Source organism: Plecotus auritus, assembly GCF_963455305.1.
Source record: "Plecotus auritus genome assembly, chromosome: 6".
In the NCBI taxonomy this organism is placed as follows: domain Eukaryota; kingdom Metazoa; phylum Chordata; class Mammalia; order Chiroptera; family Vespertilionidae; genus Plecotus; species Plecotus auritus.
The window spans coordinates 119,441,694-119,513,782 of record NC_137773.1 but is presented as its reverse complement, the minus strand read 5'-3'; positions in this window follow the sequence as shown (position 1 = coordinate 119,513,782).

Sequence of the window (72,089 nt, the reverse complement as noted above, 5' to 3'; positions counted from 1 at the left end):
GATTTAATGTATTCTAAGATAAAAGTGTGCATATAGACCCTTTTGTGTTCCCTATTTTAATCTTATCTCCAGTGTTCATATACTTATTCATGCATTCAATCATACATTTAACAAAAATATTTGCCAATTATGTACCGAACACATTGTTTGTGTTGTTGATGCAACAGTACACAAAGCAGACAGCATGGGTCTGTATTCATGGAATTTATAATCTAGTTTTTAAAAGGCTTGCAGTCTGTCCAGAAAGAGATGATCTAAAACTGTGCTGTCTAATATAGAAACATGTGACTATTTAAATTAAAGGTAATTAAGATTAAATATCTTTAAATGTTCCGTTCTCCAGTGCACTCACATTGTACGTGCTCAGGAGCCTCGTATGGTTGCTGGCTACCATATGGGACCATGCAGTTGCAGAGCATCTCCATCACCAGGAAGGCTGTGTTGGGAAGCACTGCTCTAAGGTCTACATTGCGAAATCCACCAAACAATGCTCTAGGAGTGAGCAAAGTCAGTCCTAGAGGCCTCTTCAGAAAGGTACTGAAACATGCAAAAGTCAGGGATGGAGGGAAAATGAAGGAACTTGTCCTGAGGTGAAAGACAAAGGCTTGGTTGCAAACTAAAGGGGCCACTAGCATCTCCCTCAGCCATTGGATAAGAGATGTTCATTGCTTTTCTGTGGCAGATGAAGGAGATCCAGGAAATTTCCAGAAACGAAGGGTTTGGCCAGGAGCATCTCCAACAGAGAAAAGTTCAGTCATTGTGTGAAATCACTTGATGCTGACTTGGCCAAATGTCTGTGGTAATTTTGATCCTCAGAAAACATCAGTTATTTCACACACAAATATTTATAATGCATAATTTCAGCTACTCTGAACAATTCGCCAGCATTTTCCATATTTTACCTTTGAATTTTATAAAATTTCAAGATATTTTGTGGTTACCTCCAAAATAAATTTTAGAGTGTTTTTTTTTTTTCCTATTTCTTTTCAAAAACTCTAAGCTCTCATGAAGTTGTAATCTTTTATCCATTTCTCAAAACTGAAAGGCCAAATGTGTTAACTCTCCTATCAAACAAATATTTGGCCCAAATGTAATTACATATCAATAAAAATAAGAATGGCCCATTTGTGTTCACATTTAACAACAGTTAAACAGTATGTATGTTATTGGGAAGAAGTAAATGATTGGGGAGAAAAATAAAATTTAAAATGAGTTAGCAGAAATGGTCAAAATAAAAGTCCTAAAGCACAATAAGTTTCCCAAACTTCAGAAATATGAGTTTTCATTTTGACAAATTTGGTCATTATAATTAACAAATAATAAATGTGACTGGTTTTTAATTATTTCCAGTATCTTATCATTTAAGGATACTTCATACACATAAAAGCAAAGTTTCTGAACATTTATAACTATAGTTGTTCCATAGAAACTAGCAAACATATTTTTGCCCTAAGAGATCTAATATTAGGGCATTCTATTCAATTAAAAATCAGTTCTAAGATGTGCAAATGTCAAATTATGTTGTATACATGAGACTAATATAATATTGTATGTCAACTATAATTTTAAAAATCAGAACTATCTTTCTTTTATCAAAAGTGCACAATCAAAAAACAAAGACAACATGAGCAAGCCTGTCTCTCATGGATCTGGTCCACGACAGATCAGCACCAGGAGGTGGGAAGAAGAAGCAAACTTAAAGATGGACGCCCTGTGGGTGCAGAAGTAGAAATTTAACTCGAGTTTCCTGATCCCAGATCCTCGTTACTTTACCTCAGTCACTAGACAATATTAACTTGTCAAGGCAAGAATTCAGCCAGGGTTTTATTTGGAAATGGGGACGTCACATGAGTCACTGGAGGAGGGGAATGATACAGAAATGAACAAATGGCTTAATTACGTTTACTACCTCAACAGAAAAGAGTGTGATGGGTTTGGTTTACACCAAAAGGTAATTTAACTATAAAAATATTTATATTCATAGTTAAATATAAAATATTTATATATTCATAATTTTGAATGAAAAAGATTCAAACTCATGATAAACATTTGTTGAAATTCCAAAGCAGCATGCAAAGGGAATAATTCAGTACAAATTAAAAGGAGAATTTTCCCTGAGTTACAATTAGAAGCTTTCTCAAAAAAAAAAAAAATCAGTTTGGCTCTGGGATGTGTTGATCCACATTGTCTTTTGAATATATTAGACAATCCATTAAATATTGCCCATGTGAACAAATGAATTCTAAATTGCAGAATGTCTTTAGAAGAAATATTGTTTACTCTAGATGCTTACTCTAAAGGCTTACACTATAAATAGAGTTAAACTAAAATATCTGCTAGATGTTCTTTCAAACCGTTGAGCTGATGCAGTTCAGGAGACCTTATTCCCATTGTGTCCAGCAATGATGCCTTTGTCTTATCAAGTTCTGGAATCCAGTGACAGGTGTCCATGTCCAGAAATTTTGAAAGCCAAGAGCTAGAATATGAAATGTACAGGGAACCTTACTTTTGGCAGCAAGGAACAGCTGGTTGTAAGTTTCTGCATAAATGACCTGTGCAGAGATGTGTTTGTTTATCACAGGAAAGGAGATCTTCCCTTCATTTCTTCTGACAATCTACAGGTAAACAATCCTGTTCAGCTGAGCCAGATCTGTTTGGCTTGAAAATACGTTTTTTCCCCACTCTTGACTTTTTATTAGGTGAATTTTTGCTCTCCCATCTTCAGATCAAGCTGTTTTCTGTGACTCCTGTTAAAATGAACACAATCACTAGGGTGGTTTGTAATTACTGAATCATCAACACTAAAATATATGCTATTCGAATGCTCTTAAACAGGGATCAGCAAACTTTTTCTGTGTACAACTAGCTAGTTAATACGTTAGGCTTGGCAGGACATGTGATCTCTGTCACAACTATTCGGCTCTGCCATTGTGACACGAACGCAGCCATGGACATACAAATAAAAGATATGGTAGTTTTAAATAAAACTTCGTGTATGCACACAAACTTGAATTTCATACAGTTTTCAATGTTGTGAAATATTCTTCTTTTGATGTTTTCAACCATTTATTGTGTAAAACCCATTCTTGGCTTGCATGCTGTCCAACAACACAGGAGGCTGGAGAGCCACAGGCGAGGGTTTGCCCACTCTGCTACTCTGGCAAATATTTGTAAGTAGGAAAACACCTCTGATACTTGATTATTCAAGTCGTTTCAGGTTGAGCAGAGGAACCGCGTGAAGCATCGTACCACAGCGTGGTGTGCTCAGGGGCCGTGGGCACTACCTGCATTGCAGGAACTCTTCTCACTGACCCTCTGGAGACTCACTGTCCAACCTTTTTTGTAGTTAGTCTAGGGCTGCTTGACTAGTTCTTCCGAGAGGATGTGGTCAGGAATTAATTAAAAGGCTTCCAGCTCCTGGGAGATTCTCAACATTTTCTCTCTTCACTTGTCAATTGATTAGGTGCAAGAGCTCCAGTGGCAGACTCAGCGTGCTTGGAGGGTAACAAACCCACGGACAGAATAAGCAGGGCTCACCAAACCATCTCTGGAAGGACTTCCCGCTCAAAAACCAACATGAGCAAGAGGTAAAGCTTTATGCTGTCAAGCCACTGAAACGTGGAGATTTGTTACCCCGCAGAGTCTAGCCTAGCCTGACTCATGCAATCTGTTTTGTCAACCTGAAAGCTTAGTAGAGTGTAGAGCACATAGTAGGTACTAAATAGTCATTTGTTGATTGCTGACTATTAATAGCCATCCTAATAGTTACAAGTTTACAATGTCATGTTGTATAATAATGAAATAATAATATATTAAAAGAAAATGTGTGTGATATATGATCAGACTTTATGAATCACACATATAAATTCAGAAGAAACATAAGATGAAAATCCTGCTCTACTGTGATTAGTGGATCCATACTTGACTGTTGTGTTTGTTTTGAAGCAATGGTAAACATTTGTTGAACAGCTACTATGTGCCAGAAACTGAGTCTAGGGATACAGATATGAATCATTTATGACAAATGTTATCACAGTTTTCTGAGGCTCACACTTTAAGATTAAGATAGGCAAACCAAAACTACCCAGAGAATAAAAACAGAGTATTCAGGCTAGGGAAGGATTATGCTAAGTGAAATAAGCCAGTCATAGAAAGACAAGTATCACATGATCTCATTCAGATCTAGAATCTAATGAACAAAATAAATCAATGAACAAAATAGATCCAGAGACATGGAAGCATGGAACAGACTGATGTGTTTCAGAGGGAAAGGAGTGTGTATGTGTCTGTGTGTGGGGGGGGTGGGGGGTGGGGGGGTGGGGGGGGGTGGGGAGGAGATTAACCAAAGAGCTTACATGAATATACACATAGCCCATGGACACAGACAATAGTGTGATGAAGACAGTAGTATGAGGCAGGAACTGGGTGGAGGGGGGCAATGAGGGAAAAATAGGGGACATCTGTAATACTCTCAACAATAAAGATTTTTTTAAAGTATATGTCACCAAAAATTTATTTTCTGCAGGAAGCAATGTGAGTGGATAAACCGTTTTCCCACTCATTACAAGTGGGAAGTATTAGGCAGATAGACACAAGGCCCAGATATACCAAAGACATGTACCTAAAGTACAGAATGAAGAGTAAATTATCTTCCCAAGGGCCCAAGGGCCCTAAGTCTTAAAAGACAGGCAAGTGTTAATTAGCGGTTAAAGAGAATACGAGTGCTCCGATGCGCTGAGTGGAAAGGTATGGAGTGGGGTATATGATGCAATAAGATAGGGCTCATGGGCAATAAATGGATACAGGCAGGAGACAAGTGAAAATCAGATATGTGGGATCATGGAGGCCTTGGTTTACACTCCAAAAAAATTGGGACTTTCCCTATTAATAGTGTGGAACCATTAACAATTTTGTAAAGGAGGAAGTAACCTAGACATTATTATTTTAAAAAATAAACAAGAAAATTTCAGCTGCTGCAAGTGCTATAAAGAAAACACAACACATTAATTGTGCAAGTTTCTGTAATGTTTAATAATATTGGATATTATTAAAACATTTGTGTGATATATGACCAAGAGCATAAATAGGATTGCAAATGTATTTTATTTTTATTTTTTAATTGTTTTTTTTATTTATACGGTGGCCAGAGAAGACTCCATGAGGTGAGGTTGAGCTGAAACTTTAAAGGTAAGAAGCTGGTCCAATAGGACCAGGAAGAGGGATGGGACAAAGGAAATAAACCAGGATAGAGCTGGGCATGTTTGAGGGTAGAAAGATGGCCAGTGAGACTGGATCATATGAGAAAAGGTGGCAGTGGAAAAACACATGGTCAGAAAGTGAAATTTGACTCATTAACATAGTATTTTACATCGTGGTACAAAGTATAGTTTTTGTTTGTTTGTTTTCTAAGTGCAATGGGAAGACTTTTGAGGATTTTTTTATTACTGCTGAGCAACTGTGTGGAAAGAATATTGTGAATATCCTGGAGTGCTGGCTGGGCAGTTGTTGGAGAAACTCTTAAATAACCCCAGCTAGAGATGAAGATATTTACAGAGGCGCTGGAGAGAACTAGATTTCACTGGGATAAAGCTGAGAGTACGTGTAGTGGTTGGATGTGAGAGCTGAGCTCAAGGAAGGAATCACATTCATTCTAGACTGTCACTCGCCAACCAGGCAAAGGCAGCCCTTCCTGAAATGGCAACAACCAGGGCAGAAGGGTTCACAAAAGGAGAGAAAGCCTAATGACCCAGCCGAAGATCAGACAATTACTAACTGTGCGACACAGATGCCCAGTGGAAAGCTGGACGCCAGAGTTTAGAGGAGAAGTCAGAACAAGAAATAAAGTCTCGAGTCATTAAACATACCAATTACCATTAAAGCCTTGTAACTTTGTGAGAACATCTAGGGAAGAGTACAGATAGAATAAAGTTGAAGCCTCATTGTGAGACATGGTGTATTTCAACAATTAGAGGTTAAATGAACTGATAAGGGGGAAGCAAATAAAAGAGCCTGCCTTGGCTGGTATGACTCAGCGATTCAGTGGGTAGAGCGTCGGCCTGCCCACCAAAGGGTCAACAGTTTGATTCCTGGCCAAGGGCACCTACCTGGGTTACAGATTCGATTCTAGGCCCCAAATAGGACATGTGTGGGAGGCAACCAATCGATGTGGTTCTTTCACATCTCTCTCTCTCTCTCTCTGTCTTCCTTCTTCCCACTCTCTCTAAAAATCAATGAAAAGAATATCCTCAGGTGAGGCTTAACAAAAAATAAAAAAAATGAAAGGGCCTGAAAGAAGTCATACAGTATACAGAAAATAAAGTGAATATTGCTTTTAAAAAAGAGAGCAAGGTTAGAGAATATTTCAATAAGGAAGGAAGGACTCACCCTTTCAAATGCTGACTGAGGACTCAAACTGAAAGAGAAGAGAAAACTGACCATTGGATTTCTCCAAATGAAGGTCATACTCACCTTGGCAATGGCCAATGTGGATGGATTTAAACATTTTTGAAAAGGAAAAAAAAAATGGGACAAGAGAAAAGATGACTCTAAATAACTGCTATGAAGTTTTCATTTGAGGGGAGTAGAGCAATAGGGCTGTAGATGGAGGGGAACGTGGTGACAGGACTGTGGAATATGTCTGTTTGTTGATGGCAACAAACCACAAACAAGGGAAAGGAAGAACGTAATAGTGTAAGAAAGAAAGAGCAATCCTGCAGCTCCAGCCACAGGGGAAGGACAGGAGGATGTGGATGCAGAGAAAAGATGGGAGTTTAGCTTTGATTCTATGCATTAGAGCAGTTTTATGTAAAAGGTTGATAAAGGGATACACACTTTCAGTTATGAGATGAATGAGATCATGGTGACTGCATTGTATAGTGGAAATTTGCTAAGAGAGTAGAACTTTAAGTTCTTAGCAAAAAAAGGTGAGTATGTGAGCTGGTGGAGGTGTTAATAACTGGATACAGGGAACCCTTCACAATACAGCATGGGCAAAAGTAGGTTTACAGTTGTGAGTATTCGAAACACAGAGCTTATTCTTGTATCTATTAAGTATTGAATTATTTTCCATACGAACAACTGTATGTGTACTTTTGCCCACCCTGTATTGTGGTTAGTATATGTATGTACTTTAAATAACTCCATCACATTGTGCACTTTAAGTAACATAACTTATTGTGAGTTAGGCCTCAGTAAAGCTTGGGTGGGAGAGAAGGCAAAGAGTGAGATTACACATGCAAGTTAACTTGATTTTAGTAGGACAGCTCTGTTTTTATCTGTTTTATATAGTTTTAAGACTTGGGGGAGAAAATGGGCCCCCCAGTGGATGAGTAAATACTTGAAAACCATGTTATTAAATAGTAACAATAATTAGAAAGTTTGTTCTTCCTTGGAATCAAAATTTATTTTCAAGATGCCAGTATCCCAAATTTGGACACAAACACCTTCAAGTGTGGTATGGTGAGCAAGAAATTGTCCTTCAATGTGGACACTAATTCTATTAATTTTGCCAAAGAGTGCTTTAAATACATGTAAATTCACAACCAATTATTTGGGGCTTATTTAATATGGGCCAGAAAAAAAATCCCAGAATTTTTCATATTTGCAAATGTTACTTAAAATTGCCTTTTACTTTATATTTAATTTATTGGAGAAGGGATTAGCTGAAAAAATTTATATTTATATCTATTAATTTTTAGCCTTTAAATCTATTTTATCTTCTGGTTTTTTTTCTATGAGTCATACAGAACTTTGCCTCTCTCATCCAAAATACTCACTACCCTTTCAATTTTGTGTCATCCACAGATTGGATGAGATGCCCATGTCTTCTCAACCAGTGATCCCCAATCTATTAAGCCTCAAAAGAGAAAATGTTTGATCTTTTTTTTTCCTCTTAATACATTTATCTTTTCTTGAATCAATCAGGTTGGGACTTTACTAATGGTTAACATCAACTTCCCGCTGGACTTTCGCAAGCCTGTCTGCTGCTCCTTTCTGGATGCCAGGCTGTCTGCCTCTCTTCTGAGTGTGCACACTCTGCTCGTCTCTGTGTCTAATTTCCGTTTACTTACCGAACATATAGAACTTTTTAAAATCTTCATTCCAAAGCAAGGTTCCTAGGACACCACTGGTTTCTTTACCTACCCCCCCCCCTCTCTCTTGTTAATATTTGCAGAACAAATTTATTTCTGAGGAGACACTAGTCATTCTTCAAGCATATTCTGGCACTCAGTCGAAAGGATCACATAGATACTTCCTATGCATCATTTGGGTGTAAATCAAGTCTTAAGGAACTATCTGAATATCCCAATATTCTCTTCTCTCACTATTACTAACTTCCAGATGTGCTGGGTGTTGCCTTCCAGAATCCCAGCACAGCCAGGATCCTTTCTCCTGTGAGTTCAGATTTAATTGTTGCTTCCATTCCACCCGCTGTGCCCCAGCAATGAAGTGCCCATTTCCTTCTTGCACAGGAATACCGTCAATGCCACATATTTTAGGGTTTTGACACTGTAATACTAATTTACATGACTAATATCTGTATTGGTCAAAATAACCTAGATTATGCTATGGCAACAAACAAACTTTGAAATCATAGTGGCTTACCAACAAAAATATATCTCTTGCTTAAGCAAAGCCCACTGCTGGGGGCAGGGAGCCACTCTCCCAGGCATCGGTCTCCCGGGCATCCGTCTCCCGGACAGTGACTATGCCACCATTCTATCAATATATGAATCCAAGGTCACTTCAGAGAGGGAGGGGCTGGAAAGTCACACTAACTCTTTATATATATATATATATATATATATATATATATATATATATATATATATATATATATCTTTACTGATTCCAGAGAGCAAGGCAAAGGGAGAAAGAGAAACATTAATGATGGGAGGGGATAATTGAAACACATAACTCCTAATAGCTGCAGACTGCAAATAACATACATCTCAAATTCTCACAGCCATGGACAAGGACTACCCACATGGCCCCTACTGCAAGGGCTAAGAAATGTGGGACAGCATATGGATATATGCTTTCTAGGTGTCTCAAGTAGAAAGGGACCTAACATAGGCCACTAAAAGGATATGTAAGGACAGGGAATGCAAAGATTAGGCAAAACATAGGCAAATGCAAGGATCTTAGGGAACTGTCACTGAAGATTTCCGCTGCTTGTAGGATTCAGAGAAGCTGTCTGCTGATGCTAACATGACTGGCCTCCGCTTCTGCTGGGAATAAGGCATTTCTTCTGCTTTTCAAATCTTGAATGAAATATACACCAGAATTTGAAAAACTAGTACTGAGAAGAAATGTAAAATGTGTTATTACTAACTTTACATTGATTACCATATTTTTCCGTGTATAAGATGCCCCCCACTTTTCCAACCCCAAATTAAGAAATCAATATTTTAAACATAAAGCAGAACACATTTTTATTTAGTAATTACCACAGGTAATGTTCACATACCAGTACTATGATATCATGCAGCATATCGCTTTATCCAGCCTCTGCTGCATCATTGCTCTCTTCTTCATCACTATTAGTTCAGCCATATCAGTTTCTCCAACTTCTATTGTATCACTGCTGTCTTCTGAGTCACTGTCCATATATGTGAGATCATCCTCATAAACTGGTGGCATTTCCTGAGCTAACTTTGTTGGTGTTCTCATGGCCAACCCTTTTCTCCTCATGAAACTGAAGCACCATTTTGCCTTTCCTGTAAAATCAACAATGTTCATTTCGTTGCAAACATTGTTGCCTGACATTGAATAAGCTTGGCTGACACACATAAACCACTCTGGCATTGCTCCATAATCCAAGTGTTAAGCCTCTGCTCCAAGTTTGCCCATTTTGCTGGTTTTCCTCTTAAGGCCTTCTTCTTTTTTGGCATCTTAAGGAGTTGTTCTTCCTGTTTTCTCCACTGTCTGTCATACGCTCAGTAGGGGGAGGTCCAAATTGTCTCTCTGCTGCTCCATTTCCATGCTCTTTTGCATAGCTGATTACATTCAGTTTGAATTTTGCAGAGTAAGACAATCGCTTACCAGTATATATCTTTTTTATTTTTTGACATCTTTATGGGCTCAGAATGCTCAGGTCCCTGTTGCATCTGCACTCTCCACCTCTACCACCAATTATGGCATCAGCTGACATTGGTAACAATAAGGCTCCTGATTGGAGGAAGCCTGTTTGACAAGGTATGGGCAGCTATACACCCACGCAGCTCCCTCCTCAGCTGACTTCCATGTATAAGACATCCCATTTTCAGTTTAACGATTTTAGAAAACAATAGCATCTTATACACAGAAAAATACAGTACATATTGAAAAATATTAGTTGCATGTTGAATTAAATAAAATATATTGTTAAAGTTCATTTCAATTGTTGTTAAACTTTCCCCAAGTAATTGTAGATTTTACATTCCCACCAGGAATGTATGAGTGACCCAACTTTTTCACATCCTCACCAGCATTTTGTGTGTGTATTTATTTTATATTTTACTTGGGTTTTTTTTAGCCATTCTGATAGGTGTATAGCAATATTTCATTGTGGTTTTCATTTGCATTTTCATAATGGCTAATGGTGTCAAACATCTTTTGTGTGCTTACGTGTCATCTGTGTACCCTCTTTGAAGAAATGTCTTTTCCTGTCTTTTGACTATTTTCTGATTGAATTTCTTGCTTTTTCACTGTTGAGTTTGAGTTCTTTGTGCAGATGCTGAATGTCAGGCCTTTGTCCAACGCATGGTCTGCAGCCTGTCTTTTCATCAGACCCCCAGGGTTTCCCCAGAGCACACACTTTTCATTTGGATGAGGTCCAAGTATTCATGTTTCTTTTTATGAATCATGCTTTTGATTTCAAGTGTAATAGTAACCTTTGTTGTCCTAGATCCTGAAGTTTTTCTCCCATGTTTTTTTCTAAAACTTTTATAGTTTTGCACTTAAGTCTGTGCTACATTTTAAGTTCATTTTTGAATAAGCTATGAATCTTAGGTCAAGATTCCTTTTTTCAACTTACAGATGTCCATTGGCTCCAGCACCATCTTGAAAAGTCTACCTCCCATTGGATTATTCTTGTACTTTTGTCACTAGACGCTCCAGCACAGATGACCAGAAGTAGCACGAGAGGGCATCATCTGTTTTTTGTCTTCGTCTTAGGGCAAAGAGGTCAGTATGCTTAAAATTTTTTGTAGGTGCCCTTTATCAAGTTGAAGAAGATTTCTTCTATTCCATTATTTTTCTGACAGTTTTATCATGAATGTGTTGAAATTTCTCAAATGTTTTTTCTATATCAATTGATATAATCATGTGAATTTTCTTCTTTACCTTTAAAATGGTGGATTACACTGATTTGTCAGATAATAAATCAGTCTTACATTCTGAAATAAATCCTATTTGGTGACAGTCTAAAAACTTTTTAATATATTACTGAATTCTATTTACTAATATTTTGATAAAGATTTTTATATGCACATACATGAGATTATTTTTCTCCAGTTTTTGTTTTGTTTTGTTTTTTTTATACTGTATTTGGTTTCATTATCAGAGTAATATGAATTAGCTTCATAAAATGAATTGGGAAGTTTTCCTCTTCTAGTTTCTAGAAGAGATTAAATACAACTGATATTAATTCATTTGTAAACATTTGGTAAAATTCTCTAGTAAGAATAACTGGGACAAGGAAATTTCTTTGGAGGAAGTTTTCCAACTGTGATTTCAACTTTCTTAGTGGTTATAGGGGTCTTCAAATTATTATTTCAGATTGGGTGAATTGTAGAACTTTGCGATTTCAAGTAATTACTCAATTTCTTCCAAATTGTCAAATTTATGTATGCAAAGTTGTTTGTAGTATTCTCTTATTGTACTTTTTAAAAATATGTTTTTATTTATTTTAGAAAGAGGGAAAGAGAGATAGAAACATTAATGGGAGAGAAACATCAATCACCTGCGCCTGCACGACCCTTAGTGGGGATCAAGCCTGCAATCTGGGCATGCTCTCTGACCAGGAATGGAACCAAAGACCTACTGGTGCATGGGATGAAGCTCAAACAACTAAGCCACACTGGCTGGGCTCCTATTAGACTTCTGATGCCACAAGATCTGTAGTGGTAGCCTGCTTTATTCCTGTTATTGGTAATTTGTGACTGTTCTCTTTTTTCCTTTTCTTGCTTTGAGTTTGTCAATAATCATTTCCATGAACCAGATCTTTATTTTACAAATTTTCTAGATTATTTTTCTGTTTCAAATTCATTGATTTCTATTCTTATCTTTATTATTTTCTGCCTTCTTGCCTTGGCCTTATTTTGCTCTTCTTTTTCTAGGTTTTTGAGATGAAAGCTTAGAGTATTGATTTGAGACTTTTTTTCTTTTCTAATATAAGCATTTAGTACTAAAAAAATTTTCCTCTCAACACTGCTTTAGCTGCTTCCCACAAACTTTGACATTACATAGTTTCAATTTCATTCAATTCAAAGTATTTGAACCTCTGTGTGTGGTTCAGTTTCCAAGTGTAGAGAATATTTTTTATCTTTCTGTTTATTGACTTCTAGTTTGATTCCTTTGTGGCCTGAAAACACACTCTTGTATAATTTTTAAATTTGTTGAGGTTTGTTTTATGGCCTAGGATATGATCCATTTTGTAATATCTTTTTTGGACACTTAAAAAGAATGTGCATTCTGCTGTTGTTTGATGGAGAGTTCTACAAATAACAATTAGAATTTGGTAGATGGTGTTTAAGTTGTTCTATATCCTTGCTAGTTATTCTATTAATTGTGAAGATAAGGAGATATACTTTTTTTATTTCTCCTTTTGATTATTTCAGTTTTTGCTTCACATATTTTGTAGCTCTGTTGTTTAGTTTCTACACCTTGGTGGATTGGTCTTTTATCATTATACTAGAGGCCTAGTACACAAAATTCATGCACTGGAGGGGGGGGGTCCCTAAGCCTGGTCTGCCCCCTCTCACAGTCCAGGAGCCCTCAGGGGCGGGAGGCAACCCAGCGATCAGGGGAAGGCGACACCCCATCACACCTCTGCTGCTGCCACTGCCAGCAGCGCAAGCCTCAGCCGGCCCTGGTTACCTGAGCCTTGGGCGGCCCTGGGCAGCTGGGCGGCTGAGGGGACTGAGGGACTCTGGAGGCAGGTGCCCCAGCGGGGCTGAGGGGACTAGGCGCTGCCATCTTGTGGCTGTGGGTGCCGCCATCTTTAAGGGTGTGGCAGTCAATTAGCATATTCCCTCCTTATTGGCTGTAGGTGCTGCCATCTTTGTGACAGCGTGAGGGTCAATTAGCATATTTACTCTTTATTAGGACTAGAGGCCCAGTGCATGAAATCCATGTACTCGGCGGGGGGAGGGGAGTCCCTCAGCCCAGCCTGCACCCTCTCACAATCCAGGAGCCCTTGGGGGATGTCTAACTGCCGGCTTAGGCCTGCTTCCTGCAGGAGGGCTCCAGGGCCTAAGCCAGCAGTCAAACATCCTTAGCGCAGCTATGGAGGCAGGAGAGGCTCCTGACACTGCTGCTGCACTCGCCAGCCATGAGCCGGCTTCTGGCTGAGCGGCGCTCCTTCTGTGGGAGCACACTGACCACCAGGGTACAGCTCCTGCATTGAGCATCTGCTCTCTGATGGTCAGTGCACGTCATAGCAACTGGTTGTTCCGCCATCAGGCCAAAACTGGCTCTCTGACATCCCCCGAGGGGTCCAGGATTATGAGAGGGTGCAGGCCAGGCTGAGGGAATCCCATGATTGGGGTTGGGGAGGGATGCGGAAGGTTGGCCAGTTGGGGAGGGAGTGCAGGATTGGCTCCAGGGCGTGTCCAGCTTGTCTCGCTCAGTCCCAATCGGCCAGATCCCAGCAGCAAGCTAACTTACCAGTCGAAGCGTCTGCCCTCTGGTGGTCAATGCACACCATAGCGACTGGTCGACTGTCTGCCCCCTGGTGGTCAGTGCATGTCATAGCAAGTGGTTGAATGGCCTTAGCATATCATTAGCATATCATGCTTTGATTGGTTGAACGGCCAACTGGATGACCGGACATTTAGCATATTAGGCTTTTATTATATAGGATAATGTCTCTTTTCCATTTCTAGCCTATTCTTCGATCTGAAGTCAGTTTTAATCTGACTGTAATATAGACAACTATTTCTGCTTCCCTTTGATTAATATCTGCATTATGTATCTATAATATTTGAAGTTTGTTTTTTTGTTTCTTTAATATTTCATGTCTATCTCTGTCTTTTAATTAATATATTGAAACCATGTACATTTAAATACTATTGATGTGTTAGGACTTAAGTTAGTCATTTTATTTTTGATTTTGTGTTGTTCTTTCTATGTTTCATTTCTCTGTTTTCATTTTCTGCCTTCTTTTGGATTAGTTGAACAATTTCAGATTTTTTTTTTTAATCTCTAGTGTTTTTGAGCATATTTCTTTGTTTACCTTTTTTAGTGGTTGCTCTAAATATTCTATTATGTGTACAAACATTATCAGTCTACTGGCATTGTCATTCACCAGTTTGAGTAACATATAGAAACCTTACATCCTTTATTAGCTTTTCTTTACTTTCCTCTTTTTATAATATAATTGCATTAAGTAATTCCTCTACATGCATTTAAAACCAAATCAGACAGTACTATTATTAGTTCTGCTTCAACCATCAAACATAACTTAGAAAATTCAAAAGGAGAAGGAAAGTCTATTGTATTTACTAGTATTTTGGGGTTCTTGTGTTTTTCCTTCCTACTGTCTCAATGCACCTGCTTTTATCATTTCCTTTCTGTTTGGAGAAGTTCCTTCAGCCATTCTTTTAGGGGACATCTTCTGGCAACACATTCTTTTAGTTTTCCTTTATTTAAAAATGTCTTGATTTTGCTTTTATTCCTAAAGGATATTTTCACTGGATACAAAATTCTGCATTTCTGTGTATTTTTTTTTCTTTCAGCACCTGTAAAATATGGTGCTACTTCTTTCTGACCTTCATGATTTCTGGTGAAAATGTGGGGGTCAGATCTTCAAAAACAGGACCTTTATTTGAGGGCTTTATGTTACCTTTTCAAAAAGAATTATGGACTTCCACTTCTGGGAAGATGTGTTTTTCTCTATTTTTCTCACGTAAATACAGCTTAAAGTCCTGGACATTATATAAGTTTATATATGTATACATATATATATATATAATTTTATATTACATTATAACTTTATAACATTATTTATAACTATTATATATTATATAAAATTATATATAACAATTATATAAAGTTATGTGTTTATATTATGTGTTTTTTATAGAGTGTCCCAAAAAATGTATACACATACTTTGAATAATTATAAAAGCAGTGTTTATTAAAATACATTTCATTTTCAAAATTGAGCTATTAGCTGTTAAAGTATGTATACATTTTGGAGAGACACCCTGTATATAACATTATATATAAACAATTTGAATTGTTCTTTCACTAGATACGGTGATGTTTTCTCTACTGCTTTCAAGATTTTTTTCTTTGTCTTTAGTTTTCAGTTTAATTATGAGGTGTCTGAGCAGTGATATTTTTGTGTTTATCCTATTTGGGGTACACTTAGCTTCTTGAACATATCTTGGAAAATTTGGGAGGGATTAGCCTTTTTATTATTATTATTATTATTATTTAACTCCTTCTCTTTCTTCCCTCTTTCTCAGACTTTAATGACATGAATTTTATCTTTTTTGTTATAGTCACACAGGTCCCAGAGACTCCCAAGTTCTTTAATACATTGTCTCCCTGTCTTCAGATTGGATAATTTTTGTTGTTCTGTCTTAACATTTATTGATTTTTTTTCTCTGTTTTCTCCATTCTGCTTTTGCATCCATTCACTGATCTTTTTGGCTATTGCATTTTTAGTTGTAAAACTTCCACTTGGTTCTTTTTATTACGTTCTTTCTATTTATTTTCTAAAATGCTCCATATGTTTCATTTGTTTCAAGCATTTTTAATTGCTTATTTACCCATTTTTATTATGGCTGCTTTAAAATCTTTGATAATTCAATCAATTCGACATCTCTGCCATCTTGGTATTTATATCTAACTAGAGGCCCAATGACAAAATTCATGCAAGAGTAGGCCTTCCTTCCCCCGGCTGCCAGCACCGGCTTCCCTCTGGCACCCGGGACTGGACTTCCCTCACAGCCCTGACTTTGTCCAGTCTAATTAGCATATTACGCTTTTATTATTATAGATGATTGTCTTCTTTAATTCTGATTTAAATCTTCCTGGTTCTTGGCATGATAAGTTATTTTCAATGGAAATCTTCACATTTTCTTATTAGGTTTGACATTGTAATCTTATTTAAATCTCCATTTTAGCTTACTTTTTCTGGTACATCTCCAAAAAGAGAAGGAAGGAAGCAGTGGCTTCTGCCAAGTGGATGTAGAATTCCAGGCTCCTTATGGAGCCTCAGTTGACACCAGAGGTAGTGGTGAGGTCCATGTTATTGCCAGGTGGGTTTCGAAGTCCAGGCTCTGCCTCCAGCACACTGGGGGCTTGGGAGGGGAAAATGTGACTCCTTACTGCTTGGTGGGGATGAAAGTCTGAGCTCTTTACTTGGGCTTCTCTGACACTATCTTGACATCTTGGTAGGGATGTTGGCATCCTGGCACAGTCCAACAGGGTGGGCATCTAGGCTCCCACTTGCTCATTGCTGGTATGGCTGGGATGGAACCACATTTATTTCCATGTTGTTTGGTTGGAGTAGCGTGTTGTTTTCTAAACGTTTTATATCATTTTAGAGTTCTCCTTTCATGATTCTTTGACTAGAGAGTAGGCTTTTTTTTTTAATCTGTGCCCATTGGCATTTCTGGATTGATGTCTTCTTCAGCCCCAAATCTGAGAAATATGAGGCAAAAACCAAATCAAGGAAATTCACTTCAAACTTGTTCTTGGGCCTTAAAGTCCTGAGCTGTCTGCTTTCTTTTCTCTATTGTTCAGAGTTGTAACATACACATTACATATACTGTCCAGGTTTTTTTAGCTATACTTAAGTAAGAAAAATGGAGAAAATTTTATCTTCCCAGAAGTGGAGGTCAATCTTTTTTTTTTTATGAAGATAATATAAAGCCTGCAAATAAAACTTCTTTTTTTGAGGATCTGACTCCCACATTTCATATCACTTAGTAATTAACTAATCCTACTAATGGTACTCAGAATCATTGGTAAAAATTAAGTAAATAACTCAAGATCACTTTCATGTGACACTTCACAATCTCTGACTTATCACAGACTCCCAACAGTGATCCATATTGTTGACACTACCCATTCAACTAAGTCAGACAGCCTTCGCTAATAAAGGAGGACATGTCATCGGTCATGGAACTGTATATCCATGATGGAAACTTCCAATATTCTTAGAGGATAATGGTTAGCTCTATATACTATCAATATGTACTATTAATTAGGCAGTCAGAACTAGAATATCCAGCATTTACCTCTTTTAGCTACATGCCTCCAAACTCTGCTTCAGAAGCTAATTTGGAAGAAACACTCAGAATAGTTTCAACCACTCCCATCTTCAATTAATTGAATTTTGTGGACATCACTCAAATGATGTCTCCAGCTTAGAGTTATCTTCTGATCTCTAAAGTTATAGATCCAAGTAGCCACCTCACCATGTAGTCCGTCTCTTCAAACTCAATATCACCCAACCTACCCATGATACTGCCTTCCCTATCCCCACCCATGAAACCTAGTCTTTGTCTAATGTTCTCTGTGTAAGGAAATGAATAGTATCATTAAGCAGTTGAACAAGACAGGAACTGGCAGCATTTTTTTACCAATTTTCACTCTTGACTCATATGTACCTACTGGTATGCTGCTTGACAGTCAGTACTCCAAAAATAAAATGTATATATCTTTAAATTTCTATAATTTATACATAATATAAATACATAAAATCATATACATTATATAATATTTATATTTATATTTATATTTATATTTATATTTATATTTATATTTATATTTATATTTATATATAAACTAGAGGCCCAGTGCATGGGAATCGTGCACTGCTGGGGGACATGACCTGCGGGGATCAGCCCACTGTGGAAGCACTGCTCATCCTGGTCTGCCCACTGTGGGAGTGCACTGACCACCAGGGGTAGCTCCTGCATTGAGCGTCTGCCCCCTGGTGGTCAGTGTGCATCATAGCGACTGGTTGACCAGTCATTCTGGTTATTCTGCCATTTGGTTGCTGGGCTTTTATATAGATAGATTTCATTGATATAAAGAATGCATAGCACACAGTTTACAAGTAATAATAAAATATACAAGACTCTTTGTTGTAAATTTTATATAGCCAATTGATTCTCACAGAATGTTTTCATTATTTTTTTGCCAAACTTGGATCCATAGCCAACTTATGGTTGCAACTAAAAAATGAATATATTTTTGCTGTGTTTTAGTTGATAGTTTCCTTTACATTAAAGAATAAGACAGGAGTGATACAATGAAAATGTATGTCAGAATTTCATTCTTTTGTCAATGATGTGAATGACTTCTTTGCTGAATCAGATAATTCTTTTCACATACTGGAGGAATAGTTCCACAGTTTTGTGTGATAATAACAATGAAACATCTGCAGATATGATACAATTTTTAAATTAATCTGTATTATTAACATTTTAAGTTAACATCTTAAGTCTATAATACCAACAATACAATAAAGCAAGCTCTGATTCATAATGTTTGACAATTACCAAGAAATGAATAGTCCTTCTAAGGATGATTTCAAGCTACCAATGTTGGTTGCTAACTTTGGAGTTGGAAAGATTTGTGCAGTCACACACCATCAGATAGTGACTCCCATAGGATCACAGTAGACATAAACAGCCTCAAAAGCATAGACAACAGTAAAATACAAGCCAGTTCCAGCACACTACTAATAGTAGGCCCTGATGATTCTATGCTCAACTCTTCCCAACTTAGTCTTCAAGCTTCAGTTAGATCAGGGCTTTCAAAATGGTGGCAGAGTAGGTGGCTCTTACACTCATTTCCTCCCAGGACCAAACTGAAAATGCAACTAAAGAACAATCACCCTGAATAATCAACTAAGACTAGCTGAAGAGGAGTCTTATCACCAAGGATTTACAGAAGAAGCCACATTGAGACTGGTAGGAAGTGTGGAGGTGCGAAGGGCTGGCCCTGCTTCCATGGGTGGTGGCTGAGGTTCTAGAGGGATATCTCAGCTGTAGGGGGTTCCCTCTGAGAAGTGTGGGGTCTAAACCCCAGGCTGGTCTCCCCAGCTCAGAACACAAGAGCCAGGAAGAGGCATCCACATATGATCTGGCTGTGAAAAGCAGTATGTTTCTATTCAAGGAGAGACAGAATCTGCTAGAGACACAGGCATCCTCTTAAAGAACCAATGCACAAAGTTTCGTTCACAGTCACTCACCCTGGGCTCCGGTGGAGGGAGGGAGGTGCAGACTAGAGTTGCCTGAGGAGAGTCTGGGGTTTGAAACTCTGGGAGGAGGTTGAGAAGAGAGCCACCAGGATCCCTGTACTGAGTCATTCTTCCATACTGCGGTTGTCATTTTTTTTGGGGGGGGGGGGGGCATTGGAGCATGCCACTGAGTGGCATCAGCCTGGGAAAAAGCAATTATTCCACACTCTGGAATCCCTCTAATTCCACCATGTGGACTTTAAGCCCTGATAAGATATAAGTAGTACAGGCCCAGGTTTAGAATTCTGGGCAGACTCAGAGAGGGATCAGCGACTGGATTTGTGGATGGGCCATTCCCCCCTCTTTCCTGTGAACCTGTCTGGCTGTTCCCCTTCATGGGAAATACAATAGAACCACACTCTCAGCTTCTGTTATACCCAAACTCTGGACTACAGAGACCTCACCTGCCCAAGTTCAGGGAAAAATCCAGGTCAGACTCAGTCCTGTGGCTCTGGGGCAGGGGACCACACCCACCACCTTCTCTGAAGTCTGAACATCACCTCACCCTCATAGGAAATCCACTAGCCCCACCCTCCAGATTGTGCCAGAGGTTCATTCAGTAACTAAACCTAACAGGCAGCTGGTAGGCAGAGGAAGGTGAAGGTGGATCTCAAGATACCTTGGGACATTTGCTGACCCACCCCTGAGCCTGGTACTAGTAAAAGCTGGCCTTGACACATAGCTTGGTCCTTCCTGTGGTAAGCAAAGTTCAGCAGAGGCAGCCACAAAATGTGGATTTCTCATATTTAAACAGGTTGCCAAGAGACAATTTCTGATATTGGCCTGAACCAGAGTCCTTCCCAAGAGGCCCAGAACCAACATACTAAGTGGCCAATTTCAGACAACTTTGGAGCAGAATCTAGCAAACTTCAAAAATGGCATATCTGAAGGGACATCACAGCAGGCACTAAACTCTGCTGAAGCAAACTCTACTTTTTTATTTTCTTTTTCTTTATTCTTTTTATTTCCTTTTCCATTTTTCTTATTTCTTTTTTATTTTTTTTTAATTGATCAGCATCTGCACAATAGTTCACATGCTGTGCTCAGGGATGAGCCTCATTCTCAGCCTGCCTGAGGGTCAGTCCCATGCACTAATGGGCCAATAGTAAGCAACACTCAATTACAATGGAAGGCTCCCATAACTCACGCAAGCCACATTCCTAGAGCACCCAGTTCAGGAGATGAAGGAGACTGCACCACTGGGTCCCATGGGACATCCTACTGGGAGTCATAGCAGATTTATCTAACACATGGAAACAAACACAAAGAGGTAAGCAAAATGGGGAGATAAAGAAACTGGCCCCAAAAGAAAGAACATGAGAAATGTCCAGAAAAAAAAGAGTAAATGAAATGGAGGCAAGAAATTTATCAGATATAGAGTTTAAAGATATGGTTATAAGGATGCATAAGGAAGTTAGTGAGAAATACATCCTTATGAAGAAAAAATATAGAAACCATGAAAAATAATCAGTCAAATATGAAAAATATAATAGCTGACATCAAGAATACACTAGAAGAAATAAAAAGTAGTTTGGATAAAGCAGAGGATCAAATCAGAGATTTGGAAGGCAAGGTAGGAAAAAAAAATCAAAGTAGCAAAAAAAGATTTTTTTTTAATATATTTTATTGATTTTTTACAGAGAGGAAGGAAGAGAAATAGAGAGTTAGAAACATCGATGAGAGAGAAACATTGATCAGCTGCCTCCTGCACACTCCCCACCGGGTATGTGCCCCCAACCAAGGTACATGCCTTGACCGGAATCGAACCTGGGACCCTTGAGTCCGCAGGCCAACGCTCTATCCACTGAGCCAAACCGGTTAGGGCACAAAAAAATATTTTTTAAAAATGAAAATAGTTTAATAAAAGAACATTGGGACAACATGAAATGTAACAACATCCACATCATAGGGGTACCAGAAGGAGAAGAGAGAAAGGGATCACGAACTAATTTGAAGAAATAATGTCTGAAAATTCCCTAACCTGGCAAAGAAAAAAGACACACAAGTCCAGGAAGCACAGAGAGTCCCAAACAAGATGGACCCAAAGAGTACCACACCAAGCACATCTATAATAATAAAAGCGTAATATGCTAATTTCAGATGACCTTCTAGACAAAACCGGGGCTGCGAGGGAAGCCCGGGTCCCAGGTGTCTGCCAGCAGCCAGAGGGAAGCCAGTGCCAACAGCCAAGGGAAGGAAGGCCTACTCTTGCACAATTTTCGTGCATCAGGCCTCTAGTCATAAATAAAATGGCAAGAGTTAAAGACAAAGAGAGAATCTATAAAGCAGCAAGATAAAAGCAGTTAATTACTTACAAGGGACCTCCCATAAGACTGTCAGCTGATCTCTCAACCGAAACATTTCAGGCCAAAGGGGATTGGCATAAATCATTCAAAGTGATGAAAAACAAGGGCCTACAACCAAGACTACTTTACCCAGCAAGGCTATCATTTAGAATTGAAGGAGAAATAAAGAGCTTCCCAGGCCAAAGGAAAAAAGCTAAAATAGTCTGTTACCACCAAACCAGTACTACAATAAATGTTAAAGGGCCTGCAAGAAGAAGAAGGAGAAGGAGAAGGAGAAGGAGAAGGAGAAGGAGGAGGAGGAGGAGGAGGAGGAGGAGGAGGAGGAGGAGGAGGAGGAGAAGGAGAAGGAGAAGGAGAAGGAGAAGAAGAAGAAGAAGAAGAAGAAGAAGAAGAAGAAGAAGAAGAAGAAGAAGAAGAAGAAGAAGAAGAAGAAGAAGGAGAAGAAGAAGAAGGAGGAGGAGGAAGAGGAGGAGGAGGAGGAGGGGGAGGAGGAGAGGAGGAGGAGGAGGAGGAGGAGGAGGAGGAGGAGGAAGAGGAGGAGGAGGAGGAGGAAAAAAGGAGGAAGGAAAGAAAAACAAAGGAACAGATTTAAAAGAATAAAATGGCAATAATTGTATTAAAATATCAATAATCACTTTAAATATAAATGCTCCAATCAAAAGGCATAGGTAGCTGAATGGACAAAGAAGCAAGACCCATATATATGCTGTCTACAAGAGACTCACCTCAGAATGAAACACACACAGAGAGACTAAGAGTAAAGGGATGGCAAAAGACATTTCATGCAAATGGAAATTTTTTTAAAAAAAGCTAGGGTAGCAATTCTTATATCTGACAAAATAGACATTAAAATAAAGGCTAGAGTAACAGACAAATAAGGACACTACATAATGATAAAAGGATCAATCCAACAAGAGGATATAACTTTGATAAATATTTATGCACTCAACTTAAGAAGACCTAGATATGTAAAGCAAATCTAGATGGAATAAAGTGAGAGATTAACAGTAATACAGTCATAGTGGTGGATTTCAACATCCCATTGACATCAAATTAACAAGGAATCAGTGGCCTTAAATGACACGATAGATCAGATGAATTTAATTGATATCTTCAAAGTATTTTACTGCAAAGCAGCAAAATATACATTATTTTTAGTGAACAGGGAACAATTTCTAGAAAAGACCGCATGTTAGTACACTAAACAAGTCTCAATAAATTTAAGAAGACTGAAATCATATCAAGCATTTTCTCTGACCATAGTGGTATGAAACTAGAAATCAACCACAAGAAAAAAACTGAAAAACACACAAAGTCATGGACGTAAAATATCATATTAAGAAACAATGAATTGGCCCAGCCAACATGGCTCAGTGGTTGAGAGCTGACCTATGAACCAGGAGGTCGGTTCAATTCCCGGTCAGAGCACATGCCTGGGTTGCAGGCTTGATCCCCAGTTGGGGGTGTGCAGAAGGCAGCCGATCAATGATTCTCTCTCATCACTGATGTTTCTATCTCTCTCTCCCTCTCCCTTCCTCTCTGAAATGCAAGAAAGGCATTTCATAAAATCCAGCACCCATTTAAAAGAAAAACTCTCAGCAAAATGGGGCTAAAGGGAACATACCTCAATGTAATAAAGGCCATATATGACAAACCCACAGCCAAAAAAATACTCAATGGACAAGCAATAAAAGCATTTCCCTTAAGATCAGGACCAAAACAGGGATGTCTACTTTCACCACTCTTATTCAGCATATTACTGGAAGGCCTAGCACAGCAATCGGACAAGAAGAAATAAAGGGCATCGAAATTGGAAGGGAGGAAGTGAAACTGTTATTATTAGTAGCAGGATACAAAATTATATTCAGAAGTCAGTGGCATTTCTATACACCAATTACAAACTATCAGAGAGAAAAACTAAGAAAACAATCCCATTTACTACTGCAACAACAACAACAAAAGGTACCTAGGAATAAATGTAGCCAAGGAGGTGAAGAGCCTATACTTGTAAAACTGTAGAATACTGAAGAAAGAAATTGAGGAAGATACAAATAAGCAGAAGCACATACCATATTCTTGGATTGGAAGAATTAACATCATTAAAATGCCCATACTACCCAAAGCACTCTATTGATTCAATGCAATTCTTATTAAAATACCAATGGCATATTTCACAGATCTAGAACATATATCCCAAAAATTTATATGGAAACAAAAAAGACCCCATATAGCCTCAGCAAAAAGAAAGAGGAACAAAGTTGGAGGTATATCAAACTATACTACAAGGTCATTGTGATCAAAACAATGTGGTACTGGCATAAGAACAGACATATAGATCAATGGAACAGAACAGAGAGCCCAGAAATCAACTCCTGCCTTTATGGTCAATTAATATTTGACAAAGGATGCAAGAGCATAGAATGGTGTAAAGACAGTCTCTTCAATAAATGGTGTTGGGAAAATTGGACAGGTACATGCAAAAAAAAAAAAAAAATGAAACAAGACCACCAACTTAACCCATACACAAGAATAAGCTCAAAATGAATAACATACTTAAATGTAAGTTGTGAAACCATAAAAATCCTAGATAAAAAACTAGACATTAAAATCTCAGACATCTGTCATAGCAATATTTTTGCCGATATGACTTCTAGGGCAAGGAAAATAAAGGAAAAATAAACAAATAGGACTACATCAAAGTAAAAAGCTTATGCACAGTGAAAGAAACCATCAACAAAATGAAAAGGGTTTCCACTGTGTGGGAGAACATATTCATCAATGACACATCTGATAAGGGACTAATATCCAAATATATAAAGAACTCATACAACTCAACACCAGGAAGACAAACAATCCAATTAAAAAATGGGCAAAGGACCTGAATAGACACTTCTCCAAAGAGGACATACAGATGGCCAAGAGACATGAAAAAATGTTCAATGTCACTAATCATCAGAGAAATGCAAATTAAAACCACAGTGAGATATCACCTCACACCTGCAAAAATGGCTGCCATCAGTAAATCAACAAGTGCAGGCAAGGATGTGGAGAAAAGGGAACACTAGTGCACTGTTGGTGGGAATGCAGACTGGTACAGCCATTATGAAAAACAGCATAGAGTTTCCTCAAATATTTAAAAATGGAACTGCCTTTTGACAATAAAAATGAAGTTAAATGATCCCACTTTGAAGAATATATCTTAACAATCCCAAAACACCAACTCAAAAGAATATATGCACCCCTATGTTCATAGTAGCGTTATTTGCAATAGCCAAGATCTGGAAACAGCCCAAGTGCCCATCAAGTCAATGAGTGAATAAAAAAGCTCTGGTATATTTACACAATGGAATACTATGTGGCCATATAAAAGAAGGAAATTATATCTTTTGTGACAGCATTAGGCTAATATTAGGCTAATTGAAATAAACCAGTCAGAGAAAGACATATACCATATGAACTCACTTATATGTGGAATCTAATGAACAAAATAATCTAATGAACAAAATAAACTAGCAAACAAAATGGAAACAGAGGCATGGATACATGGAACAGACTGACAGATGTCAAAGGGGACGGAGAAGGGATTTCTGGATGTAAGAAGGTGAAAGAGTTAGCCAAAGAACATTTGTGCATAATCTATAGTTACAGACAACAGTGTGGTGATGGCTAGAAGTAGGGGCGTTGAGGGCTGGGCGGAGGTCAGCAAAGGAGGGGTGAGGAATGGGGAGTTCTGTAATAGAATCAACAATAAAAATATAGTTTTAAAAAGCATTAGTGAGGCCTGGTCAGTGTGCTAAGTGGTTAGAGCATCACACCACCACCACCCCAGTTCCCACCCTCTGCACCAAAGGGTCTCGGATTCCATTCCTGGTCAAGGGGACATAACTGGGTTGCAGGTTCCATGCCTGACCCCATTTGCCCATTTGTGGCATGTGTGGGAGGCAATCAATCAATGTGTCTCTCTCACATAAATGTTTCTCTCTCTCTCCCCCTCCCTCCCTTCCATTCTTTCTAAAAGACAATGTGAAAAATATCCTTGGGTGAGGATTAATTTTTTAAAAAAACATTAGTGATCAATAGAGAATAGTACTTAATAAAATACTAATCAAATATGACCAAGAACTCCAAAAATAAATGTGGGCATTAAGATCTAAAGGCAACAAGGGAAAAAAAAGATAGCAATTATTGCCAGAGTATGTGTTTTTAGAGAGTTAAATGAAAGTTGAACCTTAAAAAAATGGAATAATCAACATATTATAGTACTTAAAAAACATAACTTAACAAACTGTGCAATTTTGAATTATCACTATAATATTAGGTATTTAGGTTCCATAACTACAGTTTTATGTTTAACATATCAAGAATAATTTCTTTTAAAAGAAAACATATTTTCATTGATTTCAGAGAGGAAGGGAGAGGGAGAGAGAGATAGAAACATCAATGATGAGAGAGAATCATTGATTGGCTGCTTCCTGCATGCCCCACACTGGGGATCAAGCCCACAACCCAGGCATGTGCCCTGACCAGGAATCGAACTGTGACCTCCTAGTTCATAGGTCAACGTTCAACCGCTGAGCCACGCCAGCTGGGCGATAATTTCTTAAATCAAGCTGGCATTGTTAATATGCAGTCAAATATTTTTTTAGCCATAAAATTGCAACATGTGTTGGGATTTTATCAGCCAAAATTTTAAGAAAAATATTTTTCAGCTTGAAGAACTCACAATGTCCTAGATGTAGCTTTATTTCTTAGAGCCAAGCAGGATCTGATTACGTTGGAATGGACCATTGCATTTGAGTAATGAATGAGGAACTTAGGAAACCTCTCTTGCCTCAAAATATCTTTCCTATTCTACTATCCCCCTGGTGAAATCTGACCACCATATTCATTCCCTTGTGTCAGCATTTATGCTCTCTTAAAAATCTAGTCATTCACCTCTTAATATACTTGAAGAAAGAAGGTGAAGGGATTAGGCAAAGAATATATATGCATAACCCATAAACACAGACGACTGTGTGGTAATGGCCAGAGGGCGGATGCTAGGTGGAGGTGGGCAAAGGGGGAGAAAATACGGACATCTATAAGAGTGTCAACAATAAAAAAATGAAGTTTAAAAAAAGCTTCAAAGTAATTTTCTTGCAATGACAATAGGACTATGTTGTCGAATGCATTCATTAATTTATTCAGCAAATGTCTACTGAACTGTATGTCCAAGGTACTGTTTCAGTTGACTAGGGATAAATGTTAACAAAAATCCCTGCCTCATGGGGAATACATTCTACTTGTGTTGGAAAGAAGGTGAATAATACACAAAACAGAATAAATAAATTAAGTGCACTGTACAACAGAAGGTACTGAATGCTACTAGGCTGAATGAATGCAAAGCAAGGTAGAAAAGAGATGGCAAGAAAGATAACATTCAGTCTGGTCCTAGGATATGCCCATAAAAAAAGTGAGGTTTGAGCAAGGATTTGAAAAAAGTAAGGGTGGTTCCATTTGGATTGGATTGGGAAGGAAATAGCCACTGGACTCAAGGACTCCAGCTAAGCCAGAAAGCTAACAGAAGATAATATAGAGGGTCTTACAGGTCATTTTAAGGACTTCAGCATGTATTCTGATTGTAGTAGGTGTTATGCCCAGATTTCATGATCCCCAAAGACCACCAGGGATCTGAGTCCGATGCAAAAGCAAAGAGCCTTTAATCGAGCTAGCTCGAGCTCCCTGTCCACCACACTCGCTGACGCAGTGGCAGGAGGCAGAGAAAGAGCCCCAGGCCCCAAACACGCTGATTTATAGGGGGCCTGGGAGAGGTAGGAGGGGTGAGGTAGTGTGGCCTCCACTGATTGGTCGGGGCCAGGTTGCACATGGGGGCAGGGCGCGGCTTACTTTCCCCTTGCATTTCTACTGGCTAATTCAAAAGTGTGGGTTGGGCTCTTGGAGAGGTTCTAGGGCGGGAACCTGACTCCACGAGGTGGAGGACATGGAACAAAGGGAACATGGAGTCGGTCTCTCCCCACCCTTTCAGTAGGAAGCCATTTCTGGGTTTTGAACAGAGCAGTGTTGAACTCTTTAAGCACATTACTCTTTTTTAAAAAATATCTTTATTTTTGAGAGTATTACAGATGTCCTCCCTCTCCCCTTTCCCCCCGCTTGTTTTTCTTCCCCATTGCCCTCCTCCACCTAGATCCCACTCCACCACCCTATTGTCTATTGTCTGTGGCCATGGGTAATGCAGATATACATTAAGTTCTTTGGTTTATCTCTTCCAACCCACCCCTCCCCCTTTCCTCTGAGATTCCTCAGTCTGTGCCATGTTTCCATGCTTCTGGTTCTATTTTATTCATCAGTTTATTTTGTTCATTAGATTCCTTGTACATTGACTTTAATTTTTATATTCATCTGTTGATATGTAGGTATTTATTGCCCTTTTATTGTTAATATTTTTTGGTCTTTTTCTTCTTCAAGAAAACCTTTTAACATTTCTTGTAATACTGGTTTGATGGTGATTTAGCTTTTACTTGTCTGTGAAGCTCTTTATCTAAATTGTAAATTAAAGCTTTGCTGGATAGAGTGATCTTAGTTGAAAGTCCTTGCTTTTCATTGTTTTGAATATTTCTTGCCCCTCCCTTCCAACCTGCAAAGTTTCTGTTGAGAAATCATCTGACAGTTGCATGGGTGCTCACTTTTAGGTAACTAACTGCTTTTCTCTTGCTGCTTGTAAGATTCTCTCTTTGTCTTTAACCTTTGGCATTTTAATTATGATGTGTCTTGGTGTGAGCCTCTTTGGGTTCCTCTTGTTTGGGACTCTGTGCTTCCTGGACTTGTATGTCTATTTTTTTCACCAAGTAGGGAAAATTTTCCATCATTATTTCTTTAAATAGGTTTTCAATTTCTTGATCCATCTCTTCTTCTGGCACCCCATGATGCAAATGTTGGTACGCTTGAAGTTGTCCCAGAGGCTCCTTACACTATCTTCATACTTTTGGATTCTTTTTTCTTTTTGTCTTTCTGATTAGATCCTCATATTCCAATTCACTGATTTGATTCTCTGCATCCTGTACTCTACTGTTCATTCCCCATAAATTATTTTTCATTTCAGTTAATGTATCCTTCATTTCTGACTGGTCCTTTTTCATGTCTCTGATGTTCTCACAAAGTTCCAGAAGCTCTCATTAAGTTCCTGGAGCATCCTTATAGCCATTGTTTTGAACACTGCATCTAGTACTTTGCATGCTTCCATTTCATTTAGTTCTTTTTCTGGAGATTTCTTCTGTTCTTTCATTTGTGACATGTTTCTTTGTCTCCGCATTTTGGTTGTTTCCCTCTGTTTGTTTCTATGTATTAGGTCAGTGTCTTGTAGGCCCCAGTGACTCAGTCTCCATAGTCACCTAAGCTAGGCACTCTAGGTGTGCCCCTGTGTGGGCTGTGTACACTGTCCTATTGTAGTTCAGCCTTGATTGCTGTTGGTGTCACTGTGAGGGATTGACTCCCAGACCCATTGGTTGTGAGGAATAGCTGTGACTACAGTGGAAGAGCTGCTGCACAGGAGACACTCTTAAGAAGCAGAGTTTGCTTCATTGGGGCTTTGGTGCTCACTGAGTCTGCCCCTTGAGTGTGTCACTAATGGATGTGATAGAGTTGTAATCGGCTATGGTCTGAAGCTGTCCACTGGGTGCACTGGCTCTGGGGCCTCCCAGGAGGTGTAGCCTGTGACCTGCCTAGGGCCACCCAGAACAAGCTACAGAGAATCTGCAGATGGCTGCTACTTGTGTTGGGCTTAGAGGTGCCCAGGAGAGGCCAAGCTATGAACTTTGGCAAACTGCTGCGAGTGCCAGCCCTGGGACAACTTATCAAGAGATATGGGGAACACTGAGTCCTTTGGCTGTTTTCTTGAGAGATTTTAAGAAAGTCTGAAGCCTGGGCCAGAATAGACCATTCATATGGAAAAGACACTGCAAACAGCTTCGGTGGGCCTGCAAATTGGATGGGATGGGGTCTCAAGGAATCACCAGGGTGGGGCGAATAGTGTGGGCCAGGTTGATGGAGACTCAGATATGATGCCTGCCAGTCAGCTCTATTGGGGGAAGTCCCAACACATTTGTCTGGGAGAAAGCTGAACCTGAGTTCTTGTCCTGATGCCAGACAATCCAGTTCCTCCCCATATGTCCCTGGATCTTTTCAAGCTGCTGTCCCAGCACTGGATCTCAGAGGGAGTGAGTCCAAGTAAGTCTGTGTATGGACCCTTTAAGAGAACCTGCCTGGGTTCTCCAGCAGCCTCTGTCTTTCTCAGCCACAAACGTTGCTGGTTTTTAGAGCCTAAAGATATGGGGACTTCTCTCCCCAGCCCTGGAACCCTGGGCTGGGGGCCTGATGTGGAGCTAGGGCTCTTTGCTCCTCACGGAAGGCCTCCTCTGCCAAGATATCCCTCCGAATTATAAACCCACCACATGCAGGTGTCGGACCAGTCTGTTCCGTGCCTCCGCCCCTCCTACCAGTCTCAGTGTGCTTTCTTCTTTACTTCTCTAGTTGTAGGACTTCCATTCAGCCAGATTTCAGGTGGTTCTAAATGATGGCTGGTCTGTATTTTAGCTGTAATTTTGTGTGGTTGTGGGAGGATGTGAGTACTGCATTTACCTACGCTGTCATTTGGTTCCCCCTGCTTTGGGGAGGAGCCTGCCACCACTTTGGGGGCTCCTCTGCTCAGGGGACACCGCCAGCTGGCAGTCTTCTGCTGGCTGCTGAAGCACATCACTCTTGCCTAAAACCCTTCAGTTGCTTCCCTTGCTCTTAAAGTCTGCTGCTCTTCACTTTGCCTAGCAAGTCCCCCAAAATGTAACCCTTGTGCCATCATCATTCTCACCTCCTGCTACTCTCTCTCTCTGCTCTTATCCTTTAGGTCTATCAATAGGATGCTTTTGCCTCAGACAGGACCCCCTTCAGGCATTCACACCTATTTGAACTTGTCCCTCATAATACTTACCATGATAAATGTTTGGTTTTGATTTTATGATTTGTTGTTCATTGTGTATGTTGCCTATCTCCACTGCTCCTCCCTGCTAGAAAGGAAGCTAGATTTGAGCAGAGATGTTTCTTCTTATTTTCACTGACCAGCACTTGGCACATTACACTCAAATATTTGTTGAGTGACCTAATGAATGTTTATGTGTTAATGAATTCCAACTGTTTAATCCAGGGACTGTCTCATGATATACAGCCTGAAAATTTTTTATTGATGAATAGGTAGTCAAATGCATGGAAGCATGAATTGACGAATAAATGTATGAAAAGGAAGGAAGGAAGGAAGGAAGGAAGGAAGGAAGGAAGGAAGGAAGGAAGGAAGGAAGGAAGGAAGGAGGGAAGGAAGGAAAAAAGGGAAGGAAAGAGGGAGGGAGGGAGGGAGGGAGGGAGGGAGGGAGGGAGGGAGGGAAGCCTATATATTTATGTATTCTCATAATACATAAACCAAAGTCAGCCTCAGGGTAAGTATTCTGTAATTTTTTTAATGAAAAGATGAATGGATGGATGGATGGATGGATAATTGAAAGAGCAAATAACAGTGGATATATAAGTTAATTAATTAATCGTTTTAGTAAAGTCAGAAGAGTTTCCATTCTTCAAGAAGAATATGTCTTCTGCCCGGAGTGGGTCACTTGACCAGCCCATTAGTTCTTTCCTTGGTTTCTTGACATGGATATATTTTGAAGAACATTTTTATTAGCTTTGGAGTCGCTTGCAAGGCACTCTTGAATTCTCTTTGGCTTGCCTGCATCCTTGTTCACACCTGAACTGCCATAGTTCGCGGATCTCCTGCTTTCCTTGCCTGGGCCACATTTCCAAGTGTCCCTTTGATCTCTGGCACATACTTTTGCTAGGCTTCCAGTAAGGTGTTTTTAAACAGTCTCCAGATTTCCTGTGGCTTATTGACTTTTTAAATGATTTCTTTCGTTTGTTTTTCCTAACTAGTGCCTACACTTGTTCTTAGGTTCCCTTTATAAAACTGACTAACCACATGATATATAAATTTTCTCTCCTAGCCCAGAATGGTCACAGTGTTATGATCACTCAAAGATACTTTTTCTTTCAGGTCCTGTCTACCATTCAAAGCCAAGTCTAAAATATTTTCCTTCCTCAATAATTCTAAAAGGCATTTTTTTTTCTAAGAGAAGGTCATTAATCTCATTCAATAAGCTTATATTTATATTTCTAATCTACAGGTGAAGTCTGAATAAATTACACAGAAAGTATGGTGCATGCTGTGTTTGTGCTATGGAACGAATGTTTGTGTTTTTGTGCATGTGAGCACTGTATAATGAACAGGTACTTTGAAAACCATTTCATTTATTTCTAACTAGAAAAGTTTCTAATTATGATTGCTCTCTGGCAGAAACCAAAGTCTATTCAAATATAAGTCATAAAATGCTTTTGGTTACCATTTATAGAGATCAAATGCAGCTTTGTTTCTTTTTAGCCATAGTTTCACCTACCAAGCCTGTTTGGAGGTAGAGTTAGACAACCAAGTGGAAATAGGAATCATTTAACATAATGAAAATTTAGCCTTTGCTTTTTTTTTTTTACCAAGCATTTCATCAGCCAGGATTTTTCCTACCAAAATGTTTATTTTCAACCATTTCTTGCTTTATTTGGCTAAAATGTACATTCTTTGCCACATTTAATAGTCATGTGTATGCTGTCCCTAGGTAGAGTAGAGATCACAGAGTTTTCATCTCTGCAGATTTTTACTGGACGAAGGTGAACCAAAAAACACGTTGCAAATTTGACCCTTTCAAATATTCCCTTTCAAACATTCCTTGCAAATATGTTAGCAGATTGGCTGCTCTTCAAAACTTTTATATTATAAAACACATAGGCAATGCTTATTCAGACTGTAAATTGGGGTGTGAATTAATAGATTGTGTTTTCAATATTGAAAACAGAAAATGTTCTTTGTTTCCACTTTAAACTTTTGAATTGGTCAAGTTGTAATGAAGAAGCTGTAAAATTTGGATGGTTTCCACCCATGATATTGACATATGCGCATAGTTACCATTCTTTTTGACACAATTTCATTATTTGTCATGCTGTCTGTGGTGTGCCAATAAAGCCAAAATATCATATTAGAATTCATGACAGTTTTCACATTGTATTATCAATATGTGGAAATAATTGTCTGCTCTGAGATTAAATTACATTATTGTGTATCTTTTTCATGCTTAATAAATAATGATGGATGGCTTTTATTTTCATCACCACCTGCAACCAGTTAGCCACCCCTTGATTGTTGAAGATAAAATAATAAAAGTCAAGTGTTATGTTGCAAACAGAAGAATGTGGTCAAAACAGTTGTATATTCCTTGTTTCTATTTGCATTATTTTAGTCCATAAAGAACAATGCATGATGGTCTATAAAGGAGATCAACCTGAGGGAAACATAGTAAACAGTTCACATAAACGAAGAGAGAACATGGGAAAATAGTTTTTTTCTAGGAGAACCATAATTATTTCTTGGTGCATGATTCTTAATCTGAAAATGAGTTTTTTTGTTCTGCGTGCAAATCAGTTACGTGCAATTAGAATGCAAAGCAGAAGCACATCTTACTGTTTAGCCTTTTTAAAATAGAAATGAAAACAGTCCAGAAATTGTAGCAAAGTTGAAAATGCATGCAAGGTAATTTTGAAATCCAAAGACATAAAACCATGCATAATAAAAAAGCCACTCTAACCTCATTACATTTTTTGAAATTGGCAATTGGGAAGCTTAATTTTAAAATCCAAACTCGCATGTTTGAGAACTTATTAACTATATGTTGGATGGTCAATTGCATTGCTAATGTTTAGGTGTGTTTTGCATGTTTAGGCTGTCCTCCTGCAAATAGTTTCATTGCTTCCTACTTCGGTTTTATCTATGTCTGACCTGTTCAGGTGTTTTTTAAATTGTCCATTGTTATGCGTAAGCAAGACTGATCCATCTTTTTGGTGTTAAAATTACGTTTGAATTAAAATTACAATGAACAAATGCTCTGAGTCTTCAGCGGAGAGAAAGGCCGCCCGGGTCTTATGATACTATTATATTTCATCTCTGAAGAATGTCAAGCTTCTTTATAAAATAAATATCTGGTGTTTATAGTGGAAACTAGTCATTTGATCATTTCAGTTACAACAAAAGAAAGCAAACTGCAGACAAACCCTTGGAAGTTGGTTTTGAGTCACAGGTTGACTCTACAGAATAGTTTCACATTTGGCTCCGTTATCTTTAAATCAGGAGATGACAATCTGCTTAAGCACAGCAGAGACTCAGACCAAAACCCAAACGTAACCCTATCAAATGTCTAGTTGCTGCAGAGAAATGGCTTGAGAAACCGGCCAGCAGTCCATTATCTGACGAACCCCAGGGAACCCCAAGGCCGCTGGAGGCCGCCTTAGGCAGGTTCAGCACCACACTGCCCAGTTGCGTCCTGTTCTTTGTGTGAGCGCTGAGGGGCCTCATGCTGGCTAGCGGCTGTTTTGTTGTCTGACTCCGTCTCCCTGGGTAATTAGATGCCATGAACACAATAATAAACACGAATGCATCTGTGCATTACTCACTGCGGAAACGCAGCTGTACTTTTTCTCCAGGAACCAAAGAGCGACCGTGCTTTCCTCCATCACATTCACAGACCAGCGGAGATCGCAGTTCGCCAGCCCAGGGCCTGGGAGCTCTGCATTGCGGCCTCTGGGATACGTGGCCTTGCAGTGGTGGTGATCAAGATGTCCCGGGAAAACGCCTTAAAGGATAACCCTGCGAATGAGAGTTGCATAAAAAATCACCCAGAGCTTATAGCTCTGGCATCGATCTGTGGCACAAAACTCCACATTAAAGAAAGACTTGGCACCTGCCACCTGACTCTTCCATTAGAAGCCCCTTCCAGCCTTGTCCCTGCCCAGTGCCCTGGGAAGCCCTGAAAAGGCAAGGTGTTCCCCGCATGTGCGTAGGCCCAGCATCCCAGTCTCATTGCCGGGCAAATGGAAGGTTCTAGAACAGGGGTGGGCAAACTTTTTGACTCGAGGGCCACAATGGGTTCTTAAACTGGACCGGAGGGCCGGAACAAAAGCATGGATGGAGTGTTTGTGTGAACTAATATAAATTCAAAGTAAAGGAGCGGAGGGAAGAGCAAGAGAACCGGATAGAACAGCCGGATCCGGCCCGCAGGCCGTAGTTTGCCCACGGCTGGACTAGAATGACTTCTCCATGGGATGGTTTTCTTTTTTTATTGCATTATCACTTATCTGTTCTGATTTTCTTCAGCCAAAGTCTCCTGGACATGACCTACCACAAAAAAAGTAAAGAAAAGAAAAATAAGAAACGTTGAATAACTGCACCATAAATACACAAAATGGACATGCCGGACTAGCTCCATGAAAATCACCGTTCTTAGTGCTGCCATCATTGGTTTTACTTTCACACTTTCTAGCATCCCAGTGCTTTGCTAGTTCTAATAATGTTTCCTGGGTCTGTGCTACATACATAAAGACATTTAGAAGTTTTTAATTCACATCAGAACTATTAACTTTCTCAGCTATGAATTTTCCAGAAGGAGGTGCATGAGAAAAGCACCCACTATCCAAGCATGCACTAAAATATTGGAGCCTAAAACTCCCTTCCCCGAACAGTTAATTCAGCCCAGTGCTCTGGGTTAGCAGCCATTGCTCTGTGCTTCTCAGGAAAACATTTGAGAGAAAACACTTTCAATTAATAAAATTAGTGTTGGAATGACAACAAAAAAGTGTAACATCTTTAAAGCTTTTGTTAATACTTTTTACATTTAAAAAATTACATACACAATTTATAATTTTTAGGCAATGTGCCTATTTATACATGTAATTTTTAAGTCAGGAGGAAGTAAATCACTTTTTCTCAAAGCATTACCACCAGCAAAGTAATTTCAGATTAAGAGTATTAACATAAACTTACTAACCGAACAGTAACTATCTCTCCCATTGGAAATTCTACATGTTGATGTGTGTTGCTCACGCTGGTGAACGAAGGCAGCACAGTGAGATTGCTGTCAGTCTCCAGGAAGCTGCCTTAAGTCATGTTAGTGTTTAACAACTAGTTCTGGGCTCCAGAAAACACTGTGTTAGGGAAGCAAAAACAGACTCCTTGGTTAGAGCTGTGGAGGGAGGGTGGGACCTCCTGAATTATACGACTGCATATGTAGCAAATTTATTTTGGCAATGAATTCAGGCTGTTGCATTGTTTTCCTTCATACTTAATTCAAATACATGTGCGTAAGTCACCTATGAAAGGAAAGATCCTTACTGGTCTGCAGAGCCCGGATTAATTAGTTGCCTAATTAACTGCTCCATTCTGTCTCCAGGTCACAACACTGTGAGGCCAGGAACCCTGCAAGCTGTACATGATGTGCCCAAAGGAACGTGTAACCACTCAGACCTAGCTCAGCTCATGTCCAACTCCATGTGAAAAGAGGCACATATTTGAATAGTCAAGATGATGTCACAGACCAGCTTTCACCTTTTGGTGGAATGGCTAGTCTTCTCAGTTGTCCACAGAATATTATACAAAGCACCTAGAAAATAGTGCCTTAGCAGTGATCATGTCTCAGGTGAATCTGAACTTATCAAAATGTGTCATTAGTGAGACAGCTATTTGGAAACTGATGGGAAATATATGACATCTCCCATTGGGCCGGTGGACTTGCCTTACCAACAGTAGGCACTCTAACAACAGGCTCTAATGCACTGGTCCAGACCAAGCACACTTTGACGTGGCTCCATTATAGCATCGCCTAAACTTTTCTTGAAGTTCAGGAATATGTCTTTCAGAACCCGACAGTGCTGCACAAGCCTGGCTCGCCAAACCAATCTAGTGCAAAGTTTGTTTTTAGATTTCAAGCTCCTTGTTACTGCTTTGCAAGCAGATGTCTTCAAAGATATAATATGGTGACAAGATTATGAGATTTTGGGTGTAGCAATTCTGCCAGTTATAATTAAAAGGGCCAACATCCAAGTTTTGTTTTCTTTATAAACACTGTGGAGTATGTCAGTGGCCAAACTAAAATTACCCGCGGAAGAGTGTGTGTTCTCTTCTTTCGCACACGATAATGAAGATGGTGTGTGAAATGCGCCATGGTTATAATAAGCTGATGGACTTGTGGTCCTACGCGCAAACTTGTCCAAATGTAATTATAAGAGTTTTAAGAGACTTGTTGCTTCCTCAACTGACTAGTCAAGTGACTTAAAAGTTAATACCTCCAAGTTAACAGCCTGACTTTTGAAGATCTACAATTGTACCTTAGAAAAGAACTACTTGGAATCAGCCATCCTTTCTTATAGGGAAAGACGCATTTTAGAAGCTTCTCAATGCAGGCAGCCTATTCAGCATTCTCTGTATGTGCTGCTTCTGGGAAGGTTAAGTGTAGCTAAAAGTAAAGAGCTGAGGCCCGGCGCCTTCCCGTACATGGAGGAAAGAGGGCCAGTCTGGACCTTCCCCGAGGCGTGTGCAGTTGGGAGGGTAGAATTGCCAGGCTCCACAGCCTGAATCACAAGGGTAAGAGATCAGACTGGGGCCGAGAGTCAGACAGGGAACATCTCAAAGCGATTATTTAATCACCCGCCTCTGTAGCAGCGGTTTCATACATACAGATGGAGAAACCAGTATAAAAGATTCAAAAAATCAACATGTCATTCTCAGGGATAGGGAGATTATCTAAGGCAGATCGACATTGGTGCTGAATCTGGGTAAATCGGGGAAACTGAGGAAGTCTTTCTCCTACTTCTGGCCATTGTGCTTCACAAATTCTGCAAAGAAATTGAAGTCACAATGTCTTCCCAGGAATGAGAGTCAGGGACTTCCAAGCTTCTTATGGGCGTTCCCTCCATGCTGGTATGAATGAGTGGCTTGTAGTTTCCCAAACATCTTGCAGAGCCACTGAGGACAAAAATCTCACTCAAACCAGCCTCGAATTTTGCTGCGATTTCATTTGCCTTGGATGTTCTCAGTAGCCTAAGACAAACCTCTCCAGCCTCCAATTTACCAGACTGAACCCCGCTGCTGTCTATAATGGTAACAGGAAAAGTGGCAACAATTTAAAAATAACTCAAGTTTTCCTAAACAACATCCAACCCCCAATCTGAACTGTTTTTGTATTTCATTTCATTTCTGGGGTATGCATACCTTGATAGGTGATGCTCATATTACCACATGTTCTCTTCATGTAAATATAATGTAGCCAGGGAGACCTTTTTCATCTGATCGTTTAGTATCTGAGTAAACAGCAAAAGATTTACTCTAGCCCAGTTTGACCGCCGCATTCTCATCCAGGCTCACCTACACCGCTCCTTTCATTCACCTACTTGGGGCTCTGTATTTGCCTCATGTCACCTGACTCCCACATAGGAACCAAATATTTTCCCCCTCAGCACACAACCCTTCCTCATGGGCATCTCCCTGAAGTGTAAGGCAAATACATGCTTCTATTGTGCTTCTGGTAGGTTCATAATTCTCTTTGTTATGAAGATGATCGTGTTATGATGTTGCATTTATATGTATGACCCATTGCCTAATATCTACTTCTTAGGCTATAAGCTCCATAAGGAATAGAACCACGTCTATTTGGCTCATTATTACATCCCTGAATGTAAGCCAATCCTTAGAACATGGGCACTCAAATGCATTGCTGAGGTGAGGGAATAAATGTCCAGATCCGTTTTGATCATGTTTTCCTGTGTGACAAAGGCTGTCTATTTGTATTATATAATGTCTGCTGGAGCTCCTAAGGAACATAGAACTGTTATACTACAATACTGGTCAGGTTCAGTAACCCTAGCTTCTGTAACAAACAGTCCCAGGATTTAGCAATTTGACACAGCAGAGGCTATCTCACTCTTGGCACTATCAAATGTGGATTGGGAATGCAGGCTTCTCTCCTCCACAGGGTTAGACATGATGGACCCAGTCTGCTTCCTCCTACTGCTCATCCCTCTGTGAATTCCTGGAGCCCTCCCGAGAATCTCGTATCTACCATTCAACAAGTAGAGAAACAGAAGGAGGAAGCCTGTGAGTGGGTATATTACTACTGTCCACATTGTCTTGGCCAGAATACAGTCACATGACCCCACTTGATTGCAATGCAGGCTGGGTAATGTGGCCTTCCTAGTGCCACACATAGTTTTAAGGTAACTAAAATTTGCCAGCAGTTACTGGATCTTCAGAAATTATATTATCAATGAGGAAAGCACAGTGCTCAGAATCAAACTCTCGAGTAAGGCCACTGCCCACATTAAATGGACAGATTTGGTGGTATTGTGTATGTCTGGGGATGTGCTACATGATTTGGTAAGTACATTTTTCCTGCTGCAGAGAATCTAAAAACAAATACATTTTGAAAATAAACTATGAAGAATCAGCTGGAGGTTACATAGATTTTTATCATTTACTTTTGGATTTTTTGCTTTCATATTGTATTAATTAATGTGTCATAATGAAAATGGCTTTTCACCAAATGGACATTATAATGTCAAGTTGCAATAGGTATTATCTATTGCTAAATTTCAATGGAATCTCAAGCAGAGTGATGCCGCTCTGGGAGCAGCATGCTCTCCTCCAATGTCCCCTTAAGATTCTGTCAAACAGATGAGGAAAGTGGGATGGATACAGGGCTGACCTTTCAATCACTAGGCACAAAAAACCCCTGGTAGATAAACAGGGAAAAGAACATGTACAGTAACTAACAGGCAGTATTGTAAAGAGAACTTTTTACATTTGACATTGAAGATTTTTTGAAGAATAATTTATCTCGGAGAAAATTAACTTGTTCTACCAAACTGCCAAACTTAGTGTTGCTCTACCTAATGCATGCACATCAGCATTACTATATGGGAAGTTTTCTCCTTTAAGTTTTCCATTGAAAAAATATGTAGCATAGACCTTTGTTACTCTTTGATGTACAAAGCAAACAGTAAGTTGGATTAAGTAACAGAAGCAGAGTAAGGCTAAACACCAAGGTCATGTATGAAATCCATGTAGTCATTGTTTAGTTATGGTATGCTTTGCCATAGAGAAGTGTTTACCAACTATGTGCTTTTATCTTTACTAATCAGCAATTCATTGAATACCTTTTAATATCTGTGCTTTTTTCCATTTGCTGGGGAGAAGAGAGATATGTAGAGTCCTTCTTAGTATTTCCATCATCTCTCTCCCCTTTTTTTGTCTCACTTCTTAGATAATGAAAGGTGGTATTAAACTTAGTTCCATATTTCATTGAATGTAAGATGATGTCAATTATAAGATGTGCCTTTTTTTCTTTACTGTGGAGTAAGAAAAAACAGTGCTGCTTAAACTATAGTGTAATGCTTTTTTATCACCTAAAATTTTTATTCTGTACTTATCAAAAGAACAGTTTTAGAGTTAGACACATTTTTATTATACTTCACACTTGTGCAAACATAAAAAGTAAAACATAAGTAAAATAAATTGGTTAAAGTCTTCCTAAAATTGCTGCTTATTTTCAGTCCAGGTCTTCTGAATTCATTTCTGATGCAGTTGTTGACGTGTGTATACTCTATGTTCTGTGCCACCATGAACATCAGCCGCCTTCGAAGATCACTCCATTGTTACTCCCAAGACTTCCTCTCAGTGGCTGACACTCTCATACAGCAAGTTTTCATGAGCAAGCACAGATGATGATAACTCTGTCACAACCATGGCCTGGTCAGCAGTGATGTTAAAGTGATTTTCATTAAAATGTGTAAAAGTACATCAGAAATTTGTTAAAGGCTCTTTTTCAACTTGCATTTGAAAACATAACCGGTACTTATCTCAATTCCATCCCATTGGTTCATGTTTTTGGAATATAAAATGTAACTAACATTATATATCTTTTCCTTATTTATTTAGCCCTTTATATTAACACTTGAGGCCCGGTGCATGAAATTCGTGCATGGAGGGGGTGTCCCTCAGCCCAGCCTGCACCATCTCCAATCTGGGACCCCTCAAGGGATGTCCTGCTGCCCAATGGGATCAGGCCTAAACAGGCAGTTGGACACCCCTCAAGGACTGTTGGCTCTCAACCACTCGCCTGCCTGCCTGCCTGATTGCCCCTAACTGCTTCTTCCTGCCAGCCTGATCACCCCCTAATCACTCCCCTGCCAGCCTGAGTGACGCCTAACTGCTCCTCTGCCGGCCTGATTGCCCCTAATTGCCCTCCCCTCCTGGCCTGGTCACCCCAAACTGTCCTCCCCTGCAGGCCTTGTTCCCCCAACTGCCCTCCACTGCAAGCCGGGTCGCTCCCAACTGCCCTTCCCTGCAGGCCTGGGTCTCCCCGCAACTGCCCTCCCCTGCTGGCCTGATTGCCCACTACTTCCCTCCCCTGCCAGCCATCTTGTGGTGGCCATCTTGTGTCCACATGGGGGCAGCCATCTTTGACCACATGGGAGTAGCCATCTTGTATGTTGGAGTGACAGTCAATTTGCATATTACTCTTTTATTAGATAGGACTAGAGGCCCGATGCATGAAATTTGTGCAGGAGTAGGCCTTCCTTCCTCTGGCTGCCAGCACTGGCTTCCCTCTGGCACCCATTCCCTCGCAGCCCCACTTCATCTGGAAGGTACAGAAAGATGTCCAGAAGGACATCCAGTCTAATTAGCATATTACCCTTTATTATTATAGATAGGTGTTTAATTGTAAAGGACATTCCTTTGGAATTTACACCTTTCCTTTTTGGTATAAACTCTTCACATTATGATTTCAATGAAGATCACTGTGTTAATTATAATTCACAAATTATTTTCACAGAGACAGTAAACTTCCCATAAAATTCATGTAGGTACTGTATATTATAATCTTAGTTTCTCTTTACTCAAACTTTTACATTCTAAATTTAACTCTCTGGCCTCTCAAAGTTGATGGCAAGTCAGTGTAGGCATTCCTTACTTACTGCATTATTGTGTTCCTGAATAACTGTGGACAAATCAAGTGTTCTTAAATAGAATGTTTTCTACCACCTTAGATTTTTGCTTCCAAGTTCCCTTCCTTAATTTTTGATAACTCGTGACTTTCTACCCTCTTTGCAAAAGAAGTGAGGCAAAAAGAGGGGAGAGCGACATTGATGGAAATGCCTCTCTTCTCCCCAACAAATGGAAAAAAGCAAAGATAGTAAAAGGTATTCAATGAATTGCTGATTAGTAAAGATAAAAGCACAAAGTTGGTAAGCACTTCTCTTTGGCAAAGCATACCATGACTAAACAATGACTACATGGATTTCATACATGACCTTGGTGTTTAGCCTTACTCTGCCTCTGTTACTTAATCTGAAATCCAACTTAATGTTTGCTTTGTACATTAAAGAATAACAAAGGTCTATGCTACATATTTTCTCAAAGGAAAAACTTAAAGGAGAAAACTTCCCATATAGTAATGTTGTTGTACATGCATTAGGTAGAGCAATGCTAAATTGGGCAGTTGTATAGAGCAAGCTATCTCCTGCACTCTTGCCCATATCTCTCTTTAAGATAGATAAAGTTATGCAAACTTTAGCTTAACTCTATTTGGGCACATTTAATGTTTATAACAAGATCCTAATAAATACTTTTGTGAAGTCTTAAACCCATGTATTATGAATAATAAACCCAATGAGTATCTGGTTTAGATTTGTCTTGTTTTACAGGCTGGCTTAAATTGGGGACATTTTGGTTTCCTTTTATACATTAGCATCCCTCAACATGTTCTGCTAAACACTGTAACTCTGACCTAACAACTTTTCCATAAAAGCAAAAGTTCTTTATCAACTCCATTATATTTTTATTTGTTTTTTCCCTGTGTATTTCTGTTTTAAAACACATTTTTCCATGGTAGTGACTATGTAAGTGTTAGAAATGCAACTAGACAGATGTACTGACCGTGGTTACCAAGGGAGCAGTTTCCTTGGCAATGGCCAACTGTTATCAAAGCAGTTCACAGTCTCTTTCCTTCTCATGTGACTTACTCACACATGCTGCAGAACTTGGGTAATGGGACCAGCCCCCACCCACCACGCCCCAAATTTTCATGAAACATGCAATTAAGAGCAGGTGGTAAACGATGATGTTCTTTGAGAGGCTTTATAAAGCCCCAGGCCACAATTCGCCATGAAGAATTTTTGGTTTCTCCAACTTTCAATTCCAGCCATTTGACAAAGATCCAAAGATATACCAACCAATGTCCAAAGTCAAAGCTGCTAAAGATCCAATAAAAAGAGAGAACTCTTGCAGAGTAAATATTTTCTAGTGGTTAAAGGGAGAGCTATGAAGAATCAGGCATTTTCTTAACCGTGACTTGCAGTCAAACTACATTGCTTCTTTGCCAATATTTCTATAAGTCATGAATGGAAATATTAATACTTGTTGTTATAGTATTTAATCCTCTAAGATTAAGATTGGTTGATTTTTTTACTCTCCAGAAAGGTTAGAAAAAATGGTTATATTCTTTAAAAAACGAAACATTTAAAGTGACATGCAAAAATTATAATAGACAATTGTTTCCCAAATAAGGTATATAATATAGATGATATGTAAGTACAGGTGATACCTGAACAATACGTTTGAACTGTGCAAGTCCACTGATGCATGGATTTCTTTCAGTAAATAGCTGCACTGCTTTCTATCTGTGGTTGAGAAAACTGGATTCGGACAGTCAACTATATGCATTGACCAACACTATTTTATATAGGGGACCAGAGCATCCACAGGTTTTGGTATCTATGGGGGTTTCTGAGATCAACCCTAAGTGAATACTGAGGGACAAATTAAGTTTTGTGGGAGTCAAACGTTATATATGAATTTTCTATCACAAGGAGGGTGGGGGTTGTTGGGGTCTCTAAGCCCTGTGTTGTTAAAGGACCAACTGTATTTTCTGAAAGTGAGGCCTCTGTGGTAAATGTCTTATGTGTGATATATCATTTTCCCTCACAATAAAGCTGGCTGTCAGGCACTATTAATATTCCCACTTTGCAGATGAAACGGGGGCTTTGAAAGACGAACTTGTTTACCAAAGTTCCACAGCTAGTAATTAGGGTGAGGGCTTGGACTCCAGGCACAGACTACCAATCTCACAGTGCACACAATGAGCCACCTCCCTCTTTCTTTGGGTGTCAAATGGTCCTAAGGAGAGGCGGGGGGAGGGGCGGGGCGGAGAGGAGGGAAGCATTGCAGAAAGACTTGGAAAAACAGAAGCCAGGAGCATTTGGTCTTAGGCCCCCACACTAAAAGGGCCATTTTTCCTGAGAGGAGCTAGTGGCTCTCACTAGCCACAGGGCAGGAAAAGCAAAATCCTGCCTCAGGTGATGCAGCCGCTCCGTTCCCCCCCACCCCCTCGTCTCCGGAGCCCTGCCTGGACACCCTGCCCTGTGAGCTTTTCAGAGGAAACGGAAGCAGAGGCCAAGTTTACCAGTTTGAACAGTCTCAGGAGCATGAGGGACTGGATTGGAGGAGGGTCCATCCGCCTGCTGCACTATCCTGGAAACCAGACTGGTACTTGCCCCACAGGGGAGAGCTGATAAAAACCAGGTTTCCAGCTGAAGGCACTGGTCTCCGTACTCTGTCCAGCTGAGGGCAGAGTAATATTTGGGCCACTCATGGAGGAGTAGCTCTGTGACAGGTAAACACACCCACCACATACCCTGAAAGCTAAACAGCACCACCCCCACCTAAAGCCCTTTCAGAAACAGACTTTTGAGTGATTAAGATTGACCCCCGGCTAGCAGGCAAAGGCTAGCAGAAGCGGAGCCTCGGGTACCAGGGGCGGTTTGCTGACCAGTCCTGGGCCTCCTGCTACTAATAAAACTACTTCAGGGGGAAGATTGGCCCCTCCTGCTTACAGCCAAGGCCTGTGGAGACAGACAAATGGTGGATCAGGGGATCGCTTGGATTTTCAAGCAGGTTGCTGAAAGCCAAAGGATAGTGCCTGACAGTGGTCAGCACCCAAGTACCTCACAGGAAGCCCAGAATTGGCAGGCAGAACAGAAGAGTGGGGTCCAAAGTGAGCCCCCCTGGGGCACTAACCTCTGCTGAAACTAATGCCACTCGCTTTTTTCCCTCTTCTCCCTTTTTACCTTTTCTCTTTTTTCCTCCCTTTTTTCTTCTCCTCTTTTTTTTTATTTTTTCTCTTTCCATTCTTTGTTTTCCCTTTTTTAAATTTATCTTCTTTATCTATCTGCTTTATTGATTTGTTATTATTCTAGTCTCTGTTGTTTTGTTCATATATCTAATTTTCCTCTTCATCTTTCCTACTCAATTTATTTTCCTTTTTTCCTTTTTTTACTACTCAATTTTTCTCGCTCTTTTCTTTCTCTCCTGCTTTCTCATCTTTTTTCTTTTTCATATTTTAGGACTATCTGCTTTCTCCTCTATTTTCCTTTTTAGTTTCTTTCTTGTCATGTCTTTTCTCCCTCCTTTATTTTAAACAATTTTTCTGCCCCTGTTCCTCTCATTCTTTTTTCTTATTTCCTTTAATTCAGCTCTGCATCTACATATTCTGCCCCCACCCCTTTCCTTATTGTTTTTGTTTGTGCTTTCTTATTTGTTTGTTTTGTTTTCTTATTTTTTCTTTCTTTTTTTTTTATCATTCTTGCTCTCTTTTCTCTTTCCTGATTCTTCTCTGGTGGTCATTTTTGTTGTTGTGGGGGCCTTGTGCATGTTTTTTGGTTTTTTTTCTTCTGTTTCATGGTTTGTTGTTTTGTATTTTGCTCTGTTCGGTCAGCACCTCCACAACAGCTTGCACAACATGGTCAGGGTGAGCCACATAGTCAGCCAGCCTGAGAGGAGACTCCATCCAGGAAAGAGGCAATGACATTCAAGACCCAACTACAACAGGAGAACCCAAATAACTCAATTAAGGGGCTCCCTAGATCACCCAGCTGAGGAGGTCTGAGAGACTGCACCCCTGGGTCCCACAGAACACCTACTACATAGGCCCACCCCACAAAAGCTGTGAGGTATGGCAGTTTGATCTAATAGTCAGAAACAAAACAAAGGGACAGCAATAATGGGGAGACAAAGAAACAGCCCCCAAATTAAAGAAAAGGAGGATTTTCCCGAAAATTAACTAAATTAAATGGAGGTAAACAATTTGTCAAATAAAGGATTCAGAGTAAAGGTAATAAGGTTGCTCAAACAATTCATTGAGAACTACAAGCATCCTAATGTTAATTATATGGGTTTTAATGAGAGCTACACCAACATGAAAAGAAAGCTTGAAACAATAAATATGAATTAATTAGATGTGAGGAATGACATAGCTAAAACAAAGAATACCCTGGAAGGATTCAACTGTAGACTAGAAAAAGCTGAGGACCAAATCAGCAAACTAGAAGACAATGTAGGAAAACAAACAAACAAACAAAAAAAAAACAAAAAACAACCTCCATTCAGAGCAGCAAATGGAAAAAAAAAGTAAAGCAGGAGAAGAGTCTAGGGAAATTTTGGGACAACATGAAACATAACAACATTCACATTATAGGGGTACCAGAAGGAGCAGAATCTGAGAAAAGAATAGATAAGCCGTTTGAAGAAATAATGACAGAAAATTTCCCTAACAGGGTGAAAGGAAAACTCACTCAACTTCAGGAAACACAGAAAGTCCCAATCAAGATGAATCTCAAAAGACCCACACCTAGGCACATATTAATTAAAATGGCAAACAATAAAGACAAAGAAAGAATCTTAAAGGCTGCAAAAGAGAGAACGAAGGTTTTCTACAAGGGAGCTCCCATTAGACTGTCAGCTGACTTTTCAATAGAAATACTTCGGGCCAGAAGGAAATAGCATGAAGAATACAAGGTAACAAAAACCAAGGGACTGAACCCAAAACTACTCTATCCAGCAAGGCTATCATTCAAAATTGAAGGTGAAATAAAGAGCTTTGCAAACAAACAAACAAACAAAAAAGGACACAAGAGTTTATTACCACCAAACCAGCACTGCAAGAAATGCTAAAGGGCCTGGTGTAAGAAGAAGTCATACAGAGAAAGAGAAGAACACAGGCATGAAGAATAACAATGGCAATATATAAGTGCCTATCAATAATAACCTTAAGTGTAAATGGCTTCAATGCTCCAATCAAAAAATATAGGATAGCTTAATGGATAAAAAAACATGGCCCACATATATGCTGTCTACAAGAGAAATGCAGCTCAGAACAAAGGACTCACACAGAATGAAAGTAAAGCGATGAAAAAAATTTTTTCCAGTCTAATGGAAATGGAAAAAAATGTTGGGGTAGCAATACTCATATGTGACAGAATACACTTCAAAGTGAATGCAATAACAAGAGATAATAAAGGCAACTTCATAACACTAAAGGGATCAATACAACAAAAAGATGTGACTCTGGTAAACCTATATGAACCCAATACAGAAGCATCCAAATATATTTAAAAAAATCTTCTGGAGGATTTTAAAGACGAGATCAAGAGCAATATAATCATAGTAGGGGATTTTTAATACACCACTGACATCACTGGACAGATCTTCCAGAAAAAATAATCAACAAGGAAACAGAAGCCTTAAATGACATACAAGATCTGATGGATCTGATTTTTACAGAACATTTCACCCCAAAGCTACAGAATATATATTCTTCTCAAGTGCACATGGGACATTTTCAAAGATAGACCACATGTTATGACCCAAACTGTCTACAAGTTCAAGAAGATTGAAATCATAGCTAGCATCTTCTCAGATCATAATGGCATGAAATTAGAAATCAAATACAAGAAAACGCTCAAAAACTTTTAAACAGATTGAGGCTAAATAGCATGCTATCAAACAATGAATGGGTTACCAAAGAGATCAAAGAAGAAATAAAAAATATCCTGGAAACAACTGAAAATGAACACACACAACAACCCAAAATATATGGGACACAGCAAAAGCAGTCCTAAGAGAGAAGTTCATAGCACTACAGGCCTACCTCAAAAAACAAGAAAAACTTTTCATAAGTTACCTAACTCTACAACTTAAAGACTTAGAAAGAGAATAATAAAAAAAAGCCCAGAGTAAGTAGAAGGAAGGAAATAATAGAGATCAGAGTGGAAATAAATGACATACAGATTTAAAAAATTTAAAAGAGCAATGAAACCAAGAGCTGGCTTTTTGAAAAAATAAACAAGATTGTTGAACCTCTAGCCAGAATCATCAAGAAACAAAGAGAGAGGACCCAAATAAACAAAATCAGAAATGAAAGAAGTAAAGTAACAACTAACCCCACAGAAATACAAAGGATCATTAAAAAATACCATGAATGACTATATTCTAATAAAGTGGACAACCTGGACAAAGTGGGCATATTCTTAGAAAAATACAATCTTCAAAACTTAATCAGGAAGAAGTAGAAACCCTGAATAGGCCAATAACTACTGATGAAATTAAAGCAGCAATAAAAAATAAAAAATAAAAAACTCCCAGCAAACAAAAGCCCTGTTCTGGATGGCTTCACAGGGGAGTTTTACCAAACATTCAAAGAACAAACACTTAACCTCCTCAAACTACTCCAAAAATTTCAAGAGGAAGGAGCACTTCCAAGGTCTTTCTATGAGGCCACGAATACCCTAATCCCAAAACCAGATAAAGACACTACAAAGAAAGAGAATTATAGACCAATATCCCTGATGAACATAGATGCTAAAATCCTCAGCAAAATACTTACAAATCAGATCTAGCAATACATTAAAAAGATCTTACACCATAACCAAGTCAGATTTACTTTAGGAAATCAAGGCTGGCACAATATTCACAAATCAATAAGTGTGATACATCACATAAACAAATTGAAAGACAAAAATCACATGATCATATCAATTGATGCAGAAAAAGCATTCAACAAAATCCAACACCCTTTTTTGATAAAAACTCTCAGCAAAGTGGGAATAGAGGGTTTATACCTCAACATAATAAAATCCATATATGACAAACCTACAGCCAACATTATACTCAATAGGCAAAAACTAAAACCATTTCCCTTAAGATCAGGCATCTAACAGGGATGCCCACTTTCACCACTCTTTTTTTTTCCAGAGAAGAAAGGCGAGGGAAAAAGAGAAAAATCAATGATAAGAGAGAGTCACTAATTTGCACGGTCCCTATTAGGGATCGAGCCTGCAACCCAGGCATGTGCCCTTGACAGGAATTGAACCTGGTAACCTTCAGTCCACAGGCCAATGCTCTATCCACTGAACCAAACCAGCTAGTGCACTTTCACCACTCTTATTTAACATAGTACTTGAAGTCCTAGTGATAGTGATCAACAAGAAGAAGAAATAAAATGTATCCAAATTGGAAAGAGGGATGAAAAACTGTCATTATTAGCAGATGACATGATATTGTACATAGAAAACTCTAAAGACTCCATCAAAAACCTACTATATTTAATAAATGAATTCCATAATGAAGCAGGATATAAAATTAACACCCAGAAATCTATGGCTTTTTTATACACCAATAATGAACTTTCAGAAAGAGAACCTAAAAAACAATATCCCATTTACCATTGCAACAAAAAACATTAAGATACTTAGGAATAAACTTAACCAAAGAGATAAAAGATGTTGCTCAGAAAAGCACAAGACAATGAAAAGAGAGATAGAGGAAGATATAAACAAGTGGAAGAATATACCATGTTCGTGGATTCGTAGAATCAACATCATTAAAATGTCCATATTACCCAAAGCAATCTATAGATTCAATGCAATCCTGATTAAAATACCAACTGCATATTTCACAGACAGAACAAACACTCCACAATTTACTATGGAACCAAAAAAGACCCTGAATAGCCACAGCAATCTTGAGAAAGTTGGAGGAATCACAATACCAGGTATCAAGTTATACTACAAGCTACTGTACTCAAAACAGCTTGGTTCTAGCACAAGAACAGGCATATAGATCAATGAAACAGAACAGAGACCCCAGAAATTGACCCAAGTGCCCCGGCCCGCGGGGCAGCAACGAGGGCACGCAGGAACCACCTAAGAGAATGAAACAAACAAGGAACGCGAAGAACGGAGGCAAGACAAGGTTCTGATCAAGCCTCGTTTTTTTATTCGAGCGTTGCGGTATATAAGCACTCAGGAGGGGAGGGGTAGGATAAGGAGTTGCCATGGGATGATTGGTTGGGGACTGGGTATCTGTCCTAGCTGATTGGTTATTCTGATGTGGGGGGTTCTTCTGGCCCTTGGGCGCGCGGGCTTTCTTTGTCCTTGCTCAATCAGGAAGTAGGGCTGACCAGGAAGTAAGACCGAACTGCTTTTATGGCTCCCGGCATCTCCTCCCTTTCTGTTTTTAAGCGGGAGTGGGCTTTAACTGAGCGAGGGAGTAGTGACCCGGCTCCTCCCGTGGGTTTCCCAAGCCCACAGGTAACGGCTCTCGGTATCTTTTGAGGAGGAGAGGTAGAGCCTGGAAATAAGGCCAGAGAGCCTTCCCTGCGGTGGCTGCGCCTGTCTTAGGTCGGGAGACTCGGGACACCTGGTTTAACGCCTGCATTACCCGTCATCGGCCTAACTGAATTGCTCTGATCCAGTGCCTGTCTTAGGTTGCAGGTAGGGCCTATAGAAGAGCCCCTCAGCGTATGCTGTCTCCTCTTGTCTTCATGGCTGAATTATTTCCTGCTAATTCCTCTCTGTTGCAGGAATCCACATGGTCCTGGAGTTTGTTTTTTTGTGGTTTTTTTTTTCTGAAAATATACAAACATATTCTCGACCAAAAGTTAATAAAGGTGTCTTTTCTATAAATTTGACTTGGGATCCTTTTTATTTTTGCCCAACTAATTTTCCTTTGGCTTATTTTGACACCATGTGTGTTTTTCATGGGTGTCTTGCTGTTAGCATAACAAATGTAAATTAATTTTCAAAGTAAAAATTTTTCTAGATGTAATTTACTTACAAGGTATTTTTCCTTACATAATATTACTCCACTATCCCCCCTTTTTTTGATTTAATTATTAGGAGGCTTTTGGAAAATATATAATGCAGTCTTGATAACTTTAAATTTTAATTTTTTGCAAAAATATGACTGCTTTAGGTTCATTGCATGTTAAGCAATTTTACCATGAAATGAACTACAAATAGAAATTTTGGTTAATACTTTAGGAACAGCCTTTTGTACAATTAGATTTTCTTGAATATTCCCTTATTTCATTTAGCCAATTTAAATTAATCTGAAAACTTGACCATTTCACTGTCAAATTTAATACTTTAACAACAATTTTAGTTTATGGAAAGGATTATATGCATCCTTGAGAAAGCCCTGAGCATTCCTGGATTTAGGCTAGATTTAGGTATAGGGCAGCTGCCATCAACCACTTCTCTGTTGCCTGGGTCTCAGTCTTAGCTGGGCCAAATCTGTTTGTTGCCTGGGTCCCAATCTGAGCTGGGCATGGGAAGCACGAAGCAGCCATGGGGCAGGAGACCTCCCTCAGAAGGGGCGAGTGTTCAAACCCCTGTAATGTTGGGGGGGTGAGGATCTGTGCCACACCTCTGTTGACCCCCAAGTTCTCTCCTGATGTCCCCCTGCGACTGTGCCTGTCTTAGGTTGCCCCTCCCTTGAGGAGTCTTACCCGTCATTGACTAACCAGCCATCCTCCGGGGCCAAGCAGGGTGATGTAAGGTTCAGTTCTGTCTCCTTAGTAGCCTATGCCCCTATGGCCTCCATGCCCAGCACCTGCCTTGGGATCCCCCCACTGGTGGGGGGCCCCGGCATTGATCATATATCTTGGGGAACCCAGGTTTCTTCTCCAGGGAGGGCCCAACTCACACCATTGTGCGAGAGACAGATCTATGGTACCATCCAACATGAGGTTTCAAACTCAGAATGAACTGAAAACTCAAGCAACAGCTGTGGGCAATTGAATTGTGAGAAGAGGGTTCCTTTTGACAAAAAGGGCCAATATAGAATGCTCAAGTACCTTCCCAAGGGGCCTTTCACACAGTGGAAGGAATTGAATCCTTTCATGTCCCTTTTAAATTGCTGCCAAACATTAAAAAAATTTTAGATTTTTAAGTTTGTTTGGATTAATTGTACAATATGCTGTTTGTAAAATATCAAAAAAAATTATAATGACATTGTAGAATAATACCATGCAATTTCAAGTATATTAGATATTTTAAAAGGATTTCTTTTAAGAAGAGAGAATAATTTTCTTGTATTACTCTGGGCCCTTGGAGCTTTACAAGAATTATCTCTGTTAAAGCCTTGAAATTTTAACATGGAAAAAATGATCAAATATATATATATCCATATATGATTTAAAGATTATAATACTTTTTACAATTATCTTAAGATATCAATTAGATTTTAAACTAGTTTTTGCATAGAAAAAATTGAATTAATCCTCTTTTTTAATTAGACCAATAATAAGCAACTTATTTTGAATTCCTAATTATTAGAGAAAACACAACATTTTATTTTCTCAAAAATAAGTTCTTATACTTTAGACATTTAATTACCACAACTATATAATTTCTCCCAATTTAATTTGCACTTTGAACTTTTAAAGCTGGCAAGTCAAATATATTTAGCATTTCCTAGATTAATAACACTTTACATTTTTAAGAAAAATACAAGACATAATCAATTAATAGATTCAATTCTGTCCTCAAGGTTTTTTATGAGGCAAATTTAAACTTTACTTTTTATTTGCCAGTAGCTCTGTAAAACTCGGTTTGGTTTATTCTAATGTAAATTACCACATTTTTCAAAGATGGTTCCTGGCAGGAAACTAGATTACCTGTCTTCTAGAGGAAGGCGGTCTACCCCTTCCTCCATTAACAAAGGGCGTAGCCAGTTACCTGGGCTACTTAGCTCTTTATAATTATTACATTATTTATCTATATTTCAACAATTTCTTTGAGATTCTAGAGTCAATTATAATTATTTTCAAGCATTCACTTTGGATAAATTCTATAACAGAGACAAATTTATTTTCTCGTAGGCCTTAAAAGTTAACTTTTTTAACAAGGTTCATTAGCATTGCATTTTAGCCGATAGGGCCTGGGGCGGGGCTTTAGTTTTAGTTTTTCGTCTGTTGGGGGGTGATTTTGTTGAGGGAGGAGTATTCTGTTGGGTAGGACTTAGGGTGGAAAGCTCAGCCTCGAGGGCTTGAATTTCTTTAATAAGTTGGACATGCTCTCGTTTCTGCTGTAAAATTTCCTTTAAAGAAGAAACTTCTCGAGCAAGGGTTATTTTAGCTTGTCTGATTGGGTCAGATGGACGGGAGTTAAAATCTGGAAGAGGAGAAGGATGAACTAGGGAAATGGGATTATGGGGGGGGGTCTATGAAGCGCGGGGGCAGTTGGGGGCCAAGAGTCATCATGATAGCGAGCCGCCTCCTCATCTAAGGTTTCTTGTCCTTCAGGGGTTAGGTGATCTGAATGATCTCTTTTAAAGGTAAGCGAGGGGTAGATATTGGGGATTTTTTCTTGTGGCTTTTCTGGTTCTTTTTTAATATTTAAAGGTTTTTGGTCTTTAGGGGTTTCTGGGGGTTCTCCTGGGAGATCTATAACGACTGAAGGGCATGTTGAGGGGGGGCGGGAGTTTTCCTTAAGAATCTCCTCTCCTGTTTTGATGACCTCTTTAACATCAGGGTCTTGAGAATGGATTTTTAGAATGTCATGAATTAGGTTCCAATAAGAAAAGGCAGTAACGGGAATCTTCTCAGGGCCAAAGGCCCGATAAAAATCCTGTAGGGCATCTCCTACCCGTTCCCAGGGTTTTTGATTAATAGTTCCTTCTAGGGGGAAACAAGGGCAGGTATCATGAACAAACTCAAAGAACTGCCTAAGGTCTTTTCTTTTAACCCTTATTCCTCGCGCTCTGAGGGATATCTTGACACCGTCAAGGAACATTTCATGGGCACTCAAAGAATTCCCCATTATTGGTCGACTGGATGGCTCTCCGAGTGACTCCTTCCCCCACGTAAGCCTCTGGGACGTATAATCCCCGTTCCAGGTCAGCCTGAATTTTCCCGTCAATCCAGGGATTCAGGCGGAATTACTCTCTTTTCGACTCTACCCTTTACTCCCTTGCTTGCGTGAAACAGTCGGTAGGTATAATCCGCCTACACGGATCCACACAGATGGGAAGACCCCTTTTGCCCTTGTCAGGGAGTAGGAATTCCCTTTGTTGAGTCTGTGAGGTGAACGGCCTTTTGTTCAAAGCAAGCTCAAGGTTTTAAGAGTAGATCTAATTGGAGAGAATTCGCGACAAGAAAGCCGGGCGACGATACTAATTCAAGTGAATCAGAGTTCTCACAGCCAGAGATGGGTACCTTTCATTCTTCCCCAAATCGGCAAGTGAGTGCTTATTAGTGGGCAGGAAAGAATCGACCAAGAGAGCCAATAATAGCAGTCGAGCAAAAAGGGGTGAAATGTTCTGAAATCTTGTTTGAAAAATCGTCTACCTACCTTCCTCCGATCTGTCTCACGGCGGGTGGGACCGTGGCGATCTAATGCTGAGTCTTCACTCGCGGGTCCTCGCGGCGACTCTGGGGGGGTGCCTGGCCAGGGCTTCTCCGGTAGACGTTCTCGTCGGGGGTCCCCAGGTCGCCCCACGTTGGGCGCCAGATGCCCCGGCCCGTGGGGCAGCAACGAGGGCACGCAGGAACCACCTAAGAGAATGAAACAAACAAGGAACGCGAAGAACGGAGGCAAGACAAGGTTCTGATCAAGCCTCATTTTTTTATTCGAGTGTTGTGGTATATAAGCACTCAGGAGGGGAGGGGTAGGATAAGGAGTTGCCATGGGATGATTGGTTGGGGACTGGGTATCTGTCCTAGCTGATTGGTTATTCTGATGTGGGGGGTTCTTCTGGCCCTTGGGCGCGCGGGCTTTCTTTGTCCTTGCTCAATCAGGAAGTAGGGCTGACCAGGAAGTAAGACCGAACTGCTTTTATGGCTCCCGGCACCCAAGCCATTATGCTCAATCAATAACTGACAAAGGATGCAAAAGCATACAATGAAGTAAAGATAGTCTCTTCAATGAATGGTGTTGGAAAAATTGGACAGGTACATGCAAAAAAATGAAACTAGACCACCAACTTACACTATACACAAAAATAAACTAAAAATGGATAAAAGACTTACCAGTAAATGTAAGTTGTAAAACCATAATGACTTTAGAAGAAACCATAGGCAGCAAAATCTCAGACATCTCTCATAGCGATATGTTTACGGATACATCTCCTAGGGCAGTGGTCGGCAAACTCATTAGTCAACAGAGCCAAATATCAACAGTACAACGATTGAAATTTCTTTTGAGAGCCAAATTTTTTAAACTTGAACTTCTTCTAACGCCACTTCTTCAAAATAGACTTGCCCAGGCCGTGGTATTTTGAGGAAGAGCCACACTCAAGGGGCCAAAGAGCCTCATGTGGCTCGCGAGCCATGGTTTGCCGACCACTGTCCTAGGGCAAAGGAAACTAAGGAGAAAATAAATGGGACTACATCAAAATATAAAGCTTCTATACAGAAAAAAAAGAGCCTATTGCATAGGATAACATATTTGCCAATGGTACATCCAATAAGGGCTTAATTTCCAAACTATATAGGGGACTTGTATAACTTAACAAAAGGGAGGCAAAAAGAATCCAATAAAAATATGGACACTTCTGCAAAGTGGACATACAAAAGGCCAAGGGACATATGAAAAAATGTTCACAGTCACTAATCATCTGAGAGATGCAAATTAAAACGACAATGAGGTATTACCTCATACCTGTCATTATGGCTATTATCAGCAAATCAACAAACAACAAGTGTTGGCAATAATGTGGAGAAAAGAGAACCCTAGTACTGCTGGTGGGAATACAGACTGGTGCAGCCACTATGGAAAACAGTATGGTGTTTCCTCAAAAAATTAAATATGGAACTGGGTCACAGTGATCCCATTTCTAGGAATCCTATATAATAAAGAGGGGATATGATAACTGACCCTCACGTCGTCGCGAAGAGGCGCCCACAGCCAATAAGGAGGAATATGCTAATTGACTGTCCCACCCTCAAAGATGGCGGCACCCACAGCCAATAAGGAGGGTATATGCTAAATGACTGCCACAGCCACAAGATGGTGGCGCCCAGTCCTCTCAGCCCCGCCAGGGCAGCAGGCATGAGGCAAGGCCAGGCCTGCTCCCAGGCAGGCCCAGCCACTCCATGAGCCTGCCTCCAGAGTCCCCTAGTTCCCTCAGCCCCCCAGATGTCCAGAGCTGGCCAGAGGCACAGGCAATCCTTGGATGGCGGCTGCCCCAAAGTGCAGGCAAACCTCAGATGTCAGCTGTCCAGCCGCCCAGGGCTGGCCCAAGGTGCAGGCAAGCCTGGGATGACAGTTGCCCAGCCACCCAGGGCTACCTGAGGCTCAGGTAACCAAGGCCAGCCGAGGCTTGCACTGCCGGCAGTGGCAGCAGCAGAGGTGTGATGGGGCGTCGCCTTCCCCTGATCGCCAGGTCGCCTCCTGCCCCTGAGGGCTCCCAGACTGTGAGAGGGGGCAGGCTAGGCTGAGGGACCCCCCTCCAGTGCATGAATTTTCATGCACTAGGCCTCTAGTGAATTATAAGAAACCCAAAACACTAATCAGAAAAAATGTATGCACCCCTATGTTTATAGCAGCACAATTTATAATAACTAAGATTTGGAAACAGCCCAAGTGCCCATCTTACCACTTGCAACAGCTGGGGTGAGCCTGGAGGGTATTATACTAAGTGAAATAAGCCAGTCAGAGAAAGACAAGTATCACATGATCTCACTCATATGTGGAATCTAATGACCAAAATAAACTGATGAACAAAACTGATCCAGAGACATGGAAGCATAGAACAGACTGTTGAATCTCAGAGGGAAGGCAGGGGTGGGTGGGTGTGAAGAGATCAACCGAACAGCTTGTATGCATATATGCATAACCATGGGCACAGGCAATAGGGTGGTGAAGGCCTGGAGTGGGGGGCTAGGGCAGGCTCAAAGGGGTCAAGAGGTGGGGGAAAGGAGGTTATATGTGATATTTTCAACAATAGGATTTTTTTTAAATTTAAGGATTTTTATAAAACCTTTCTCTGCTTTTCAGAGTGCATTTGAATGCATTTTTTAATTTGGTAATTGGATACAAAGTATAAAGTATTTACAGTATTTTTTCTTTCTGAAAATGGAGGCCTCCTGACTATGGCCTGTTGCAACTCTGTATTTAGCAGCCACTGTGTACTTTGGGGTGGCTGGGTTTTAAGTGGCACAGCATACTTGATATCATCTGGTATGATTCATTCTGATGTCAAGCATCAGCAGAACATTTTGAAAAGGCAGTCATCAAAATCTATTATTGTAGAAACTGTCACTTGCAGATTCTTTTCTTGGTTAATTTCCTGCGTGGTGAAACAACGCCTTGTTGACGTCAAGTGTACACTTTTAGTAAGTTTGGTTATTAAAATAGGAGTTCTGAAGTCCCGTGTGGCCTCAAGGTTGGTCACTAAGCATCTAAGTAATGCCAAGCAAGATCTCAGACATGGCTTCCGCTTACTCACTATCTTTGACTAAAGGCATGTTTCAGTCTCCTGCCTTGACCCTACCTTTTTACTTGCAGGGATGAGGGTTATGTTCAGGTTGGCTGCAGTTTAATCAGACAATAAAAGGAAGCAAAGAGCTACAGTGTAGGCTTACCAGACTGTTGATTGCTTACTTGGGAAAGATATCTGTTACATAAAGCTCAGGGCCATAAGGCGCACGCCTATTGCTTCATTTTTTCTTTATGGCAGAGAGACAATTATAGACTAGCTTCTTTGAGCATGATGTGATCAGCAGTGACCCTGAAAGATGTCAGCCAAAGCCCCTGGGCATACGCACTCTAAGACAGTTCATGTGACAGCCACAAACTACCCAGGGCATGATGCTTGACCTGCTTATGGTGTGATGCCCTTTCTACAAGCAAGGTGGGAGAGAGGCTATATAAGTCAAAAAATATTCTAAGCAAATACATATTACAACATGCTAGTATATCTATCATTAGTTTAAACTATTCTTTAGTTTCAATATAAAACTGTTTCATTTTGCATGTTAAAACGTTTTGTAAAATCTCTCCAAAGCTAATATCCAAACTAAGGTTAGCCAGTATTCAAATGTCTTTTCAACTTTTTTAAAAAATATTTGGCGTTCAGCTAACTCTTTAGATTGTAACCCTATCAAGTAGGAATTGTTTCTTTCTTTATCCTTGTCATACAGTGAATTATTAAAATGTTAGAAATTTTTAAAGATTTACAGTTATCTGTTTAAAGATATATATATTAAAACTTATGAAAAAATTTTAAAGAAAGGGTCTCTGAAATAGCTTCACTATTCATTTTTAAAACCTATTTTAGCATACATTTTTTAAATTTTTTTCTGCACTATCAAAATACACATCACATGTTCACCATGACTGTATCTTTTTTGCTTGCTCCCTCCCATTTTCATGTTCTGTGTTCTGATTGTAGCATACAGCAAAAGCATGCATTCAAAAAAATGTTTGTTGAGCACATACTAAGTGCCAGTCACTGTTCTAAGCCTGAGGGACACAAATTGGAAAAGCAAAGCCCCCCCCCCCTTTATAGGGATTCTATTCTATGGAAAAGACAAGCAGTAACCAAATGGATAGGTAAATAAATATGTCAGGTGTGAAGAGTGCTAGGGAGACCAGTAAAGTAAAGAGAAGGTACAGAGAGATGTGGAGACACTCTATGTCAGCCATGGGCAAACTACGGCCCGCAGGCCGGATCCGGCCTGTTCGGCTGTTCTATCTGGCCCGCGGAGCCGGAAGAGCGGAGGGTTCTCTTGCTCTCCCCTCTGCTCCTTTACTTTGAATTTATATTAGTTCACACAAACACTCCATCCATGTTTTTGTTCCGGCCCTCTGGTCCAGTTTAAGAACCCATTGTGGCCCTCGAGTCAAAAAGTTTGCCCACCCCTGAGTCATTTGTTCACTTATTCAAAATACTAGAGGCCCAGTGCACAACATTTGTGCACTGGGGGCCGGGGGGGGGGTCCCCTCAGCCCAGCCTGAGCCCTACCAGAGTTTGGGACCCCTAGAGGGATGTCCGCCTGCCAGCTTAGCAGACCTAAGCTGGCAGGTGGACATCCCTAGAGGGGTCCTTAGCGCTGCTGTGGAGGCAGGAGAGGCTCCTGCCACCACTGCTGAGCTCCCCAGCCATAAGCCCGGCATCTGGCTGAGCGGTGCTCCCCCTGTGGGAGTGCACTGACCACCAGGGGGCAGCTCCTGCGTTGAGCGTCTGCCCCCTGTTGATCAGTGTGCATCATAATGACCAGTCATTCTGCTGTTCGGTCTATTTGCATATTAGCCTTTTATTATATAGGATTATTATATAGGATTCTTGTGAAACACTGAGACCCACTGTGTGCCAGGCACCATGGCAGGTAGCAGGAATAAAGTACAAGGCAAGACAGACACAGCCCTGATTTATAGCTCATCACAGGATAAACTTAAATGCAACCAGTCATTAAGCATTCTGAGCCTGATGGAGCAGTATAGTTGTGGAAGGGTACAATCATTGCTTTCAAGTGTGCCCTATCCAGGTGTCCTTCCCTTAAGGATAGGATGGTACTCACATATGAGTACTCCCGGAAGCCCTAGAGGAGTCCTTCTCACTGAGAGTTCCCCAAAGTGGTTAAACTCTTCTGAGACCCTGGTTTCCCCCCGTTTCCACCCTCATTATCACCCCAGCCTCTTGGCAGCAGCTATCTAGGATGAAGAGCAGGGCAGGACAGCTTTGTCGTCCCCTTGACCCACCCAAGTCTCATCTGTTCTTGTCACATTGGGGATAGCAATAAGGGCTGGTTCACCCGGGTGCTCGCTCACTTTGTGGTCTTGCCCCTGTTCATTTGCTCAGGTTCTAACACACACAAATACACATCAGCTTGGGACAAAGCACATGGACCCCCAGTCTTTCTTCTGGCAGAAACCACTGTCTCTCTACAAGAGGGTCTCCTGAAGCCTTCACACTTCATTAGGACAGGGGGCGATCCACGTTCATTCTCCATGAGGAGGGAAGAAGAAAAGCCACAGCTCTACTCTCAACACCTTTCATCTTTCAGACTCTACATTTTATATAGGCAAGTGGGAGATTTTAAATTATGAGATACGAGAAGTAAAAAAATGTAACAAATAAAAGAAAACACAGTCAATAGAAACAGATCAATAGATGACCCAGTTATTGAAATTAGTAAAGGCTTTAAATAATTTTTATAAATACATAAAATTATTTCTAGGCAAAGATGGATATAATGAGGGTATTTCTGGCAAGAAATTGAAACTTTCCAAAGAACCAACTAAAAATTCTAGCATTAAAAAATATATAATATCTGTTATTTTTTAAAGTTCATGGATGAGTCTTAGAAGGAAATTGGATACTGAGAAAGAAAAGGCTAAGACAAGTAAATTAAACATATTCAAACTGAAGCCAGGGGCAGGGAAAGGTTGAAAAAAATAAATACATGTAGAGAGCATTGGTGAACTATGGGGAAATACCAAATGGTCTAATTATATACTTGGAGTCCAGAAAGGAAAACAGAGAATAGAACAGAAAAACATTTGAAGAAACGATGTTGAATCTTTTTCAAATAAAGTGAACCCATAGATCCAAGAAGTGCAACAAACCTCCAGCCAGTATGAATGCAAAATAAATCACACAGAATTAAATAGATTAGACCAGGTTAAATAGTTTTCTTTTCTGAGGAATTTCTTAGAGTCTTTAGCATATACATTAGAAATAACCATATTTGTGGTGGAATATAATATACATATTTTTCCATTTTTAAAATAGGAAACTCTTTTTTTTTAAGAGTGACTTTTTTTCTGTGGGGCTATCTTTCTCAGGTACATACTTAGGGAAATGTTGGCTAGTGGTAAGGAAAGATGTATGAACAGAATTTTAAAATTGTAAGTTTTATTATAATTTTGTGGAGAACATGTTTTATAAACACAGCAAATGGAACAAGTAGTTTTACCTGAATTTAGAAAAAAACTAGGCAGGAGAGCAAGAGGATGAGTATTCTAGGTGAATAGAAAGGCTTCTGTGAGGGTAAATACCAGAAGGAAAGATTAGGTAAAGTGAAAAAACTCCATGTGGCTAAAGGGCAGGATGCATTTTTTAAAAGTATAGTAGCCAATTTGTGGATGACTTTGTATTCCAAAATAGGGATTTTGAGCTCTCTTTTTTATCTATATATTTTTATTTTTATTGCAAGAAGTAGGGTGTATGGTGAACTAGACAGCAAAGAGGCAGGATATGGCATTTTAGAAAGTTTGATCTGCCAGTTATGTGGAGAATAAAATGGTATGAGGTAATTGATGACTGAGGACCAATTATACAACTGTTGAAGTAATCTAAGGAGAGTGGCAAAAAATAAAACAAATCTAAGAACTGTCTACAGAGTCTCTCTCAGAGGATAGAACAACCTCGTGGTGGTTAATTTTAGGTGGCAACTTCGCTGGAACACAGGGTGCCCAGATATTTGGTCAAACATTATTCTGCGTCGGTCTGTGAGGGTGTTTCTGGATGAGAGTAACATTGAAATCAGTAGACTGAGAAAGAAGATTGCCCCCCTAATGTGATGGCCCGTATACCATCAGTTGAAAGCCTGAACAGAATTTTCAGACTCAAACTGAAACATGGGCTTTTCTTGGGTGTTGAGCCTGCTGGCTTTTGGACTGGAACCTACACCATCAGCTCTTGTGGTCCTCAAGCCTTTGGACCTCCACAATAGCAATCTGGGGTCTCCAGCTTGCCAAGTGCAGATCTTGGGACTTCTAAGCCTCCATTATTGCATGAGCCAATTCCTTAAAATAAGTCTTTCTATAAATATGCACATCCTACTGGTTCTGTTTCTCTGAAGAACCTGACTATCTCTTATCTGTGTTTAGCTTGTGACCACATTTGTTTGGAGAAAATGTCCCTAAGAACTGGAAGAAATAGGAGTCAGACAAAGCTCTAACTCAACTTGTCTGTCATACCAATGAGCAGGTATTTCAGGGTGAGAATGAGGGTGAGTACAAGAGGAAAGAGGAGAACAAAGCAGCGGGGGTGGGGGTGGGTGGAGAGCCCATAACATGATGGGACTTTTTAAATGAGTTGATGAGTCATGATTTGGAATAAATAGTGATCCCTAATGAAAGCTCAAACTTTCTGTAGACACAAGGTTCCCAGCATATTAGAAGAGCAGCTTCTTGCACAAGAGAAGCTTACAATCCAATTAGTATTACTTGGAGAAACCCAGATTTCATTTGAAGAAGAAAGGAAGAATTCTTTAAAAACAAACAAACAAACAAACAAAAAACCTCTTTATTACTGAGAGTATTACAGATGTCTCCCCTTTTCCCCCCATTACCTGCCTCCACCTGGTTCCCACCCTGCCCCTGGCCTTCACCACCCTATTGTCTGTGTCCATAAGTAATGCATTTCTATATCTATATATATAAAAAGCCAGTGACCAGAACACTGTGACAACCAGAACGACAGGTCACTATGATGCCCACTGCAGCCAGCAAACGGCCTGATCTGGGGATGGGGCCAGCTGGCCAACCTCCCATGGCCCCTCCCCCTGGCTGGCTCTGCCCCCCATTGACCCCCACCACTCCATCAGCCCAAAACCCCTCCCCCCGGCTGGCCCCACCCCAGATCAGCCCCCCCACCCTGATCAGGGGCAGGGCCAGCAGCCAACTGCCTGTTGTCCCTTCCTTCCCTCCCGCATGCTGGCTCTGTCCCCAATGGGCCCCCACCACTCTGATCATCCCGTGGCCCCTCCCCCCAGCCAGCTCTGCCCCTGGTCGCCCCCCATACCAATCGGGGGTGGGCCTGGCTGGCCAACCTCACCTGGCCCCTCCCCCGGCCGCTGACCCTGATCAGCCCCCTTGCCCCCAATCAGGGGCGGGGCCCACTCACCAATTGCCCACAGCCCCTCCCCCCAGCCGGCCTGGCCCTGATCTGTCCTGATGGGGGCAGGCCGGCCGGCCAGCCAGCCAACCTCTCGCCATCTCCTCTTACCAACAGGCCCTGCCTCCCAATACCATCGCAGTCGTCATTAGGGTTTAAAAATATGAATTTTATGGGGACATAAACATTTAAACCACAGCACACACTCAGGAAGAAGCCAGCTAACATAGTAATGGCAAAACCTTTCTCATTTGGTTGTTGTTCCTTCTGTATAAACCTGTGGGGACTTCAAGGGAGGAATGATTTCAAGGGCTGAGTCTGGATATTCCTATGAGCCTCACCAAATGTTATCAATTCCCTTTTAAAGAATCCTTCCTTTTGAGAGAACCAAGCTGACGGTGTAGGTAACCATGATGCTCGCTGTCTCCCACAACACATCAAAATTATAACTAAAATACAGAACAACCATCATTCAGAACCACCTGAAAGCTGGCTGAATAGAAGTCCTACAACTAGAGAAGTAAAAAGGAAAGCACATCGAGACTGGTAGAAGGGGCAGAGGCACAGAACTGGCTGGTCTGACACCCATATGCACTGTTTTTTTAATCAGGAGGGATATCTCCAAGGCCTCCCTTGAGGAACAGGGTGTCCCAGCCTCATACCAGACCTCCAGCTCAGGGTTCCAGAGCTGGGAAGAGAAGACCCCATAACTTCAGGCTGTAAAAACCAGTGGGGATTGTGGCTGAGTGATACAAAGGCTGCTGGAGTTCCAGGTGGTGGTCTTAAAGGGCCTGTGCACAAACTTACAGTGTCTCACATTCTCTGAGCTCCAGTGCTGGGGCAGCAGCTTTGGGGGAATCAGAGGCATACTGGGAGGAACTGGACTGTCTGGCATTGGGGCAGGAACTTGGTGGTGGCTTTCTCCCAGACAGGGGGAATTGCAGTGAGCATTGTTCCTGTGTGGGAACCTCCCCCATCACAGAGTTGACTGGCAGCCATATCTGAGTTTCCATCAGGGTGGTCCACACACTTCACCCCTCCATGGAGATTTCCTGAAACCCCACCCCATCCCATTTGCAGCCCCACCCAAGATATTTGCAGCAGCTTTTCCATATGAATGGTTTGTCCTGGCTCAGGCTTCAGACTTCCCTAAAATCTCTTAAACAAGCTGCAGTTAGAGACAGCATGCCCTAAAGCTATCAATAAAAGGCCCAAGACCTGGCACTAGCAATTACCTGCTTTCCTTCACAGCTGGGCCTTGCCTGGGCACTTCCTAGCCCAATACAAAGAGCAGCCAACTATGAATCACTCTGCAGCTCCTAGAGGTGGCCCCAGGCAATGGCTGAATTTGCACCTCGAGGGAGGCTCCAGAGCCAGTGCACGTGGTAGACAATTTCAGACCACACCAGATGACAACTCTACACATTCACATGTGACACACTTAAGGGGCAGACTCAGTGAGCACCAAAGCCCCACTGACATAAGTCCTGCTCCACAGGGGTGTCTCTTGCACAGCAGCTGTCCCATGGTAGACACAGCTGGTCCTCACAACCAATTGGTCTGGAGGTGAATTCCTCCCAGTGACATCAACAGTAATCAAGGCTCAACTACAACAAGACTGTGCACATAACCCACACAGGGGCACACCTGGCCCACACAGGGGCACACCTATAGTGCCCAGCTCAGGTGACTGGGGAGACTGAACCACTAGGCCCTACAAGACACCTAATACACAAGGCCACTCTTACCAATTCCAGGAGTCATAGCAGCTCTTCCTAATACATAGAAATAAACACAGGGAAGCAGCCAAAATGCAGAGACAAAGAAACATGTTACAAATGAAAGAAATGGAAACAAGAAAACTACTAGAGACAGAGTTCAAAACAATGGTTATAAGGTTACTCAGGATCTTAATGAGAGCTTCAAGGGAATTAATGAGAGCATCAAGGAACTTAGTGAGACTTTCAAGGATCTTAGTGAGAATCTCAAAGAAATGAAAATAGACCAGTCAGTCATGAAGCATACACTAACTGAAATAAAGAATATTTTACAGGGATTCAACATTAGAGAAGAGGATTTGAGAATCAAATAAAAGATTTGGACTATGAAGGAGAAAAAAACACCCAATCTGAAGAGCAAAAATAAAAAAAATAAATAAAAAAATATAAAGATAGTGTAAGGAGCCTCAGTGACAACTTCAAATGTACCAACATTCGCATTATGGAGGTGCCAGAAGGAGAAGAGAGAGAGCAAGATATTGAAAACCTATTTGAAGAAATAATGACAAAAAACTTCCCCTACCTGGTGAAAGAAATAGACTTACAAGTCCAGGAACCACAGAGAGTCCCAAACAAGAGGAACCTAAAGTGGCCCACACCAACACACATAATAATTAAAATGACAAGGGTTAAAGACAAAGAGAGAATCTTAACAGCAGCAAAAGAAAAGCAGTTAGTTACCTACAAGTGAGCACCCATAGGACTGTCAGCTGATTTCTCAACAGAAGCTTTGCAGGCCAGAAGGGAGTGGCAAGAAATACTCAAAGAACCTACAACCAAGATTACTCAGCAAAGCTATCATTTAGAATTGAAGGTCAGATAAAGAGCTTCCCAGACAAGTAAAAGCTAAAAGAGCTTGTCACCACCAAACCAGTATTACATGAAATGTTGAAGGGTATTTGTTAAGAAGAGGAAGAAGAAGAAGAAGAAGAAGAAAAAGATAAAAAATATGAACAATAAAATGGCAATGAATACATATCTACCAACAAATGAATCTAAAAATCAAAATAAATGAAGAAGAAATCTAATTAGCAAAATAACTGATGAATAAAATAGAATCACAGGCATGGAAACATGAAAGAGACTGAGGAATCTCAGAGGGAAGGGGGGTGGGGAGACTGGCAGGGATTAACCAAATATCTTATATGTGTACTAGAGGCCCAGTACACAAATTCGTGCACAGGTTGGACTCGCAGCCTCCAGAACTGTGAAAGATCAGTGTGTGTTGTCTATAAGCCCCATTCTGTGACATTTTATTATAGCAGCTTGAATGGACTAAAGCAGTGCCTTTCATACAGAGCTTTGCTAAAGGGGCACTAGGCCATATAGTTTTATCCCACGTTAACAGCAAGGTCTCTGCTTTCTGCACAAGAGAATGTAGATCTTGGAAATCTGTCTCTTGTGAATGATTATTGCTAGGAAAATCCCAAGCAAACTCTAGCACATGAAAGTACAGGATTGTGTGTCCAGCATAGCCTTGTTACAGAACCAGAAGTGTGGTCAATACTGATGAACATAGCACAATCAGTACCTTGAGTCAGCCCAGGGTGGCAACTCCTCCTTCCTTGGTTTGGTTGGGGCACAGGAGGAGGGGAGGGGGAGGTCAATTAATAAAAGGGAAGTGGGAGACAAAGACCATCTCTTCCTAATGCTTGAGATGAGCTTGCTTATGACTGAAAGGTAGTTTTTTAAACTGTCTTTTCTGGACCCTTCTATGTTTCAAAGAAGAGTCTCAAGTGCCATTGGGGGCTGGGGTGCAGAGCCACGGGGAGACAATGAACATGGAGCTGATATTGCTTGTGAGTGACCACCTTTTCAAAGAGTAATTCCACTTTCAACCAGTTTGGATATTGGTCTTCCAATAACATTTACTTTGAAGTAGAAATTCTACAGCTAAATCCTTTTTTTAAATCTCTACAATGAGAGATTTTACAGTTGGGTCAGTAATAATAGTACATAAGGCATTGCCTTGGAATATAGAAAAGAAATGGAACTTGCTTGATTCTGGGATAGACCTGGAGGTATGCAGGGTCTAAGAGAGGGAGAGCTTTGTTCAATGCAGACAGGTTGGGATAAGAAAAGATGAGGATAACAACAACAGTGGATCTTTATTGAGTCTTTACTATGTGCCAGACACTAAACACTTTGCATACATAAATTTCTTTAATTCTTATTCCTGTGAGGTAGTGTAGTGGGTTAAATTGTATCCACCAAAAAAATAGTTCAAGTCCGAACCCCAGGACCTGTGAATTGACCTTATTTAGACACAGGGTCCTTGTAGATGTATCAAGTGAAGATGAGGGCATCCTGGATGAGGGTGGTGTCCCCACAAGGAGAGACCCGGAGGCCCAGACTCAGGCACACATAGGAGCATACCCTGTGCAGGGGGAGGCAGAGATGGGAGGGACACAGCTCCAAGCCGAGGGACACCCAGGACAGTGGCAACACCAGGAGCCAGCAGAGGCAAGGACGAGTTTTTGCTAAAGACTTCAGAGAGATCATGGCTCTGAAGACACCTTGACTTTGGACTTCTAGTCTCCTTAACTGAAAGAGGATAGATTCCTGTGGTTTTAAGCCACACAATTTGTGGTATTTTGTTACAGCAGCCTTAGGAACCTAATACAGGAGAGGTATGGGTCTGAACCATACAAAATTGCTCTTTTAATAAATACAGATGAGTGTCAAGCCATTTCTATAATTTAGCCTATTATTTCTTTTTAAATAACAAACTAAGTTACAGACATGTAATGTACAGTCAAACCTCAGCTCTCGAACATCTCTCCTCTTGAACAATTTGGTTTTCAACCAAGCTGTTCACAGAAAAAATATCTTAGTTGTGAACAAAACTTCGGTTCTCGACCTGACAATCCTTTCATGCTGATACATCCGCATGACAAAAAGCCATCTCCAAGGCCACAAACAAAGGAGCAAATACGAGTCAGTTTACTGCTAAACCTTGAGTTGTTAACATTTCAGGAAATTGTGTTGTGACTACTTTGTGGGTTCTGGGCTTTTTTTTTTTTTCTTTTGTTCCTGGCAAAATGGATGATTTACAAAATTTTAAAACATAAAGAGGTCATCAAGAGTGCTAATGTTGCTAAGGGTGTGCAAGAAACCATGATAACAGGCAATTCAAGAGGTAGAAAAACTGTTGTTGATTTGGATAAACGAAAAGCAGTTAGCTGGTGACAGCATTTTGAAGGAATGATATATGAAAAAAACTGATGCTGCATCTGACCTCCTTAAACACACCCTTGGAATGAGTGCTAAAAGTGATTCATTTAAGGCTACCAGGGGGTGGTTTGATAATTTTAAGAAGTGTTGTTTATAGATTAAACAGTACATTAGACATGTATGAATATAAGAAAGGTTAAAATGAAATCATTGTGGGTCTGGAATGAATTAATTCAATTGACATTATTTCTAATGGAAAAATTGGTTCAGTTTTTGAACAAATCACTTCTTGAAAAGCCTTCAGGAATAAATTAAATTCAAGCACTGAGGCTCCACAGTCCTTGTCCAAGGCCATCTAACTGCAGTAATAGAGCTGGATCTGAATTCACAACCTAGCTCCGGAGCCCTTGCTTTTGGTCACTTTGACTCAATAATTAGGCAGAATTGCAAAGTATGAATGAGTGATAAGTTTGGGAGAATTTTTTTTAATTTTTAGCTTAGTTCAGTTTTGCTTTACTTTGTTTTATCTTGTACTATCACCCCTGAGTAGCAGCGACCTGGTTTCATGTAGACGAGATGAAGCAGAAGTTGATATGTGAGAACACTGGAAGACGATGAAGACTCACCTGCTTGTCTAGGGCACTACAAATATTTCAAGACTTGTTCTGGTTTTAGCCTCTGAGCACAGAAGCTGGGGTGAGCACCTTTGCTAAGTGCATTTGAAATTAACACTACACATTCCTCCAGGGGAAACACAGACTATAAATAACCATTTCTTGCTACAGACCCTTTGGTGTGGCTTTATTTGGGGTAAATGTATATAGTACTAGAGGCCCAGTGCACAGATTCGTGCACTGGTGGAGTCCCTTGGCCTGGCCTGAGCCTCTCGCAATTTGGGACCCCTCAGGGGATGTCAGACTGCCGGTTTCAACCTGATCCCCACAGGCCAGGCTGTGGAACCACATGGGTGCACGAATCCATGCACCAGGCTCCTAGTATGCATATAAGATCTTTGGTTAATCTCTTCACATCCTCCCCTTTCCCCCTCCCCTCTAAGATTCATCAGTCTGTTCCATGTTTCCATGCCTGTGCATTGAGCATTTGCCCCCTGGTGGTCAGTGTGCATCATAGCTACCAGTCAACCAGTCACTTAGGCTTTTATATATATAGATATTCCATACACGTCATACATCCACAGAAGCAATAAACTCTGAAACAAGCCAATCACTAAGGCCTTTTCAAAAAATGCCATTTCTGTCATTCATGTGTCCAACTTGCCTCCTTGATCTCTTAGGACAACCATTCCAGTTTCTGAAAAGCTCTAGCTTTTGACCATGCAGATTTCTTCAGAGAACCCCTACCCATGCTCCCAGTTTTTTAAGTCAGACACCTTGACACTTGCAGGTGGCTGTGCCTATCCTGGTTGACCTTCCAGGACTTTTGTTCCATTATTGGGGGTTCCTAAACTTCCTTGGGGAACAATTTAACAATCATTTTGACCCAGAAAATGCACATCACATAAAATATTGCTTATGATGTCAGGTAACGAGTTATCTTCTGACATCCATTCTGGACCCCAGGTGGAGAACCTGTCTTTAGAGATTCTTCTCTTGAGCTTCAGAACCTGAATGGGTAAAACAGCATGATGACATGACATGAAAAGTTGGGTAGTATCCATTGGGAATTTTTTTTTAATTGCAAGTGAAAATTGTAAGGTTTAATCAGAGATGTAAGACTTAACCCGACCGAAACCAATAAGTTGACCAAGACAAGCAGGTTAAAAGCGAAAAATCACGTTTATTGAAAGCTCTCGGGTGAGGTCCCGCGGTCCGAGACACAGGCCGGGGGAGTCACACTTTATTCACCGGTGGGTTCACCGGTGGGCTTAGAGAAAATGAATTCAAATTTTAAGCAAGGTTACAAGCAGAACTTCCCTTTTTATTAAAGAGCCAGCCCTATGTGCACTTAGTGGTTATCTCGCTGCTGGCCTTGAAAACAACACAGTTCTATCCAATTAAAAAATGCACCTGGCATGGCATTGAAATTATGGGCATATCTAGTCTCTGGCCTACAAGGTCAGACAGCTTAAGTTTATTTTCCTCATTATTCAAGCAGGCTAAAGCAGGCTAGAAAGCAAAGTTTGTAAAGTTCCTGCTTTCCCAGTCCCAGACCTTACAAAAATACCAACCCTTAACTGACTTAGGTGTTGTTTTTGTTTAAATGGGATGGTGTGGGTAGTGGAGGAGATACTGCTTTATATAAATCTATGGTGGCACTGACTTCAGGCATGGCTCAACACAGGTCACACACATGATTTGACCAAGTTCCATCTGTTGCCTTTGCTTCCTTTAGATTGGCACTTTAAAGATGTCGTCAAAGATGCCTGCCAGAAACTATTAGAGATATTTCCCTCCAGGCCCCCATCCAGCAAAGAAAATATCTCTTCCTTCAGCTATTAAATAAAAATCCTTGGTTTCAGTGATTAGAGCATCCCATGTAAGATGCCCATATGGAGCTGACTGTAGCCAAGGAGAGTGGGCCCAACTTGGCCTTCTCACTCCAGCACTGGAAGTGGAGTCAGCTTCTGCAGTATAAATGGCCAAGAATCAGAACCCAAACAAGAAATTAGACAAAGGACCCTGGCCAGTGTGGCTCAGTTGGTTGGGTGTAGCCCAGGGCACCAAAAGGTTGCTGGTTCAATTCTGGTCAGGATACATGTCCAGATTTCAGCTTGAGCCTGGTAGGGGGCGTGCAGGAGGCAGCTGATCAATGTTCTGCTCTCACATCAATGTTTCACTCTCTTTCCCTCCCTCTCTCTAAAAATCAATGCAAACTCTTCAAAAAAAAGAGAGGAAGGAAGGAAGGAAGGAAGGAAGGAAGGAAGGAAGGAAGGAAGGAAGGAAGGAAGGAAGGAAAGAAGGAAGGAAGGGAGGAAGGAAAGAAGGAAGGAAGGGAGATAAAGGGGAATGGGACCCGGGAGGCTAAAACAGCAAATGTCTATGGCAAGTATATGAATTAAGGTTATATTGTTAAATGTATACGTGAGAGACATGTGGTTGAAAAATAATTCATTGCTTCCTGGATCTGGATATCCATGATCAAGTCATGTCCCTTGAGTCCAACCATGTGCACCTTCAGAGCCAGCATGCCCTGGTGGCCAGGGAGCACCTGTGACCTCTCCTGCACCAGCATTTTTCAAAGGTACCACAGAAGTCACTGATATGTTTTAGAGCAGTTACTGTGACCCGATGGGCCTGCAGCAAAAGATGCATTTTAAAATATCTCATGAGTGAATGGGCATTTAATAAGACACAGCTAACTGCTTTGGGTCTTTGTAAAATATTCACTGAAGGCCACTGCAGCATGAAGGCGCAAGCCTGCCAGTGCTGCTCAGCGACTCTGCTCTGCAACACCGTTAGAGGCAGTGGAACCTTGTAGCTGCCTTTGCTTTGGGAAGGCGCCTCTGAGGTGTGCAATCGGCTACTGTTCATTTCTCTTTCAATTGCAGGTCTAGGAGGAAGCGTAGCATTTGCTCTCTGTACAAGGGGCTTAATCACAAGGAACAACAACAGCCTGCAATTATTGGAATCGAGAGCCTAGTGCACTGTCCTAGGTGGCCGATGTCAACAAGCTCAGGTTTGCATTCCACATTGGAACTTCGGCGCTGTTGAATTCCTGACAGAAATGGAATTTCAAATTCTAGAATGCACATGTAGGAGTTAAACCAATTCTAGGCAACAGGAGAGCATGATTTGCCTTGTAATTAAAATACCTTTCCAAACAAACACATTGTGAATATGCCATTCCAGATCTGCTTGTGTGTTTCCCTAAAGATGGTACATGTTAACGCTATGCACATTGACATGAACTCGGAATGACTCTGAATTGTTTTAGTTACAACAGCGTGCGCTGGAATACCCCTGAAGTTGTCTGGCTTCGGACTGTCTTACACAGTCAAGCCCCGGCTGTCGACTTGGCTGGCTTGGTGTCAGTGGAAGGGAACTAAGTGTGGGTGTTGCAACCATTCTAAAGCGCCTGGCTCTGTGGGGAGAGCTTCTGAACTGCCTACTGGTGGCTTACACTATTATCCTCACTCATGAGTTCCCCAAATCTGACACTTAAGGTGTTCTGGGAAATAGGTAGTCATCCTTCGCTCCCTTGCCCTGGCACCATCACGGGTCTCAGCCTGGTCATGATGTCAGGGTGCAATGAGACGCTGTGGGCGTGGGAAGGGCTGTGGAAATGAGAGAAGGGACTGTGCTATGGTGGTCCCAGGGGAGAAGCCCGGGTGTGGAGGCAGCTGCGGAATAGTCCGCGGCACAAGCCCTAACCTCCCAGAAAATGCAAAGCACCTCTCCTGATAATGTTTGCAGTAAAGTTTTGAGAAACAGCTTGATCAATTACTTAGCGTGAAAACAGCATATATCCTGTAAGAGAACATGCAG